Source organism: Lemur catta, chromosome 7 (genome assembly GCF_020740605.2).
Source record: "Lemur catta isolate mLemCat1 chromosome 7, mLemCat1.pri, whole genome shotgun sequence".
Taxonomy (NCBI): Eukaryota; Metazoa; Chordata; class Mammalia; order Primates; family Lemuridae; genus Lemur; species Lemur catta.
Genome location: NC_059134.1, coordinates 108,579,018 through 108,651,106, shown reverse-complemented (window position 1 = coordinate 108,651,106; position 72,089 = coordinate 108,579,018). Strand labels below are relative to the sequence as shown.

General features: G+C 42.4%; 3 long non-coding RNA genes across 8 annotated transcripts; 2 read left to right on the top strand and 1 right to left on the bottom strand.

Moving 5' to 3' along the window:
* Nucleotides 1-17,061: 17,061 nt before the first annotated feature.
* Nucleotides 17,062-48,198, top strand: LOC123642994. Of its 3 annotated transcripts, none has more exons than XR_006736571.1 (4): nucleotides 17,062-17,508; nucleotides 41,068-41,202; nucleotides 46,307-46,407; nucleotides 47,043-47,082. It is a non-coding gene; the product is annotated as an uncharacterized LOC123642994 (long non-coding RNA). The 3 variants fall into 3 exon arrangements; XR_006736570.1 differs by having other exon boundaries at nucleotides 47,039-47,078; XR_006736569.1 differs by lacking the exon at nucleotides 47,043-47,082 and adding an exon at nucleotides 48,026-48,198 and having other exon boundaries at nucleotides 17,063-17,508.
* LOC123642997 lies at nucleotides 43,126-63,983 on the bottom strand. Of its 4 annotated transcripts, none has more exons than XR_006736585.1 (4): nucleotides 63,943-63,983; nucleotides 62,550-62,725; nucleotides 49,442-52,188; nucleotides 43,126-43,781 (listed from the first exon to the last, which is right to left on the bottom strand). It is a non-coding gene; the product is annotated as an uncharacterized LOC123642997 (long non-coding RNA). The 4 variants fall into 4 exon arrangements; XR_006736586.1 differs by lacking the exon at nucleotides 63,943-63,983 and having other exon boundaries at nucleotides 49,442-49,583; nucleotides 49,980-52,188; nucleotides 62,550-62,876; XR_006736587.1 differs by lacking the exon at nucleotides 63,943-63,983 and having other exon boundaries at nucleotides 49,442-49,583; nucleotides 51,987-52,188; nucleotides 62,550-62,876.
* LOC123643001 lies at nucleotides 61,337-65,198 on the top strand. The gene is made up of 2 exons (XR_006736592.1): nucleotides 61,337-62,087; nucleotides 64,781-65,198. It is a non-coding gene; the product is annotated as an uncharacterized LOC123643001 (long non-coding RNA).
* Nucleotides 65,199-72,089: the final 6,891 nt, after the last annotated feature.

Genomic DNA, 72,089 nt, shown 5'->3' with positions numbered 1-72,089 from the left:
TTCCTAAATCCCTGGGGGAAAATAACCTACAGACCAGGGCTCATCTGTGAGAAGTCCCAGGTTCCCTGAATCCCTGGGGTACTTACCTACACACCAGGAATTAATTCTTAGATGTCCCAGGTTCCCTAAATCCCTGGGAGTTGGGCCTACAGACCACGTCTCATCTGCGAGATGTCCCATGACACTAAGTCCCTGGGGGGAACTGGCCTACAGACAAGGGCTCATTTGTGCACTGTACCAGGTTCCCTAAATCCAAGAGGGGGACTGGCCTACAGTCAGAGCTCATCTGTGGGCTGTCCTAGGTTCCCTAAATCCCAGGGGATGTGGTGTACAGACCAGGGCTAATATGTAGGCTGTCCCAGTTTCCCTAAATCCCACGGGGGCCTGGTCTACACACCAGGGCTTAACTCTGGGATGTCCCAGGTTCCCTAAATCCCTTGTGGGACTGGCTTACATACCAGGGCTCAGCTGTGCAATGCCAGGGGTTCCCTAAATCCCTGGGGGTGACTGGTCTACAGACCAGGGCTCAAATGCGGGGTGTCCCAGGTTGCTGATATCACTGTGGGACTGTCTGCAGACCAGGGCTCATCTGTGGGCTGTCCCAGGTCCCCAGAATCCCTGGGGGTCTGGCCTACAGACCACGGCTCATCTGTGGGATGTCCCAGATTATCCATATCCCAAGGGGGGACTGGCCTACAGACCAGGGCTCATCTGTGGGCTGTCCCAGGTTCCCTAAATCCCTGGGGAGACTGTCTATAGACCAGCGCTGAGTTGTGGGATGACCCAGGTTCCCTAAATCACTGGGGGGACTGGTCTACAGACCAGGGCTCATCTGTGGGATGTCCAACATTCCCTAAATAGCTGGGGAAACTGAACGACAAACTAGGGCTCCTCTGTGGGATGTCCCAGGTTCCCTAAATCCCTGGGGAGACTGTCTATAGACCAAGGCTCCTCTGTGGCCTGTAGGAGGTTCCCTAAGTTCCAGGGGTGACTGATCTACAGACCAGAGCTCAGCTGTGGGCTGTCCCAGCTTCCCTAAATCCATGGTGGGACTTTTTATAGACCACGGCTGATATATGGGATGTTCCAGGTTCCCTAAATCCCAGGGGAGACTGGTCTACAAACCAGTGCTCATCTATTGGGATGTCCTAGGTTCCCTCAATCCTTTTGGTACAGGCGAACAGACCAGGGCTCAACAGTGGGATGTTCCATGTCCCTTAAATCCCTCAGGGGACTGACCTACATAAGGGCTTATCTCTGGGATGACCCAGGTTCCCTAAATCCCTGGAGGGGCCTGGCCTACAGACCAGGGCTCATCTGTGGGCTGTCCCAGGTCCCAAAATCCCTTAGGGTACTGGTCTAGAAACAAGGGCTAATCTGTAGGCTCTCCGAGGTTCCTTAAATCCCTGGGGGGGACTGGCCTACAAACCAGGGCTCATCTGAGGCCTGTCACAGGTTCCCTAAGTCCCTGGGTTGACTGGTCTACAGACCAGAGCTCATCTGTGTGGTGTCCCAGGTTCCTGCAATCGCTGGGGGACTGTCTACAGGCCACAACTCTTCTGTGGGCTCTCCCAAGTTGCCTAAATCCATGGAGGGATGGGCCTACAAACCAGGGATCATCTGTGGGATGTCCCATGTTCACTAAATCCCTTGAGGGACTGGTCTACAGACCAGGGCTCAACTGTGGACTGTCCCAGGTTCCCTGAATCCCTTAAGGGCCCTGGGCTATAGACCAGAGCTCATCTGTGGTCTGTCCAATGTTCCCTATATCCCAGGGGTGGGGACTGGCCTACAGAGCAGGGCTCATCTATGGGCTGTCCCAGGTTCCGTACATCCATGGAAGGGACTGTCCTACAGACCAGGGCTCATGTCTGGGCTGTACCAGGTTCCCTAAATCCCTGTGGGGGGTCTAGCCTATAGAACAGAGCTCATCTGTGGGATGTCCCAGGCTCCCTAAATCCAAGGGGCACCTGGTCTACAGACCAGGGCTTATCTGTACGCTGTCCCAGGTTCCCTCAATCCTCAGGAGGACTGGCCTACAGACATGGGCTCATTTGTGGGATGTGCCAGGTTCCCTAAATCCCTGGGGGGACTGGCCTACACACCAAGGCTCATCTGTGTGATGTGCCAGGTTCCCTGAATCCCTGGGGGCACAGACCTAAAGAACATGGCTCATCTGTTCCCTAAATCCCAGGGGGGACTGGCCTCCAAACCAGGGCTCATCTGTGGGATATCCCAGGGTCCCTGAATCCCTGAAGGGACTGGCCTACAGACCAGGGCTCATCTATTGGATGTCCCAGGTTCCCTACATCCCAAGGAGAACTGGCCTATATACCAAGGCTCATCTATGGGCTGTCCAAGATTCCCTAAATACTTAGGGAGTCTGACCTACACACCAGAGCTCATCTGTGGGCTGTCCTAGGTTCCCCAAATCCCTGAGGGGACTGTTTATAGACCAGGGCTCATTTATGGGATGTCCCAGGTTCCCCAAATCACTGGAGGGACTGACCTAAAGACAAGGGATCATCTGTGGGATGGTTCAAGGTTCAAAAAATACCTGGAGTAACTGGTCTACAAAGAAAGGCTCCTCTATGAGCTGTCCCAGGTTCCCTAAGTCCCTGGGTGACTGGTCTACAGACTAGGGCTCATCTGTGGGCTGTCCAAGGATCCCTAAGTCCCAGGAAGGGACTGTCCTACAGACCAGGGCTCATCTCTAGGCTGTATCATTTTCCCTAAATCCCTGGGGATACTGGCCTACAGACCAGATCTTATCTGTGGGATGTCCCAGGTTCCATAAATCCCTGTGGTGGACTGGCCTAAGAGCAGGGCTCCTCTGTGTGCTGTCCCAGGTTCCCTAAATTGCAGGGGGATTAATGGCCTACAGACCAGGGCTCATCTGTGGGCTGTTTCAGGTTCCCTAAATCCCAGGGGACACCGGCCTACAGACCAAGGCTCATCTATGGGCTGTCCTAGGTTCCCTAAATACTTGGAGTGTCTGACCAACACACTAGAGCTCATCTGTGGGGTGTCTGAGCTTCCCCAAATCCCTCAGGGGACTGTCCACAGAGCAGGGCTCAACTCAGGGCTATCCCAATTTCCCTAAATCCCTGGGGGGACTGCCCTACAAACCAGGTGTCATCTGTGGGATGTCCCATGTTCCCTAAATCCCTTGAGGGACTGGTGTAAAGACCAGGGCTCATCTGTGGGCTGTCCCAGTTTCCGTAAATCTTTGGCAGTGGACTGAGCTACACACTAGAGCTAATCTCTGGGCTGTCCCAGGTTCCTTAAATCCCTGGGGGGACAGTTTATAGACCAGGGATCATTTGTGGGATATACCCAGTTCCCTAAATCCCTGGAGGCACTGTTTATAGACCATGGCTGATATGTGGGATGTTCCAGGTTCCCTGAATCCCAGGGGAGACTGGTCTACACACCGGGGCTCATCAGTGGGATGTCCCAGGTTTTCTAAATCCCAGGGGGTCTATTCTACAGACAAGGGCACATCTATGGGCTGTCACAGGTACCCTAAGTCCCTGGGGAGTACTGGTCTGCAGACCAGGGCTCATCTGCGGGCTGTACCAGGTTCCCTATATCCCTGGGGTTCTAGCCTACAGACCAGAGCTTATCTGTGGTATGTCCCAGGATCACTAAATCCCTTGGGAGTCTGGCCCACAGATCAGGACTAATGTGTGGGATGTCCCAGGTTCCCTAAATCCTGCGGGACTAGCCTAAAGAAAAGAGCTGTCCCACGTTCTTTAAATCCCTGGTGGCACTGGCCTACAGACCAGGGCTCATCTGTGGGATATCCCAAGTTCTCTACATCCCAAGGAGGACTGGCCTACACACCAGAGCTCATCAGTAGTATGTCTCAGGTTTTCTAAATCACAGGGGGGAATGGGATTCCCTAAATCCCTGGGAGGGGCTGGCCTACAGACCAGGGCTCATCTGTGGGATGTCCCAGGTTCATAAATCCCTGGGCAGACTGGCACACAGACCAGAGCTCTCCCAGATTCCCTATATCCCTGGGGAGACTGGCCAACAGACCAGGGCTTATCTGTGGGATGTATCAGGTTTCCTAAATCACCTTGGCAGAACTGGCCCATGGACCAGGGTTCACGTGTGGGATGTCCCAGGTTGCCTAAATACCTGAGGTGCCTGGGCTACAGACCACAGATCTTCTGGGGACTCTCTCAGGAGTCCCAATTTGTGGTTGACTATGACAGCCACTTAGGTTACCTTAATGCATGTCTTTCTTCCTTTTCTGTAAGACATCGGGATCTTGCTTGGCAGGGCATCTAAGAAGGCTTTTTCTCATTGGCTCCTGGACATCCCAGGGTGGGGACAGGACTAAGTGATTAGCAGAGGGCCACTGGATTTCCTGGGCTCACCTGGAAGGGAGGAGCAGCCATTCCACATCTCTTTGTCGTTATCAGGTGTGGAGCATGTGTGATAGCCAGAGCCCCTGCTGCTGTGGGCCAGGAGGCTGTTCCAGCGGGAGCTGTGGGAGGCAGGAGGAAGGTGGTAGGAAACGAGGGTTGGCTCTCTCTGCCCACACAGGGTACCTCAGTCATTTCTGGACACATACAGCCTTCTGTCTCCCACCCTGAAGTTTCCCTCCTCTGAGCTCCCCGGAGCTCGCCCATCTGTAATGTGGCTACATCTACCCTATGTGCTGTACTGAGGTAGGCGAGTTGCATTAAAAACCTCAAAAACTGGGCCGGGTGCAGTGGCTCATGCTGGTAATCCTAGCACTCTGGGAGGCCAAGGCAGGTGCATCGCTTGAGGTCAGGAGTTCGAGACCAGCCTGAGCAAGAGTTAGACCCCGTCTCTACTAAAAATAGAAACAAATTAGCTGGCCAACTAAAATATATATAGAAAAAATTAGCCGGGCATGGTGGTGCATGCCTGTAGTCCCAGCTACTCAGGAGCCTGAGGCAGTAGGATTGATTAAGCTCAGGAGTTTGAGGTTGCTGTGAGCTAGGCTGATGCCACGGCACTCACTCTAGCCAGGGCAACAAAGTGACACTCTGTCTCCAAAAAAAAAAAAAAAAAAAACTTCAAAAACGGTAGGTAAAACAGCTCCTCTCATGTTTTGTAGCAAAGTGTCTTCCCCAAACTACACTTGAATTCAGAAGAGCAACCTGCACGCAGCCCCAGGCCCATCACCTCACACAGTCCTGTGTCGCTGCAGGTGCCCTGGGCAAGGGAGCAGCCTGGGATGTGCAAGGGTGTGCACTCCATGGTTGAGAGTGGGGCCCCCCCGCCTCATGGTCACTCCCTGACAGACACCAGCAACCATGCCTGTGCAGACTCTGCACCAAGGTCACAGGTCACAGGTTGTCCTCACAGACTCCACCAACTGTGACTGCTCAGAGTCCAGGCCAGGGTCACAGGTCATCCTGACAGAAGCAATGGGCCCTGTTCAGAGTCCACGCCCAGGTCACAGGTCATCCGAAACTCAAATTCCAACCACAATGACATACCTACTCACACACGTTTGAAAGGCTATTGTTAAAAAAAATTGAAGATATCTGTTGGCAAGGATATAGAAAACCTGGATACCCTTAAACACTGCTTGGAGAAATATAAAATGGTACAGGCAGTGTGTAAACTAGTTGAATCTTCCCTCAAAAATTTACATGCAGAATTACCATAGCTCAACAATTCCATTCCAAGGTACATACTCCAAAGATTAGAAAACAAGTGTTCAAACAAGAACTTGTACATGAATATTTATAACAGCCCTGTTCACAATAGCTGAAAGGTGCAAACAACCCAAACGTCCGTCAACAGATGGATGGATAAGCAAAATTAGGTATATCATAACCTGATATATTATTCAGCCATAAAAAGGAAAGAGAAAACTGAAAGGGAGCAGCTGTATGAAACATAGTATGACAGTACCTCAAAAATTAAGCATGTAATTCACTTACAACACAGTGATTCCACTTCTGGGTATATACTGAAAAGAACTGAAAACAGGGACTTGAACACCCACGGTCATGGCAGCATTATTCACTGTGCCAAAAGGTGGAAGCAACACAAGTGTCCACTGACAGATGAGTAGAAAAATAAAATGTGGTCCATCCACACAATGAAATATAACTCAGCCTTAAAAATGAGGAAATTCTGACTTATGTAATGACATCGTGCTAAGTGAAACAACCCAGGCACACAACGACAAATAGAGTATGCTCTACTTATGAAGTAGCTGGAGTAGTTTCCAGGGGCTGGGGGAAGTGAAAATACAAAGTGAGTGTTTAACGAGTACAGGGTTCCACTTGGGGCAAATGAAAGAAATTCTGGACATGGATGGTGGTGATGGTTACGCAACAATGTGCACATGGTTCAAGCCACTGAAGTGTGCACTTAAGAATGGTGAATGCTATAGGTATTTAATCATACAGAAAAAAGGAATGAAGTACTGATGTATATCACAACATGGATGAACCTCAAAAGCATCCTAAGTGAAAGAAATCAGACACAAAAGGCCACATATTATATGAGTCCATTTGTATGAAATGTCCAGAGCAGGCAAATCCATGGTGATGAAAAATAGATTAGTGCTTGCCAGGGACTTGGGGGACAGGGAAAGGAAAGTTACTTCGTAATGGGCTTTGAGTTTCCTTCAGAGGAAGAAAAAAAACATCTGTAACTATTAATAAATAGATGGTTGCACAACATGGGCAATGTATGACACTCCATTGAATTATATATTCACAAGTGGTAAAAATGGTGAAATTTTAAAAGGTGCTTTCCAATATTTATATACATTGTCCTAATATAGACTAGGACTTTATCACTTAACTGTATCGATTGGTGATGTAAACATAAGTGTGTAAACCTGAGATACCTTGCAACTGGTGGGCACGCACATGCACACACACACACACGGCTAGAGAATTACAGTATGGTAATATGTGGTTCAGTAAATTCTTATGAAATTTCCATGATCAATTGGGTCATTTGCCTTTCATTTCGCAGGGAGATTTAATTCTTCTTTACTAATTATCCCAAATATAAACTCTGTGTTTAGGTACTATTTCCTTGGTTTATATATAAATCAAAGGTGATTCTTACACACCATATATCAAATAATAATTTTGGGGGGGCGGCTGGGAGCGGTGGCTCACACCTATAACCCTAGCACTCTGGGAGGGTGAGGTGGGCGGATCGTTTGAGCTCAGGAGTTCGGGACCAGCCTGAGCAAGAGCAAGACCCCATCTCTACTAAAAATAGAAAGAGACTAGCTGGACAACTAAAAGTATATAGAAAAAATTAGCCGGGCATGGTAGCGCATGCCTGTAGTCCCAGATACTTGGGAGGCTGAGGCAGAAGGACAGCTTGAGCCCAGGAGTTTGAGGTTGCCATGAGCTAGGCTGATGCCATGGCACTCCAGCCTGGGCATCACAGCAAGACTCTGTCTCAAAAGAAAGAAAGAAAAAAAGAAATTCTTTTGTCCTTTGAAAAATCACATTATCCACTTTTTCTACTGTTAGATACCACAAACTGCTGTGACTTTAATGGTCTAGCTGGGCCAAGCCTTAGAAAATTTGCTAAGGGTATCCACTGTGTGGACAAGTTGATGGAACACGAATAAAATCCCTGAGACACCAAAAGCCTTCTGTGCACCTAAAAATGAAAGCAGAGTAGACTGCAGGCAGCTGGGGTAGACTGCATGGGAGAGGGTAGCAGGCAGGACCGCCCAGGGTCTGTAGGCCATGGCAGTCCTGTGCTGCTCAGGAGGAAGTGCTGCCCACACCCACCTTGGAGTTATCTCTGCTCTTTAGATCTGCCAAGGCTGGGAAACTGAGGGACAGTCTCAGAAACAGTTCCAGAAAAAGAAAACTGGAACCGAAGGGAAAGACACATTTTTCTCCCAGTTGGGGAAGGCGGTGAAGTGGGCCTGGTGGATTGGACTGCCAGGGAGAAGGGTGTATTCCTGATTCGGGGTTAACGGTGATGACCTGGGAGCTTGTGGCTGCTGCAAAAAACACGGTAAAACACATGGGAGTACTTACCTTGATGTAGCAGACCTCACACAGCAATGACGCTGGAGACTCTGAAGGCAGGACACAGAGGACTTTGTGCTGTGATGGCACGTTCCCTGAAAGGATGAAATTCCCATAAGGAAACTACATTTATGAACAACCACCTGAACACCCTCCCAGTGAAACAGAGATGACAACGAAGTCCCTCACAGAGGCTGAGCCAGACCCACGTCCAGCTCAGAGTTTGATACCCCATTAGGGTGGAGAGGCCACCGCGTGGACGTCACACCAGTGGCCACCGCGTACTGGGTGTGGGGACCCCAGTGCGGTGGATACTGTGGGTTCCCCGTTTCCAAATGTCCACACGGAGCCCCTCCGGGTCTCTGAGCACTGGCCGCCCCTCAGCAGGTGGCTGCGGACAGGAAGGCAGTGCCCGTGGGGCTTGGACAGGAAGGTTGAACTCACCCTCGGGGCCTCACGTCTGAGTGAGGACAAGGAGGTCGCACTGGCTCTGGTCTGAGGCCAGGCCGGCAGGCAGCAGGGAACCGGTGCCTGCTGGGCGAGGCTAACATGGCGGCATTGCGTCCTCTCATGCCACGTGCAACCCCGCATGCAAAGCCGCGGGGCATGACGGGAGCTCCGCCCCCTGCCAGCCCGCACCGGCCCTGCAGCCCTCGGTGCTCATGGGGGGGGACGGTGGAGAGCACTCCCTCCTGGCCTTGCTGGGGAACCAGTTAAATTCCGAGTTCAGCGTCTTCGGAGCCAGGATCTGGAAATCCAAACTCAGATGGGCTCACTGTCCTGTGTCTTTCAGAAAATCGGGGAGGCCCCTGGGAGGGGCCTGTGCTGAAAGGGCCCCACCTAAAAGGGGTCTCACCTGGGAGGGGGCTCACCTTTAAGGGTCTCATCAGAAAGGAGCCTCATGTAAAAGGGGCCTGTGCTGAAAGGGCCTCACCTAACGGGGACTCACCGTACAGGGACCTGCACTGAAAGTGTTCTCAGGTAAGCGGGTCTCACCTGAGAGGAGCCTCACCTGGGGGGAGGTCCTCAGCTGAAAGGGCCTCACCTGTAAGGGGCCTCTTCTCTTCTCAGAGGCCCCTCACCTGAGAGGCCCCTCAGCTGAAAGCAGCCTCAGCTGTGAGTGCTACTGACGTAGCTGACATAGCTACTGAGAGGACCTCACCTGAGCAGGCCTCACTGAGAGGCCTCACCTAAAGGAGCCTCATCGGAGAGGTGACTCACCTGAAAGAGGCCAAAGTTGAAGGGGCCTTACCTGAAAAGGACTGAAAGGGGCCTCACCTGACAGGGCCTCAGCTGGCGGGACCTAGCTAACAGGGCCTCACCTGAAAAGGACTTCACCGGACGGGGCCCCAGCTGAGAGCAGCCTCACCTGGGGGGACCTCAGCTGTAGGGCCTCACCTGAAACGGCCTTTCCTGAGACGGTCCGAAGGGTCCTTGGCATCGCAGACATCCGCGTAGCCATGGCAGACGCGGCAGCCGCCGATGCTGATGTCCTTGGTGCTGTAATAATACTGCACTGCAGGCCCCTGAGCGCCAGGGCCTCAGGTCCTGGCTGCCCCACATGCTAGACAGGGTGGGATCACCTGGTGCATGACTGTGGGGTCCCGCAGGGCCTTGCCCATGAGGTGACCCAGCAGTGTGTTGGTGCGCAGGAAACGTAGGCGGATGTTGGTGGCTTTGGTGAAGTTGCGCAGCAGTGGTGAAGTAGGAGTAGTTCATGGCCCCTGGGCGCCCATTCACCAGGAACACCACGATCTGCAGAAGGTGTGGACGGTGAGGCCAGGTGTGGCCGCCAGGAGCAGACCTGCAGAACCCACCACCACGCTGTCCTGAGACTCACCTCGCCGTTCTCCAGGGACACTATGCGTGAGTACTCAGTGGTGCAGATGGTGTCGTCATCCCACGTGACCGCAGCCCAAACTGCTCCAGGAAGCCCCTCTTGGAGGCTGCAGGAAAGGACTGGAAAGGGAGTGCTGAGGCCACCAGAAAAGCCCGCAGGCCCAGAGGCGGGGCCCCTGGGCTCCCTGACTTCCCTGAGCCTGACCACCTGGAAGGCTGCCTCTTGGGCTGGTCACCTGAACCTGAGCCCGGCCACCTCATCTTGAGGTGGGAATGCTGTGCCCTCGACGGGTCACCCAGGCAAGGCTCCACCAGCCAGCAGGACTTGGGGAAGAGGTCACTGAACCCTGCGGAGGGAGGAGCTCCTGCCCCACCAGCTGCACCAGCTCACCACCCACACCCCTGCACCCCTCTCCCTGGGACATGTCTAGAGAGCAGGTGTCTCCCGCTCCCCTTGGAGGACTGTCTTCATGTCCTTCCTTGGGGCAGTCCCCCACTGCCTGTGAGAGAACTGCCCTTCCTCCACTCTCGGGCCAGGGAGTTTTGGGGGACACGTGACCAGGCCACCAAACTGGAGCATCCACATCCTGCCAACCTGACCCGTCAGGGTGGCAGGTGGCCAAAGGCAGCCGGTGAGTGAGTTCCAGGACCCAGCTCTCCTGACACAGGCAGCTGAGCTGGGAGGAAGCCAGCTGGGAGCCACCAGGGACCTGTGTCACCACCACAGGGAGCTGTCAAACATGAAGGCAGCACAGAGGGAGCCAGGAGATGGCACCGAGATTCCTGCCACCACCAGCCCCTGGGCCTAGCTGTGCTGAAAGTCGGGGATGACCTGATTAATTCCCCTTTGCCTCTCGGTCTTCACACAGATGGTCCTGACCCACACAGGGGTTGGGCATGAGGGCCGGGCTGGTGACCGAGACCTCAAGAAGCCATGGTCACAGCAGCCCTGCTGCCCAAGTTTGCAAACTTGATGAGCACATAGGCCACGTGGAAAACCTGTGGGGACCGAGGATGTCAAGGTGCCCCTGCCAATCGGGAGGGCCACAGCAGGTGATGCAAGACACAGGTGCCCCACAGGGGCATATGTGGATTTGCCTGCCAGGGGCAGAAGGACCCAGGGGACAGGCCTGCACTGTGGACAGTGATGAAGATAGTTACCAGCCCTCTGAGAAACCCCCTCCCGAGTCTGGGGTGCGTTGGCCGGAAGCTCGGGGTCACACTGATCCTTCAGGCTCTGTGGCTGCAGACAGGGCTCACTGGGGGAGGTCCCAGGCAGTAGGCCTGGCCAAGGTGGAGACACAAGCACATTCTAGTGTCCCCACAGCATGATGTCTGGCCAGGACAGGTGGCCAGACAGTGCCCCCACCACCAAGCAAGTCCAGCTCCCAGAACATCTGACAGTCAGTGCTGTCCCAGGACGGGCTCTGTCCTGTCACCCACTGACTGGCCCCCAGCCACTGAGTCCTGGGCCAGGTGGAATGAAGCAAGTTGGGACCCAGTGCTGCCATCAGAGCCCTGGGGGGACACAGACTGGCAAATGGGCCCTTCTAGTGCTGAGCCAAGCTGGGAGGCCCCACTAGCCCAGGACTGGGGGCTGCAGCTTCCCTGTGGCCCTGGGCTCATAGGATAGCCCTGGCCCAGGGCAAAGGGAAACTGTTCCTCAAGATGCACCTGGAACCCCCAGGCCCCGCCCAAGGGGCCTGGGCCACCTCTCCTGCTTTCTCCCCATGTCGGCCCTGCCTGATCCCAAGGAGGTGCCTGTAGCCTTATTTCTCATTGTTCTAGCTGGAGGACCACATCTTGGGCCATCTCCTATGCCTGTGCCTGGGGCTTAGTAGGGTCATTCCTCAGCACAGCCTTCATAGGGCACTTTGGACACTGCCTCCGGGAAGCCCTCCCTGACTGCAGCCCATCCACCCCACCCTCGGCCCTGGGCATCCCCTCGCTGGTCATCACTGCCCCAAATGGGCATCTGCACACACCCATGATTGTCCCACTGGCCCCATGCCTGCATCCAAGGCGCACACGTGCCCATCAGCCCAACAGCGTATACTGGGCCCAGCTCGTCAGATCACCCAGGCCTGTTGGGACGAGCCCCTGAAGCAGCAGAGGCTCTTGAGGGCTGAGGGTTCTTCTGGGCTGGGGGCTGGGGGCTGGGGGTGAGCTCATGCTGCCACAGGTGCCCCCTAAAGCCCCCAGGGACTTAGCCCTGGGCAGGTCCACCCCCACCCACCACAGTAGTGGCTCCCTGCGGGTGAGGGCTATAGCCTCCCAGGAGAGGTCTCTGGCCCCTGAAAACCGTCAAGGGTGACAGGCTGACCATGGAGTGGGGTAGGGGGGCACAGAGATCCTCCCAGGAGAGGGCGAGTGCCTTGGTGGGACCCCACCATCACACCCCCGGTGTGCATGTCCCATGTAGATGTCCCCACGTCCCATCCACTTGGGGGGCAGCTGGTCTCTAGGCTCAGCCCCCACATGACAATGAGGAGGGGGTGTAGTTTCCAGGGAGGGTGACAGGGCCCTACACACACACACACACTGCAGTGCAGGGAACAAAGGGGAAAAGGCCCCGGGGGCCTGCCGGGAGATCCCTCCATCTGCCCCCCATCTGCATAAGAACCCAGCTCCCAACAGGAGTGGGGGGCTCCCGACACAGGGCAGAATCTCAGCTGGCGCGGACCCCTGCTCACAGGTGGGCTCTGAGCTGCCCACCAGGCCTCTGAGGGTGACTTCAGACCCCAGGGCCCCCCGGCACCTACTGCTCCAGGGGATTTCTCTGCATAGGTGCTGCCGGGGACCTGGGGGTGCTGTTGGCCTATGGGTCTGCAGGAGAGAGTGGGGGTCCCTCCAGGGCTGCTCAAGGCCCGCAGTCACCCTTCCCAGACTGAGTTGGCTTGTGGCTGCTGTGCTGTCCCCTATTGAAGGACCACAGTCCCCTTATGGCTCCAGCCCTGGAGGGGCACAGGCTGCCCAGAGTCCAGGCAGGACAGGGTGCCAGGACCCCAAGACACACCAGGCCTGAGTCCTGCTGGGAAGTCTTGGCATTGCAGGGACACCGAGTGGAACCCAGGGTGGCCCCCAGGGGGTGGGGGCACAGCTTATTCACCCGCTGCCAGGCTCTGAGGTCATCCTCCCCTCCCCCATGGTTGAGGACAGAGGGACCAGCACTGTCCGGCCAGGCAGGGCTTCCAGTGTCTTCGGGAACCAACCCTACACCCAGCCCCACACCTTGGGCTCAGCAGACCCCTGTGGGCCCAATGCAGAGGCACTCCAGGAAGCCCGCACGCTGGGGCAGGGACACAGCCTGTTCCTGGGGAACTGGCAGCACAGCCCCCCGCCAAAGTCTCCCCAGGAGAAGGAAGGACCCCGCGGGCCCTGGGACCTGCCCCTGTCTTTTCCTGAGCACTGGGAAGGCTGCACCCTCCGATGGCCCTCCCCTCGCCTTTCCTGCAGGCTGGTGGCATTTTTCCCAGCTGAGAGCACTGCACAAAAATTGACTGGCAGACACCGATCGATTGGCAGGGAAGGGCAGCCTGGAAACTTTGCCCCCACATTGCTGGGATCCCGGCATGGGAGTACAAATACTTGTTAGAGTTCTTGCTTTCACTTCTTTTGGGTATATACTCAGAAGTAGAATTGTTGGATTATATATTAATGCCATGTTAATGTTTTGAGCTACTGCCATATTATTTTCCACAGCAGTGGTGCTATCTCACATTACCACCAGCAATGCACAAAGCTTCCAGTTTCTCCATAACATTATTATCTTCTCTTTTTTGGGTAATAGCCATCCTAATGCGTATGAAGTGGTATCTCATAGTGTGTGTGTGTGTGTGTGTGTGTGTGTGCATGTGTGTGTGTGTGTGTTTTGAGATGGGGTCTTGGTATGTTATCTACGCTGGTCTTGAATTCCTGGGCTCAAGCAATCCTCCTGAGTAGCTAGGACTACAGGAGCACGCCACAGCGCCTGGCTTCTCATTGTGGTTTTGATTTTTGTTTTTGTTTTTTTTTGAGACAGAGTCTCATTTTGTTGCCCAGGCTAGAGTGAGTGCTGTGGCGTTAGCCTAGCTCACAGCAACCTCAAACTCCTGGGCTTAAGCGATCCTACTGCCTCAGCCTCCCGAGTAGCTGGGACTAAAGGCATGTGCCACCATGCCCGGCTAATTTTTTTTCTATATATACTTTTAGTTGTCCAGATAATTTATTTCTATTTTTAGTAGAGATGGGGTCTCGCTCAGGCTGGTCTTGAACTCCTGACCTCGAGCGATCCACCTGCCTTGGCCTCCCAGAGGGCTAGGATTACAGGCGTGAGCCACGGCGCCCGGTCCTCATTGTGGTTTTGACTGCTTTTCCCTAATAACTAGTAATATTGAACACCTTTTTGTGTGCTTATTCACAATTTGTGTGTCTTCTTTGGAGAAATATCTACTCAGATCCTTTGCCCATTTTTTAATTTGGTGATTTTCTTGAGTTGTAGTTCTTTACATATTCTGAGTATCAATCCCTTATCAGATATATTTAAGTCATTCAATATGAAATGTCTGACTTTTTAATCAAAAGTATTGTTTATTATATCTTAAACAAGAAGTAGTACAATTAATCAAAGTATGTGCCTAAACTACTGACAAAGTTTTGCCATCTTAATGGTAGCTTCTTTATGCCAGCAACGAAGAAGCCTGGAGAGCGAATGGCAATGAAATCTCAAAAGGTGTTTTCCATAGCTTGTTGAGAATTGAGTATTTTTCCTCGCAAGATGTGGTCCAAACCCTGGAAGTGGTAGTCAGTTGGTACAAGTCCAGCCTCTGTAGTTACAGCAGTGTTGTCTGTGCAATGTGTGGTTGAGCGTTGTCTTGCAAGAGGACTGGCCTGTCTCTATCAACCAATATCACTGCTTAATTTCAAGCATCCTCATCATTTCATCCAATTGGCTGCAGTAGACATCCACTGTAATCCACTGACCAGGCTTCATGAAGCTGTAGTGGATAATACCAGCGCTGGACACCAAACAGGCACCATTAGCTTTTTTTGATGAATATTCAGTTTTGGACTGTGTTTTGGCACTGCATCTTTATCCAACCATTGTGCCAAATGCTTGCAATTGTCAAAAATAATACATTTTTCATCACACATAACAATATGGTGTAAAAATGGCTCATCTTTATGTTGTGACAGTAAAGAAAAGCAAGCTTTGGGATGATTTCTCTCCTGACACTCATTTAATTCATGCAGAACCCATTTATCGAGCTTCTTTACCTTGCCGATTTGTTTCAAATGATCCAATGCCACTGGAACAGTAACAGCAAACCTTGCTGCTGGCTCATTCACGCATCCATTGAGATTCATTCGTTTCCACTACAACTTTTAGCTCGTCATTATCCATCTTGGTCTCAAGTTGCCCACGTGGCTCATTAGCAAGTCCTAAGAAATTTGAGTTGGTCTTTATTATACAAAGAAAGTAGGAGAAAGGGTATTACAAGAAACTTCTTATGGACATATTTTAGAGTAGGACTATACTTGTTTTTCACATATAGGATTTATAAAGTTTTACATACTCAAATTTATCAGTCTCTGTGTGTGTGTGATTTTTTTCTCCATTGCTTTAGGGCTTTGGATATTCTTCTCCATGCTCAATCTTACAAACAGGTGCCTATATTTTGTTATAGCTTTTGAAAAAAATCTTGCGTTTTTACAGTTGTATTACTTAAGTGATTTGGACTTTGTAAAAAGAGTGTAGTGTAATGTAAGGATATATTTAATTTTTACAGAGACAAATTTTCCACTCTAGTTTGTTGACTAATCCATGCTTTCTCTATTTATATAACATTTCTCAATGCAGAATCTGGAGAAGTGGTATACTGGTCAGGTGTTATGAAACAGAGAGAGTGTTCGTTGGGGCAAGGAAGAATTTGGAGGGCCATGCCTGGGGGTCCTTCCCTAGGTGGTCCCAGCTCTGAAACTAGTTGATGAAAAACCACACCTCATGCCCCATTACTCTCCCTTTCCCTTCCTTCCCCTCACCACCTTAGTCCCTTGCCCTCTCTTCACAATCTAGTAGATAAATTCATAAATTCAACCTAATCCGAATTAGGTTGCATGGAAATAACTTTTGGTCTTCTGGACTTCCGCCCAACCTCCAGCCACTGGCCACCTGACCCACACACAAATTCACTCAGCTGAAGGACAAAAGAGATAAATAGAACCATTGTAAAGGGAAAACAGAGCCAAGGGTTAAATGCTAGGCAAAACCATTTAGAAATTCATAGATAAGTTACCTAATTTACATTAGGTTGAATGAGAGATGGTATGTGGGTACAAAAATTGAAATGATGCCCACAAAGTATAAGAGGAGAAAAATGTGCAGTTATGCAGCCACTACTTTCCTACACATATATGATGCTGTCTTACTCGAGTGGTCTCTGTGAAATATTAATATATAGAACCATACAGTCCTCTATTTTATAAATTAAGTACCAGACTTAAAAAAAAAAGGCAATTCACTTAAAGCTTTTCATTGTTGGAAGTCCAATGTTCAAACCAGTTATGGCTTGCTTTTCTTCTCACATTCTTTAACCTCTCTACTAAATTTTAATGGCATATATTTATCCTTAAAATCAAAATAAGTTAAAATTATTTTGTAATGGTCTCTGAGATAGACAAAAACTCTGGGATGTATGAGAAAAAGGGCTGTGAATGGTTTGAAAGATCATGTTTGACTGATGTACATCATAGACCTATTCAAGTACCACCTGTTTCTAAGTTCTAACTTAATCTTAGAGACCAGCAATGAAAGCTAATTGATAAATTGGATTAGATTCCCAAAATTTCTAGAACAGTCTCTTTCTGATGATTCTCAGGTATAGTGGTCCCCCCTTAAGCTGTGGGGGTTCCAAGACCCCCTGTGGACGCCTGAAACCAGGATACTATCAAACGTTACTTATACTATGATTTTTTCCTACACATACATGTTTATGATAAAGTTTAATTCATAGATTAGGCACAATAAGAGATTTACAACAATAATAATAAAATGGAAGAGTTATAACAAAATACTATAACAAAAGTTATGTGACTTTGGTCTCTCTCAAAATATCTTACTGTACTGTACTCGCCTATTTTCAGACCTCACTTGACTGCTGGTAACTGAAACTAAGTATAGGTGCACGTGCCCACTGATGACGAGAGCAAGACGTCTTAGCCGAAATGTCTTCCTTCCAAACTCCTGGGAGAAAAGACAAGAGGGAAAATATGCGAGCATTATAAAAGTATGCCTATCGCTGATACTTTCTTAAACCACAGGTGTGCGGGATCTCCTCCCGTTAGATGTCAGATGCAGACTGACTGACTGATAGACAACCTACTTGGAACGCAAATTTGCAGTGCTCTTGCCAAATTGGCAAGGGCTGGTCCTGTTCTTGTCGAGGTGCTGTTTGCCTGTGCACAGAACGGGAGTGCAGCACCTGTCTGCAATTCCTCCTGACGATGGATTAAAAAGATGCTAGAACCAGGTGGCCGGTTTTGAGGCCGCAGAACCAGCGGCGCTCGGACCGCGGAGCCGGCTGCCCCTCGGCGTGCGTGCGGACGGAGGGCGCCTGCGGCTGCGCGGGAACGCGCTGAAGCGCTGCGGGCAGCGCGCGGGAGCCGGGACGGAGCGGAGGTAGGAGCAGCGCGTGGGGCTCCGGCGGGCACAGCCCGTCCGGGCGGCAGGGACGGGCGGCCCGTGGGGACGCCAACTTTCCCGGCGACAGCTCCGAACTTCCCGCCTGGCCGCGGCCGCCGCTCGCGAAGACACACAGGAAGTGCGGGCGCGCAGCCAACATGGCGCCCCCCGCGCCCGCCCGGCGCCGGCTCAGGCCCCAGAGGCGCCGGGCGGCGGGAACCGGCGGCTCCGGAGGGAGGGCCGGGCGTGGCGGTGGCGGAGCCGGAGGATAATGGTGGGGAAAGCTCGGCGGCGCGGGGCGGAGGCCCGGGAGGACGGCGCAGGGCCTGGTCAGGCCGGGAAGCCGTGGAGTCGCGTGAGCACGCCCGCCGGGCCCCGCGCCGCCCGCCCGGCCAGGCCTCGGACCGTGTGCGGTGGGGCTGGTGGCAGCGCGGGCCCGGCGTGTGGACGGCGGAGAGGAGAGGACGCTTCGCAGTCTCCGGGCGCCGTGGGCGGTGGGAGCCGCGGTGCAGGGTCGGGCCGAGGCCAGGCGGGGGTCCGTGCCTGTCCCGGGGGCTGCGGGCGACCCCGGAGATGAGGCCGCCGCTGCCTCAACCGGTCCTCGCGGGCCTCCGGGACTGTCCCGTGGGGTCCGCCGCCCTCCTCCCGCCGGAGCTCTGGGGAGAAGCTGCCGGGCCGCGCTGGGACGAGGGGGCTCCTTGGGGGAGGCCGGGCTGCGAACTATCCTTTGCTCTGTCCTCCCTCGCGGTTTTCTTCAGAGCCAGGCTGTGGAGGCGCTTTGCGGTGTGTGCACAGCACCTGGTGTTTTACACGGCGTCCTACGCGGGGTTGTATGTGGTGTGTACTCAGAGTCATGCTGTGTGTACATGGCATCCTTGTCCTTAAGCTGTGTATGCAGTACCACGTGTCATATAGAGTATTACACAGTACCCAATGCCATATACAGTGTGTACATAGTACCTAGCGTTCTGTACTGTGTGTACACACTGTCCTTGTCACGCTGTGTATGCAAGCGCTACCAGTTGTCTCATACAGTGTATACGAAGTTCCACAGGCAGAAAATTAATGTTTACTTGTTTACTTTTAAACTGAGAAGCAGAGTAGTATCAGCTTACTAATAATGGAACGTTTAAACTTTTCAGATTTTGGGGTCATTGGTTCTAATTAATGGTTTGAAGTTATCAGAGAGAGAATGTTGGTTGTACTTTTAAAAGTTTAAAGGTTTGAGTGCTTTCTGGTAGGCAAGGTCATATTTGTAATTCTTCTGAATGTCTGATTTGTACAGGCAGGAGATAAAATATGATTTTCTGTACAGGCATATTATTTTACTTGTCTTTGACTAATTGATGCAGATTACATTACAGTCGTTATTTTTGGTTGACTCGTCTTTATAAGATGAACAGGATACAGAATCAGATCAGAAGATATAGTTTGTAATTATGACAGAATCAAAATATTTTTCTTATTTAAGTATGTGATTATGAGGATTTCTGTATTTTACAATGTCTTTGTTTTCTGTAGAAATTGCTGATGTGAAAACTGAATCTCCCTTTTACATTCTCTAAATTGGGCACCTTATTTTTGCAATTACCATGTGTGAGGTATTTAAATAAGCACACATGTCCTTCCAGCTTTACAAAGAAAAATCAATTAAAATGTTAAAATTTAGCTCTTTAGTTCATACTAAACATTCCTAGGATGTGGTTATGTTGGTGCTTTGAATAGATATCATCTTGCATGCTTCAGTAAATGACATATGTTTGTTTGAACTCTTACCCTTTTGTAACCCCCCCTTTTTTCTTTTTAGGGTTGCTCAGATAATGTATAATACGGGCATTCATACCCTTTGGCATACCTTAACTGAGACACTAATTGGACCGAACTAAGAATTTTAACATTTGTAATGGAAGTATGAAATGCTGCTCTAACTTGCTTACTTAAAGCCCTAATGCTCTGATGTCAGATTGTCTTTGTCTTCCTTGTCCTTCAATTGAATTCTACACAGAGACCATCATTACATTTAAGCAAAGAGGCTGTGTCTTAAAAAAAAAAAAAAAAATGGAGAAAATAGTCTTATCCTTGATAGTTAAAAACTTTTCACTGTTTGCAAACCTTAACTTGGATTTACTATTTAATTTTTTTTACAGGGTGATAAGGGTTTTTTTGTTCATTTGGCTTTTTTTATTTTTCCTTTGTCATTAGAGGTAGCATGGCAAAATGATGAAGAGCACAGACTTTGAGACACAACAGCTCAGGTTTGAATCTCTCCTCTGTCCTTTACTAGCACAGTGACCTTGGGCAAATCACTTTAACTTGCCATGCCTTGTCTCAGTTTCCTTATATGAAAAACAAGGGGGATAGTAATTGCAGCAGACTCATAGGGTTATTGTGAAGATTAGATGAGGTACCATTTTTAAAGCACTTGAAACAGTGCCTGGCTCATAATGAGCACAGCAAAGATAGGTAAACACAAGTTGAGCTCCTTCTTACAATACATTATTTTCAAGTTGATTTAGGAAACACAGATCCTCAACCTGTAGTCTCAATAAAGGTATTTCTGTACTGTGTTCTGATATAGGCTGTCTTGTGTTCCCAGTGACAGTCTAACCTTAAGAATTCTTTCTAAATTTATTTGTTTTTTCTTCATTCTAGTAGGAGAAGGAACATGTGTAATGCATGCCCATCACTATTTTTTAAAAGCTGCCAGTATAAAAGTTGCCTATTAGAAATGGTAGTTTTAGTATTTGGAGCTCAAGTACCATATACCTTAGGTTTTGAAACCTCATGTGCCCACAGCATGGATTTAAATGAAATTCATAAATAATCTAAAACCTCATTCATCATTGATCTTTTTTTTTTTTTTTTTTTTTGAGACAGAGTCTTGCTCTGTTGCCCAGGCTAGAGTGACTGCCGTGGCGTCAGCCTAGCTCACAGCAACCTCAAACTCCTGGGCTCAAGCAATCCTACTGCCTCAGCCTCCCAAGTAGCTGGGACTACAGGCATGCGCCACCATGCCCGGCTAATTTTTTGTATATATATTTTTAGTTGTCCAGATAATTTTTATTTCTATTTTTAGTAGAGACGGGGTCTCGCTCAGGCTGGTCCCGAACTCCTGACCTCGAGCGATCCACCCGCCTCGGCCTCCCAGAGTGCTAGGATTACAGGCGTGAGCCACCACGCCCGGCCCTCATCATTGATCTTGACTGTTGTTTCCTATGATAGAAGTTAGACAGTTTCTGTGTTTAGTTTGCTTTGTTTCTGCTTTGCTTTTCCCAGTGTGCTCTTATTATTTTTTAATAAGTCATATTAAGAGTAGAAGGAAGAAGAAAATGGACTGTCATATACATAGAAGGTACTCAAATTGGTTTATGAGTCAAATCTAATTCAGGAAAATAGTAATTAAACTAGTGTGGAAAGGGATGAGATCTGAAATTATGGTGTGACATATTCACATACGATATGCCTTGTCTTATTAATTTGTATTTAACTCTCATAGCATAAATCTGAATCTCTGCTTTTGCACAGTAGTTATCTCAGAATGTTGGAAAATAAGCATTCCTTACACTCCTGAGGGCTTGTTTACCTGAAGCAATTTTAATGTTTTTTATCATGACTCAATCTTTGATGAATAATACAAATATCTGAAATACACATTGTGAGAGTTCTTATTTTAACCATTAGTTTTAAATTAATATTTCCCCCCACATCTGTCACCCTGTCTGTAATTGTTTCAGGTTATATGTTTTATATTTGTTTGAAACAGACTTTTTGAATAAAGAAAATCTTTGTCACCTCTTCATTTGATCATCCTTAATCCCTTACCAACATTTTTACTAGGAATTTTCACAAGAAGTAAAAAGTAACTGATTTGAGTTCACTGTCTACCTGTATCTGTCACGTAATAACTTTGAGTTAGTTACTTGCAGTACCACTGTCACATTTCAAAACAAGTATGAATCTGCTTTGGTGCAGAGACTCTGTGCAGAGGTTGCACTGCAGGTTATCAGTGTTTTGCCCCCCAGTAGTCTTGGTTTTTGAAATGTTTTGGTGTCTACAATTTTATAACACAGATGAGTTATAATGATATATATTAATATCATGTATTGTCCATCTACTGTATGTCAGCCACTGTGCAATTATTTACATACATTATCTCACTTAAAACCCTTACGTATTATCATCTTAAAAGCATAGCAGTCCTCCTTTAAGTTATGGAAGGTTCACCTCCTTGTAGCACACCCCTCATCCCCTCCCATCGCATGACAAACAGAAAAACACACACACAGAAGAGAAGTGGGTGAATCAGATGTTTTGAGAGAGAATGTGATCCATGTCACATGAAAGTTTGAGAATCCCTGGAATAAGAGGTAAATGATAGAAATGAAGATAATGGGAAGGAGATAAGACTCTAAATCTAAATACTCAATAAAATAGTCTTTTTGAGTAATCACGGCTTAACTTTAATTTTTAAAACATATACAGAAATGAATTATTGCTTTCAAGAAAGAGCTTATGTGTGTGTAGGTACCTGCTGTTACGTTTTTTCTGTAGGAAATTCATAAAAAGTTATTTAGTTTGTATTGTGAAAATGCTATACAAGCTTTAATATCAAAATTAGTTACAAATGGAAAGAAATAGTCTATAAAACAAAAAATTATTTGGAATTTTTTTAGTATTTGTATAATCTATTTCATATTTTAGGAGGGAAATTTAGCAAATTAGATATTTAACTCAATTCAACAAATTATTTAGATATTTAGTTAATCTTTCTTTTTTGTATATTTTCTATTTCAGAGTAGTATTCTGATTTTTAACTGAGGTTTCTTTTAAGGGAAATTTAGCATCTTGGAATGTATTTTCACAATTAAGGTGCAGGGTAAGATCTTTTAAATGTGTTTGGTCAGATAACAGTAGAAATACCCTTATGTGCAAACACTGAAGTAATTTATTCACACTATTAAGTCATTGGAAAGTTACGTTTGTACTGGGTATGTGGCAGATTTCACTTAAAGTTGGTAACATCAGCCATTGTCCAGAGTGTTTGCTCCATAAATGGCTAAAAGTTTGTCTACCTTTGTGTAAAATTAAAAAGAGAAATGATGAGGGTAATAGAATACTGTTGCATCAGAGTTTTAAAGGAGTCATATAGACTCTTATCTATATGTTCTTCAGGGATGAGAGTGATATATTTCCAGATCACATTATCTTATACATTAGTTGGAAAATGTGTTGCTGAAAACTTGTACACAGTTTTATTTTTTAAACTGAATAATAAGTATAGTAGGTAAGCTAGTTTTATTTTAAATAAATGCTTTTATAGTTCAAGTTGCTTCATAATTAAATCTGTTTCATAAAATCATATTAAAAATTGCATTTTTGTACAAGTAGAATATATGCAATTTTAATGTCTTAACTTCATTTATTAATACATTGTTATTTATTGGAACTCAGCTATGTGCCATACACTTGCTAGGTGCTGAGGTGAACAAGATAAGAGAGTTCTAGCCATTGCAGAGTTTATAGTTCAGAGTAACACAATTACTGAAGGAAGCACAATAAAGTGTAACAGAAGAGAGTAAGTCCAGGGTACTGTGGAACAGAATCTGAAGTAAGATACATTGTATTTGAGTTAAGATTACTTGTGAGGTGTTACCACTGATGATTTAAAATTTATTCTAATTTGTAACTTTGAGATTTTACCGTATTAACCACCTGCGGGTTTTTAAAAGCAACTTTCTTTCTTTTTTTTTTTTTTTCTTTTGAGACAGAGTCTCACTCTGTTGCCCTGGCTACAGTGTCCTGGCATTAGCCTAGCTCACAGCAACCTCAAACTCCTGGGCTCAAGCAAACCTACTGCTTTAGCCTCCCGAGGAGCTGGGGCTATAGACATGCGCCACCATGCCCGGCTAATTTTTTCTATATATTTTCAGTTATCCAGATCATTTCTTTCTACTTTTAGTAGATCCGGGGTCTCGCTCTTGTTCAGGCTGGTCTCGAACTCCTGACCTCTAGCAATCCACCTATCTCAGCCTCCCAGAGTGCTAGGATTACAGGCATGAGCCACCACTCCCAGCCTAAAAGCAACTTTCTTATGTTAATTTTTTAAAGTACTCTGTTAAAAAGTAGACCTGTATTAAATATCAAACATATATTATGTTCTCCAGATATTATCTGAGCATTTAAGTGAAACATACACCCATTTAAAAGTTTTAGTGTTTTTTTTTCCAGTTTGGTCAGCTTGTATGTTAAATAAATTTAAAATATAATTCAAAGAATGTAGGATCTTCTTTCTTAGTTTAAGCATTTATCATATGGACATAAAAGCAAGATATACAAATATTTTTCAATGGATTTCTGTTCAGAGCTTGTCACATTAATTCTCATAAGTGGGATTAAAAATACTATTTAAAAAATTCAGTTAGATACTATGGTTTATAGCAAGAGAATCTGACTTATATACATTTTAATTTGACTATGCACATTAGATCACTTTGCAAGTCCACTTTGCAAGCAGTTTCTAGCAAGCTAGGTTTTATCACAAACAGTGCCTGTGGCACTACCATCTTTTTTTTAAGATGTCCATCATTGAGCATCTTCCATACTAGGCAATGTATATTTTCCATTTAGTCTTCACAACAGCATCATGAGGGGAATATTGTTATAACGATTTTACAATAAGGGAAGAGACACAGTTAAATTGCTGGTACCCAAGTTCACACAGAGATAATCAAATTGGTTTCAATCCATGTGTATGATGACTACCAAACCTGTAGTATGTTATGCTAGTCTGTCTCCCTAAAACCCATCAACCTCTTGGGTCTTTGTACTGATATGCCTTCATCTTCCCAATGTATCTTTATAAGTCTGCAAAAGTATGTCATATTAACAAAATGTAAAAACTATGCTCATTCTACCTACAGAAGCAGAAGGTGGAAAGGCAGGGATATTAGGAAACTCCTGATAATCAAAACATTCCACACATAAAATTCTGGTTAATTCCAGTTTCACTGGTGATGATAGCTGGCAATCTAAGAACAAGTGTGGGTAATTGGCTCATTTTCTTGCTGTCACTATGGTAGCTCACGTTATAAAGATAACTTGAGGTAGGAGCAGTGGAGGTGGGGAGACCTATGATCTTTATTTTAATACTTATGTAATGGAGAAAAACGTTTGAAAACACTTGGAATTAACTCCAACATTAAAGCATTCTTGTCTTCAAAGGGAAAGTCATTGTCTTGAGGAATCTTTTAACATACCTTCTACTGGATAAGTTCAATTTAGATTGAAATAGCTAATTTCTTGAAAGCTGTGGTAAATGCTAAGGCTTCAGAATTCCATTAGGTGTGCACTGTCATCTAAAATAAAATACCCTTTCATGAGAAGCATGTGGTGAAGAGAGTAACAGACCAAGTGAGTTATAGCATCCACAGATCCAGAGCATCCTGACAGCCATCAATAGCAATGTTCCAGTGGGTTATTAAATGATTTTCTCATATTTGATAGCTATGGAAAGATTTTTAAAAAGAAATTTTTTAACAAAGGCTAAGTATAGAGAAGCTCTCTGAACTTGAAAGCTATTATGAATTTTTTACTTTTCTCTTTTTGTAGATTCTTGATTTACTTGCTTATTGTTTGTTTTTTGTATCTCAAAAGTGCATCTGAAAAATGCTGTTTGAGAGAGCAAGTCCTTAATTTTCAAATGAATTTTGACATGGGGCACTTCCCCAATTAATATAAAATATGCCTGTTTTAACTGTCCAGTCAAAAAATAAGAATAATATATTTGGGGTTTCCATTGATGGCAAATTTAATAGGTTTTGGGAGGAGGTGTATTTACCATTAGAGATGTTGTCTTTTTAAATTATAGACAATATAAAGTCTAAAGTAATTTTTTTCTACTGTACTTATAATTTATCATTTCTCTTATATGTTTGGAAATACCAAGTTTAATATCACTTAATATCAACATACCTGAAATGTTTCTTTTGAAATACCTACTTATTTACCACTCTTCACATACATGTTCTACACAATCTTAAGAAGCCTCTTACTTGTGATTAATATTCATGTTGGTTTGTTTCAGGCAAGAAACTGCCATTTGAATCATTTGAAAGTTAAATTTTATTTTTTTTAAGGACTATTCAAATAAAATTAGTTTTAGTCCTAGTTACTTTGTTTTTGTTTTTGTTTTTTTTTGAGACAGAGTCTCACTTTGTTGCCCAGGCTAGAGTGAGTGCCCTGGCATCAGCCTAGCTCACAGCAACCTCAAACTCCTGGGCTTCAGCGATCCTACTGCCTCAGCCTCCTGAGTAGCTGGGACTACAGGCATGTGCCACCATGCCAGGCTAATTTTTTTTCTATATATATTTTTAGTTGTCCAGATAATTTTTATTTCTATTTTTAGTAGAGACGAGGTCTCACTCAGGCTGGTCTCAAACTCCTGACCTTGAACAATCCACCCTCCTTGGCCTCCCAGAGGCCTAGGATTGCAGGTGTGAGCCACCACGCCCGGCCAGTCCCAGTTACTTTCAAGTGACTTAAAAGCCAAACGACCAGCACTCTAACATAAAGTTGGACTTTCTCTTGGTTCATCTGCATTTTTAGACAAATGCTGATTAAAAATGTACTATTGTAAGCCTTAGTTACAGTAGTATTTGTACCATATTGTTTTAAATGAATTCTTTGGGATTTTAGGTGACAGTGCTACACAAGTCACATTAGGAAGAAACAATATTTAGCATGCTGGTTCTCAATCATGAGTAAGCATCTAAATTGCTTTTTAAATTTTGTTTTATAAAAACATTAAACCAGAATCTCTGGGAATGGATCTAAGCTCTAAGTTTTAAAAGTTACACTTTTTTAAATGTTTACATTTCAAATTTTTTATTTTTCTAAGTGATATTCATGCTTTCTTTTTAAATATTTCTTTTTGGAATAGATTATAGAAAATGGTGTACCCTGGGACCTTTAGCTCTAAATCTCAGAAATTCTCTTTCAAGAATCAGATCAATTAAGTTTCCTAGGGAAAAAAAGATGATAATCAAAACAACCTGGGGGGAAAAACACAACCTGAAAAATAAGTGCATCCTGGAAGAAAGCCTTAAGTCTTTTCAGGTTCCTCAGAAATGCTACTGTGTTGCTAGGTAAGATGGATAGCAAAAGTATCATTGACTGATGTTCCCTGATGGGCTCAGATATAGCTATAATCACAGGTAAATACGTACCATATCTTGAGGTAGGTAATATTCAGGAGATAGGCTGACATCCAGTTTGAATGTCTGGGCATTCCAGTAATTGGACTGAAAAGCAGCAGTGTGGTGTTCCTGCCCCTTCTGCCCTCAGTGCTCTGGATTCCTCATAATCCTGTACGAAAATCAGAAAAGTTTGAAAGCCTTTCCCTAGGGAAGTCAGACCAGCCGTCTTGGGGTCACATCTGCAGTCCATGATGAGACAACCTCAAAGTTTTCCAGGCTCTGCTCTGCTCTCTGGCTAGCCCCCTCTTTTCCCTGGCCTTTGTCTGGGTTTCAGATGATTCTTCCTGTCCCTTCAGATTGGGGGTGGCATTTCCACCTACAGGTGGTTCAGTGGGTATGGCCATCCAGAGGAGGAGACTCAAAGTCTTTCAGCTGAGCTCTAGAAGATTATTACTTACTTCCTTTGCCCTGGGAAGAAGTCCTTGAGCTGCAAGACTTACTGTGGCTTCCGCCACTACTGGACAATATCTGTGTTCACTCCTCACTAACTGTATTTCTCATACAAGCATTTTGAGGCTTCATAGTGATCCTAGGACCTAGACAGCTGTGATAATTTCCACAGGTTTCTTTAATTCCTCTTTAATATAGGTTCATAACTCTTCACCAGTTTCACAAAGTCAAGGTGCATGGCAGATGGGTTTTAAAGGAGGAGGGACATCTGGGAAGTGACAGGGAAGCCTCCCTGGGCTGGCACTGTTGACAGGGTGTTCAGCAGAGTCTGGTCCGTGTTCTTTATTTGCTTCTCCCACTGCATGACATGGCCCTTCCCCAGGTGGCTGGATTCCCAGTGGTGTTAGTGTTCTGTCTTCTCAGTTTGCCTCGGGGATAACACACAAAGTTCTGTGTTTTTAAAGTGTGTTCAGTCAAATTTTCTAAATACACATCATTTTCTCAGTCTCAGATTATCAGATACAGTCAAGAATTATATTCTTAATTGCTGCTGTTAGAATTACATTTTAAAGAGAATATTTTTATAAAATTTGATCTTGAACAGAGTAGAAAATGTTAGGTGGCTATACTATTGTGAGTCAGTATTCTTAAGTAGGTACCATTTCATAGAATTATCCTAAATATTGTAAATAATAGGAAAGCAAAAGAATCTGAAGTATTAATCATAGAAAATAATTGGCTTTGAAAAATCTGAATTCTCTGAAAAAAGGCTAAACTGAAAATTGGCCACTTCAGTCTCTGGTCTCTGTCTCTGCAACTCAGTCCTCAGACTCCTTTTGGATTCTCTGTCCCTGCACTGTGGCCTGAGAACTGCTTCAAGGCAGTAAACTGGTTATTATTTTAAAAATATAGTTTACATTTGGAAGAGCAACACACTAGTAAAGTATACCTAAATATATTCAGTTACCTTACATTTTAAATATTTGTACTCTACATTCTGGGTATGTTTTAGTGTATATGGGGATGGATTTTATACTTTATCAAGCCTTACCCTTTAACTAGACATTATATCACTTAGGAGAATGGCCCTTTATTGTGAGAAAGGACAAAAGCTGAAACAGTCTAACGACGTGCATTGTTTTCACTCTTTCACTTCCTTTTTTATGGAACCCTGCTCCTTAGGTGATGTAATGGTCACTAGTTACCTTGCCCATCCTATCTTCAAAGATAGTGAAGGGGAAATTTGAGAAATGTCATTGTGAGTGAAGGAAATAGTTTGCCAGAATTCACCCAAAGTTAGCCTGAAAGTGTTACATGACTGGCCCAGCACCATCCTGGCAGGTTTGAGTGATTAGCCATGCCTCAGGCTGTGGCCTGGGTCTTGGCAATTTCAGGAAAATAATTTAGATTTAAAATACATGGCACATGTTAATGAACTATTGTAGCACAAAAGGCTTATATAATTCTCCCTACTTTTGTGCTTGAAAAATGTCCATAACAGATACTTTTAAAAGTTAATAGTAACAGTAACAATGAAGAAAACTTTCCTAGAGGGTGGGGGAAAGTCGCAAAGGAAGGGGAGACACATGGAAAAATCAGGAATCATTGAAAATTCTTTGTAAATTGATAATTTTAAATAGAAGCTACAAAAATAATCCTCTGCTGACTCCCCACTTGAACAAAGTGACATGTAAATTGGCTCCAGTGACTTTTTTCTTTAAATATACAGTTCAGTGGTTTCTAGTATATTTACAAGGTTTTGCAGCTGTTACTAGTATCTGATTTTAGAACATTTTCACTGCCCCCAAAAGAAACCCCAGATGCAATATCAGTCATCTCCCATTCTCTTCTCACCCCAGCCCCTGGCACTCACTATTCTACTATTTGTCTCTGGATTTGTCTATTCTGGACATTTTATATGTGTGAAATCATATAATATATGGCCTTTTGTGTCTGGTTTCTTTTACTTAGAACGTTTTCAAGGTTCATCCATGTTGTAGCATGTATCACTATTTCATTCCTTTTTGTGGCCGAATAATGTTTCATTGTGTCAATAATATTCCATCTGATGTAACACATTTTGTTTATCCATTCATCAGTTGATGGACATTTGAGTTTTTCCCACTTTTTGGCTATTATGAATAATAATGCTGTGAATATACATGTACCTGTTTCTGTGTGGACATATATTTTCAGTTCTTTTGGGCATATATATAGAAGTGGAATTGCTGTGGTCACGTGTCAACTCTGTTTTCTTTTTGAGGAACTGCTGAACTGCTTTTGAAAGCAGCTGTACCATTTTACCTTCCTACCAGCAATGTATGAGAATACCAGTTTCTCCTCATCTTTGTCAGCACTTGTTATTGTCCGGATTTCCTGACTATAGCTACCCTGGTGGTTGGGAATGGCATCTCATTGTGATTTTCATTTGCATTTCTCTAATGACTAATGTTGGTGAGCATCCTTGTGCTTATTGGCTGTTTGTTGATCTTCTTTGAATAAATGTCTGTTCACATCGTTTGTCCATGTTTTAGTTGGGTTGTCTTTATATTGAATTGTAAAAACCTTTTATGTGTTTTGAGTAGAAGTCTTTTATCAGATGTAGGATTTGCAGGTCTTTTTGACCATTCTGTGGCTGTCACTTTCTTGATGGTGTCCTTTGAAGCACAAAAGTTTTTAATATTGACATAGCCCATTTTATCCATTAAATTTTTTCTTTGGTTGCCTTTTGACATGATATGATCTCTTTTTTCTAGTTTGTTTGCATTCCACTGTGTAGATGCCTTGCACTGTATTCCACCAGTTCCTTGTGGATTTACTATTACAAATACTGCCATAAGACATGAATGTGTATGTATATCATTTTGTGATTTTGCCAGTGGGATTGCTGGGTCAAAGAGAAAATGCATATGTAATTTTGGTGGTTATTGCCACATTCCCCTCCATAAACATTGGGACATTTTCTGTTCCCACCACTGCTATATGAGAATCCCTGTTTATAGTTTTGCTAGTCTGATAGGTATTAAATAGAAATGCTATATTAGATGTAGTTTAGAAATTGGTCTTCTCTAAGAGAAATTGTCTTTCCATAACTTGACCTTTTGTGTTGTGTTTTCTGTTTGTCTGTATCTTTTGCTCATTTTTTTCATTGGGTTTTTGGGGCTTTTTCTGAAATTTTAGAAGTTTCTTTCTTTTTTTTTTTTTTTAACATACCAAGGATACTAACCCTTAATTCATAATTTAATTTGCAAAAATTTCTTTTACTTTTACCTATCCCATTTGTCATGCATATTTTTACCTTGTTTATGGTGTATTTTGGACATGTAAAAGGTTTAAATTTTGCTTGTTTGTTTTTAGGTTTTGTGGGGTTTTTTTGTGTTTTTGTGTGTATGTGGTGGTAGTCCCATTTTTCAGCCTTTCGCTTGCTTTGTTTCTGGATTTTGAGTCATAGGAAAGGGTGAAGCAGGAGGATCTCTTGAGGTCAGAAGTTTAAGACCAGCCTCAGCCACATAGCAAGACCCTGTCTCTATAAAAAATAGAAAAATTATCTGGGTGGGGTGGCATGTGCCTGTAGTCTAAGCTACTTAACAGGCTAAGGCAGGAGGATGGCTTGAGCCCAGGAGTTTGAGGTTGCAGTGAGCTATGATGATGTCGCTACACTCTAGCTCAGGAAAGAGTGCAAGACCCTGTCTCCAAAAAAAAAAAAAAAAACTGGAGTCTGTCTTCTCAAGCCCTGCTACTGCTTTATCAATTAAATTTATTAAATCCTTTGTTGTCATTTAAATGATGTTCACTGTATCTTCACCAGGAGTAGATTCTATTTCAAGAAACCACTTTCTTTGCTCATTCATAAGAAGCAACTTCTCATGTGTTAAAGTTTTATCCTGTGATTGTGGCAATTGAGTCACATCTTCATCTTCCACTTGTTTTTTTTTTTTTTTAATTTAAAAGGCATTCTCCATGATTTTCTAGCTTCCAGGTTGCTACTGAGAAATCTGATACCAGTTTGTTTTATGACCTCTCCTGTCACCCACCCTGCGGAGCCTTTCACCTCTTCTTACCACCAGTGTTTGACTTTCCAGGTGGATGTGCTGTGCGCTTCCTTCCATTCATATGCTGGGCATTTCATGGTCTTTGTCCATTTGCAGATGCCTATTTTTCATTGGTAGGTACTTTTCTTGAATAATTTTTCCCGTTTTCATTCTGTAACTCTTGTTATTCAGATATTGTATCGCAAAGTTTTTTTCTCTTATCTCCTATTTGTGTATTTCTTGTCTTTTGTTTCTACTTTGTGTAAGATTGCCTCAATTTTATTTTCTAACCCTTTTACTGAATTTGTTTATCATATTTAAAGTTTTTTGAATATTTCTATTTAGAGTATCCTATTTATGGTTTATACGTGCGATTCCATTTCTTACTTTTCCATGATATCAATTATATTTATTCTGTTTGCTCCATGTGGCCTCTTTCTCTCTTTTGTGGAGAAGCTGGTCTCAAATGTCTGGTGATTCCTGGCTGTCTGTTTGTATTTATGAGTGAGACATTGGGAAGCTAGTTGGACATTCTTTGTGTGGGTTTTACTGTTGGGATGTCAGGTGGTCAGATGGCTTTTTCTTTAGGTTCCTTCAAATGTCAGTGTCTGAAAATTCTTTCTCTGGGATCATTTAATTTCTCCAGAAAGGTGCTGTTTGGTCTCTTGTCTGCGCCTGAGATCAGGCAACTGGAATTTGGTGGTAGAAAGGGACTTTACCTGTTCATGATTCATTAGGTAGCTTTTCCCTTAAAAGCCTCCCGATGCCCATCCCACCCACTCCAGCTTAAAATCCCCACCTTGCTCACCTATCAAAATGGTATTAAGCCCAAGCTGCCCACAGTCTGCCTTCAATCCTGCATGGCCTGATCTGAGTACAGTTCTCCACCTCCTTCATACTGATTCTCCTTATTCGCCACGCTCCCGCCACTGTCCTTTCTCAGTTATGTCTTTGCATGTGTTTTCCCCTTGGTGTGTCTAGCTCTTTTTCATCATTTAAGTTTTACTTCATTTATGATCTCCCTAACTTTCTATGATAGGCAGGATTGGTTAGGTTGTGCTCCAAAACAAGCAACCTCAAACCTCAGTGGTTCAAAAAATGGGTCATGCTCATTCTACCCATCCATCATGGGTTAGTGGGAGCTCTGCCTCGAATGGTCCTCATTCTGGTAGGAGGCTGACAGCAGCCACCATTGGGGCATTGCCATTGCCCGTGGTATATAGAAAAAGCGTAGCAAATCAGAGTAAGATTCATGAATCTTCAAATGCCAAGTGTCATAAATCACTTTTTTAGGGTTGTGGGGAAGTGTGACAACCCAAATAGGTGGCCAGGCAAAGATCTCAATCAGTGGAGGGTTACGAAGCCAAAGTTCAAGGACAAACCACAGAAGCACCTGTGCTATCTGAAGAGGGATTTGGAAACTCAGTATTTAAAGAGTGAGGGCATATAGAAAGAAAAAAGGGGAGAGGGTGGGCCATGATGCAAATGGTGACATTCTTGTGTTAGTGCCAGGAAATCTTCATTTTACACAAGATTAGGTAAATGTTTGAAGAGAAAAGGGAGTAAAGGAAGAATCAGTTATGCAGATGTCCCTGGGTAGCTGGAAGAAAGAATGGTCTTGTCTCTGTTCTGCACTTGGGAAGATAAACTTGTAATCCACATTATTAGTGTGGAATCAAAGTGGACTTTAGTTTTAGGAGCTAGAGTTAGCCTGCAGACCTGGAAGTTACAATTTGCATGTCCTCATTGATGGGCGGCCAGCAAACAGTGTCCTTATGGATGATCTGTGGGAACTGTCCATGTAGATGCCTGAAGCCCTTTACCTTTCTGTGGCAATCTGGCCAGCAGTGTTAGTAACAGCTATTCATTTGCAAGAGGGCGTTGCATGACTCAGCATCTGGGCTTGACCTTCCCTTTTGGCATAAGGAGTTGGAGGGTCCTGAGGTTTTGATTTTCCTTTACAAGTGCAATACTGCTGTTGCTTAGGACAACTAGAAGTATTTAGTGAACAACACTGATGACCACCACAGCAACCTTGACCACCCAATCTAAAGTGGCACTCCCCATTGCCTGCTGTTTTTTTCCTTTTCTTTTCTTCTTTTCACAGGACTTGTCACTATCTGAAATCATCTTTTTGTTTTCACATTTATTGTCTGTTCCCCCAATAGCCTCAAATATTAACACTAAGCCATATAAGTATAGGAACCTTTCTGAATCATTCACCACTATATCCTGAGTACCTAGAGCAGTGCTTAGCAAATAGTAGGTGCTCAAAAACATTGGATGAATGATTCTAGGTTAATTTTTGAAATAAGCAAAATTTTACACTTCCCACTAACGGGAATACGCACTTTAATAGAACTGGGCCCTTTTCCTATTTTCTTTAATGTCCATTAAACAAAATTAGGTGTGCTTTTGTTATGAATTGCTATAGACAACTGAGAGTAATTTTCTTTGATAGTAATAGTTATTTTTTAAGTATTCAAAAACATTTTAGGAAAAGTCTTTAGAAATGACCATCATTAATCAATACAAACCAGAAAGTTATCGCAAAAATACAATGTATTATGCTTATAATTCCATAAACTTCCAATTGCAGTATTGATTTAGATCACTGGTAAAAAACTTCGCTGGCCCAACAACGTGGAGTGCAAAATGATGCAAAATTAGTAGTGTTGTCTAACAGCAACTATTTTCAGCTCTTAGCTATATTTTTATGAGAATACTTGTTTATCTTTGCTGAATAGGGAGATATTTATGTTATATTTAATCATAATTTTACATGACAAGATATAAAAAAAAACACCTTATAACTTCCTTCTAGTTCTTTCTGTCCCTGCAGAAATGAATAGTCACTAATAATTATTACTCCCTTTTGCTTGTAAATGACATTCTTCCTTATGAAAGAGTTTTTCCTTCCTGTGAATAAAGAATTTTTTACATTTTGAAATTTTAGCTTTATATACTTATAGGCTGCTTTCTATTAGAAGTGTAAAATATTAGAGTTTTTAATGGAGGAAGTTTGTAACTTAATATTTGTTAGGTTTGGACACATAACCCACTTTGGATAAAACCAAAATAATTTATAGCAAGTAGAGAAACTAACAGCCTAGGTTTCATAATGTAGTTCTAAAATTTTTAGATTAACGTGATATACTCATCTTTTTAATGTAGTAAATTGTTGATAAGCTATTACAACTCAAATCTCTTCCATAATTTATGATTTTTTGTAGACTTCCATTTTTATGGAGAAATGTGTAGACAGCAAACTGCTTTAGGTCATTTTTGTATGTGATAGTGTTTTTGACATGTTCAGAATGCAAAAATTTGGCTCACACCTGTAATCTTTGCACTCTGGGAGGCTGAGGTGGGAGAATTGTTTGAGGCCAGGAGTTCAAGACCATCCTGAGAAAGAGCAAGATCCTGTCTCTACAAAAAATAGAAAAATTAGCCAGGTGTAGTGGTACACGCCTGTAGTCCAAGCGACTCAGGAGGCTGGGGCAGGAGAATCGCTGGAGGCCAGTAGTCTGAGGTTGCAGTGGGCTGTGATGACACCACTGTACACTGGCCCAGGCCACATAGTGAGACTCTGATTCAAAAAAAAAGAAAGAAAGCAAAAATTTGAATTATGCAATCTGCACCCAAAATTTCTGTTTATATAGATTTATTTGCTTCCCCAGGATACAGTGTTGTACAGTGTTTTGGAATTATTAAATTCAGACTTTTCCATGTTAAGCTTGGATCCCATGCTGAATGGTGTAGGGTCTCTGTCCCACAGAATGTAAAGAAAGTGTCAAAACAAACTAACTCTTATGGGAACTGTGCTGTGCTCTGGCAGGTACAGTGCAGGTTGTATAGGTACAGAGGACATTTTTATGCATCAAATACTTGAGGCTAACAGAGAAGCCCTTTATAGTTCTCCACTCTTTATGATTAACCAGGAGAAAATTGAATACTTTCTTTTCACTATTCTTTTATATTGATTTCAATAATTTTATGGCATATTCCTGAATTTCTATTTAGGAGAAGATAATTATTTTCCTTAGGATTCTTTAGATTTATAAATATTAATAAATTTTTTCAAATATGGCCAAAGTTATTAATTTGCATGTGATATACTTTTTTTGTTCTTATTAAAAACTATGTTTTCTCTGGCTTGAATTTGATCTTCTGGCTTTAAAAAAAGTTTATGTATGTCTTTCCTCTCTTATATAGTCAACCTCATCCTCTCAACTGAATCTTTTTATAGGATCTCAAGCATTTTGAAGCCTTTAGTATTTCAAATGAATCCTTTGTTGAAACATGATTGACTGAATGTGCATTCTTTCCTGAAACCCTATTGAAATGAGTGTTGGGGTGTGTGTGTGTGTGTGTGTGTGTGTGTGTGTGTGTGAATCCATATATAGAGACAAAAAGAATGAGATAGACTAGAGTGTAGAAAAGATGACATTTTGGAAACTGGAAAGAAAGTGGTGGAAGTGTCTTTTGATTTAGCAGGAAAGGTAAGTGCCTGAAAGGGAAGGTCAAGGAACATGCCAGTTTGAGCCTCAAAACCATGGAAATCTCAAGAATTAGAGGCACCAGGTCCCTCTGGGGGTGGGGAAGTGAAGGGGCTGAGAATGGGGTGATTTCTCCCAGTCTGTGGTAGTTACATGCGCAGAGTCCTTCCCTAGCACCTGCAGCCAGCTCGCTACCTTTTTCTATACTGCAAAAGCCTTGAGGTGTGTTTTCTGAAAAGGGCAAATGAGAACAGTTCTCATTTAGACTGTCTTGAAAGTGGGTGATGCCCTTCTAGAAACAGGGGTACTAGGAGACAGTCTAGACTTCTACTTCTGGCCATGGCAGAGCAACTGCTAATGGACTTACATTCCCACCCTCCATGATGAAACTGGGTAAAATACACAAGGCTATTGTTTTCCGGCACTGGGCAATAGGCAGTATAAGACTGCAGTCCCGAGAGGAAGTAAATAGAGGAGATGAGCCCACAGTTGCCCTGCTCTGTGTCTGGGGAAATGTCTTGACTGGGTCTTGGAGCACTGGAGATGCGATAAGGGTTCAGAGCAGTTGTGAGTGTCAGCACGTAGTCCTGGTAATTAAAACAGTGAATGCTGGGCCGGGCGCGGTGGCTCACGCCTGTAATCCCAGCCCTCTGGGAGGCCGAGGCAGGTGGATCACTCAAGGTCAGGAGTTCGAGACCGGCCTGAGCAAGAGCGATACCCCCATCTCTACTAAAAATAGAAATAAATGATCTGGCCAACTAAAAGTATATATATAAAAATTAGCTGGGCATGGTGGCGCATGCCTGTAGTCCCAGCTGCTCGGGAGGCTGAGGCAGTAGGATCACTTAAGCCCAGGAGTTGGAGATTGCTGTGAGCTAGGCTGACGCCAGGGCACTCACTCTAGCCCGGGCAACAAAGCGAGACTCTGTCAATAAATAAATAAATAAATAAATAAATGATAAATAAAAACAGTGAATGCTGGTTTAATTAGAAAGTCGGGTATGACTTTATTGAGAAGATAAGAGGAAGGATAGTGTATGTGCATTTTTGTTGGGGGTGGGTGTATGTGGAAGAGATTAATTGACTTGAGGTAGGACGTCAGTAGGTAAGGGTAGGGCTTATAAATACAGAGGTAAGTACCAAAAAACAAAACTAAAATAGAGGGCAGGGATTGCCGTAGGGTAGCAGCAATAGAGGTACAGGGTTTGGGATTGTTTGATTTTTGAAAAATCATATGTACGTATTTGAATTAAAATGAGGATAAAATTTGCATAACCATAGACCTTCCTGTGCCTTCTCATCTCTTTCCAGGTCCTTTCCCATCTGCCTCCTCCCTTTGTTCAGTCTGTCTTCTGGGAAGAGCTCTTATTTCTGTTTCAGTTTCGCCACCTGTCACTCACTCCTTCACCCACCCTGATCTGATTTGGAACAATATTATTTCAACAAAATAATATTACTCTTGCTAAAGTCACCAGTGACCAACAGTTTGCTAAATCTAGTGGACTTTTCAGTTCCTTTTGCTTTTTGACTTTTCAGTGATACTCTGCACTTTTTGAAACCCTATCTTCACTGGATTTCTATAGGATAGCTCTCCTGGATTTGCTCTTAGTTCTTGGGGCCTAGGTCTCTTTCTGCCATATTCTATCCTAGGGAAGTCAAATCTGCAGTTATGGTTTTGGTTACTATTCTTGGGTGTCTCACAGATCTTCAGCATGTGCTCTCCTGAACTCCCCAGCTGTATCTCCACATAGCTGCTTGGCATCTTCCCTTGGATTTCTAAAAGGCATCTGAACTTGGTCTGCCCCAAACTGAACTCAGCACACACACGCACACACCACTGCCTTCTGCAAACTTAGTCTTCATCCCACAGTCCTTACTTCAGTACCCTGTGTAAGCCAGAAATGGAAGCTTTGTCCTTGAGACTTGCCTCTCCCTCGTTCCCCGTCCAAAATTAAGTCCTGGTGATGTTTTCTCTAGGCTTTTTTTTTTTTTTTTGTAAGGCAAGCATGGAAATGAGGTTTATTGAGGAGAGAAAGATAGGATTATAGAGCAAGAGCAAGATACAGGTTTACAGAGTGTGATACATATGCCACAGATGACAACCAGACACATTGTCACAGCAGAAAAAGAGAGCTAGGCTTTTTTTTGCTTGACTTGTTTTATGACGAAATAAAATAAAAACCTTATATGAGTTAACTCCAGAAGAACTCTCTGATACATAATCCTCTTGGGATCATTGTACTTTATTCTTGATCCTAATATAAAAATATATGAAGAAAAGACCTCTTAGGACTTTTCTGGCCCCCCATGGCTCTTTAACAGTAAAATTTAGTATGTAATTAAAAAATAGCATCCAAGATTCATAGGTCTTAATATATTTAGTAACTCTTATCTATTTATCTTTATAAATTCTCTTCCTTTGTGCATGACTTATTTCTTATTAGCTTCATGCTCTTATTTTATACTGATCTTGAATTAAATTGCTGAAGGGGATGTTACAATAGGGTTATTAAAATATTTCAAAACTGTTAAAGTGGAAATAATTAAACTCTTCAAAACAGTTTCAAGAACAGTACAAAGATATCCTGTGTTCCCTCAGCCTGATTTCCCAGTTGTTAGAAATTTACCATATCTGCCTTATCACTCTCTTTCTCTGTAGATACAAGTCATTTTTTTTGGAACCATTTGACAGTAAGTCACAGATATGATGTCACAGGACCCCTCAATACTTCAATGTCTGTTTCCTAAAAAATAGAGACACTTTTCTACATGAATCACATTATGCCCATCAAAATCAGGAAATTAATACAATAGCACATTCTAATCCACAAACCTCATTCAAATTTTACTGATTTTCTCCAATAAAGTCTTTTATAGATCCAGGATCCAATATAGGATCACATGTTGCATTTAACTGTCATGTCTCATTAGTTTCCTTCTATCTTGAACAGTTCTGAGTCTCTCCTTCCTTTCATGACCTTGATATTTTGGAGAGGACAGGCCAATTACTTTGCAGAATGTCTATCAGTATGTGTTTGCCTGATGTTTCCTCATGACTGGATTTAGGACATGCATTTTGAAAGGCAGCTGTGCTCACCACTATACCACCAATGTACTCAGGACATACATTTTTGGCAGGAATACCACAGAAGTGATGCTGTGTTCTTCTCAATGCATCCTATCAGAAGGCACATGATGTTGATTTGTCCCATTGCTGATGACATTTACTTTTATCATTTGGTAAGATGATATCTGCCAGACTTTGCAATGGAAAGTTAATGAATAAATATTGTCTGGAGATATTTTGAGACTATGTAAAAATCCTGTTCCTGATCACACTTTCACCCATTTATATTAGTATCCAGTTTTGCTCCTTGACCAAAACAATTATTATAAGGGTTACCAAATGGTAATCATCCCTTCCATCATCGTTCTACATTTATTAGTTGACCTTGTATTGTAAGGGAAAGCTTTCCTGCCTCTGTATCCACCCCCCATTTATTTATTAATTGATATCAGTATGGGCTCCTAGGTTCCTATTTTATTCAATGGGTTATAGACAATTGCTCTCATTATATCATTTCTTTGATGTTCAAATTGTCCCAGATTTAGCCAGTGGGAGCCCCTTGGTTAGCTCCAGTGTCATTTTGACATATCTCCATGATCTTTTGGGAATTTCCATACTTTATGGCACATGATGTTCTAGGCTTATTCAATACTTTCCCTGCCTGAGCCCTGAAATTAGCCGTTTCTCTGGTTCCTTTTGAGGAGAATAGTATTTAGAAACCAAAGTCTGGATGTCTGGTATGCTCATTGCTGCTGGTATACTCATCTTTGTGTTTATGTGTATATGTATGTATGTGTGTGCATGTATACATACATACATACATATACATTTGTCCCTTGTTCCTTAGTGGGGGATTCGGTCCAGGACCTCCTATAGGTACCAAAATCCATGGATGCTCAAGTCCCTGATATAAAATGGTGTAGTATTTGCATATAACCTATGCACATCCTCTTATCTACTTTAAATCATATCTAGATTACTTATAATACCTATAATACCTAATGCAATGTAAATGTTATGCAAATAGTTGTTACATGGTTTAGGGAATAATGACAAGAGAAGAAAGTCTGTACATGTCCAGTACAGATACAATTTTTTTCTCAAATATTTTTGATCTACAGTTGGTTGAACTGTGGGGTTTACTTGGGTTTGTCAAGGAAAGGGAGGACTGAGGGGGCTGTGAAAGGAAGTGTGGAGGTGGGGAAAGAGGAGATTCACAGGGCTCAGTTGCAATCATGGAATACAGTGAAGTGCTGAGAATGAGCTTCCCTCGCTCATTCTCTTCCCTTATGGGACGGGAAAGGTCCGGGCAAGGAGATTTTAGGAATCCCAGAAGCTTTAATGTTTACTGTATTTTTAAGGCCTAGAATTTAAACAGTATTATAATCTGTAAGATTTAGAGATATGTTTCAGTTGTTCCCAAATGCTGGGGCTCATGATCTAACACAAGGTTCGTGATGAAGGTTTCCTAGGCTCATGCTGTTCCTAACAGAAGAGTCCCTCCAAGCTGAGTCAGGAGAGGCCTCTTCTGTGAAACCCTCAGTCATCAGACACCCGAGTGTAGCCCCAGGGTTTTCCCCAGTCTTGCCAGACACAGGTGGAAAATCATCTGGAGGTCGGGTGACTATGTTCTTCTGTTAATCCAGAATACTGAAATTTGAATAAAATAGCAATGTTGTTTCTTAATAATGTAATAAATACCCCTGAAACTAACATCTATTCAAGAATATGATTGTTCCTAATAATTTGTGGCCCTCTGGTATCCTGTTTGCCAGCTTTTCCCATCTTACCCCAGAAGTAACTATTAATACTCTTTGCATTTTCTGTTCATGGTTTTATTTTATTGAAATGCTTTCATTTATCAATATATGCATATACAATTGGGTTTTTTAAGCCATGATTATAATAAACCAAAGTACAAACAATTAGGGCATTTAAATTCCATTTTCTATTGATCAAATTACAAACAATGCATTATTGATAAATGTTGTCTTGTAATATTTCTGTGCATTAGAATAAAACTTAAATTTATTTAAAAAAACATGTTGGCATAAGGTAGCCATTTGTTCTCCTTGGGAAAACCTTAACCCTTTCATTTTTAGACTCTCACTTTTTATGAAGTAACGAAGCAAATGGTAACTTGTATGAAGAAAGTGGTGAGGTGGATGGTAGGGAATGAGGCAGAAAGTTGGCAGAGCTACCTGCTACCTTGGTATGATCAGTAGTCAAGAGGCACTGATGATGTTACTCGCTTGTGTTAATAATAATTCAATTTGTAATCTTTTTTTCCCTTATGTTTTTATGTATTACTACAGCTAAAGAAGTAAACAGCTCATGGCACGTTTAACAAAAAGATGACAGGCGGATACAAAAGCTATCCAGCATCTTTGGGCAGCCATTGAGATTATACAGAACCAGAAGCAAATTGCCAACATTGACCGTATTACCAAGTAAGTAAATTTAAACAAACAAACAAAAAAATCCTTGTAAAATTTCATGTGAGATCTTGGGGGAAAAGTCCAAAAATACTTTATTATGCTAATCAACATACATTACAAAGGACTGAAGTCACTTTCTTTGCAGGAGTATATAGTTGTTAGAAAAACAAATATAGAAACATACACAAGCAACTTGTGTTTATAAAATAAATATTAGATAAGTAAAATATCAGTATGTACTATTTATAATAGTTTTGCAGTTATCAGAATTTTTAACTCTTGGTAACTTTAGGTCTTTTATTAAAATGGATTTTAGTTAATCATTTGCTTTTATGTAGTGAAGCTGTCTAAAAATAGTATACTGTTCATTACTCATTGTAATACAGGACAAGCATGGTATGTGCAGTAAGTAAATAACATCTTGGCTGTGTGCTCACGCTTGTAATACTAGCACTTTGGGAGGCTGAGGCAGGAGGATATCACCTTAGCCCAGGAGTTGGAGGCTGCAGTGAGCTATGATGATGGCACTGTACTCTAACCGGGGCCACAGAGCCCCTCAAAGACCCTCAAAAGAAAACAAAGCAAAATTGTATTAGGTCATAGCCCACTGACAGCATTTTTAACAATTTCATTCTATATTTTAGAAATTATTAAATAAACCACTCGGTTTTGGTTTTTTTGTTTTTTGAGACAGAGTCTCACTCTGCTGCCCAGGCTAGAGTGCCGTGGCATCAGCCTAGCTCACAGCAACCTCAAACTCCTGGGCTCAAAGCAATCCTTCTGCCTCAGCCTCCCAAGTAGCTGGGACTACAGGCATGCACCACCATGCCCGGCTAATTTTTCTATATATATTTTTAGCTGTCCATATGATTTCCTTCTATTTTAGTAGAGACGGGTCTCGCTCTTGCTCAGGCTGGTCTCGAACTCCTGAGCTCAAACAATCCACTCGCCTTGGCCTCCCAGAGTGCTGGGATTACAGGCATGAGCCACTGCGCCTGGCCAAACCACTCAGTTTTTAAAAAGAAATTTCCTCCCCACCCCAGTTTGTAATGCTATTTATATTGGTACACAAAGATTCAGGATACAAAAAAAAAAAATCAAACTAATTCATGACTCTTCTATTTACTTGTTATGTACTAATTATAAGGATGTCTTAAAATAAGAACTTGGTTTTATTTTGTTTCTCTAGGTATTTTTAAAGGAATAAAGCCAAATTTATCCTAGCACTCTGGGAGGCCGAGGTGGGCAGATTGTTTGAGCTCAGGAGTTTGAGACCAGCCTCAGCAAGAGCAAGACCTGTCTCTACTAAAAATAGAAAGAAATTATATGGACAGCTAAATATATATATAGAAAAAATTAGCCGGACACGGCGGCGCATGCCTGTAGTCCCAGCTACTCGGGAGGCTGAGGCAGGAGGATTGTTTGAGCCCAGGAGTTTGAGGTTGCTGTGAGCTAGGCTGATGCCATGGCACTCTAGCCCGGGCAGCAGAGTGAGACTCTGTCTCCAAAAAAAAAAAGTCAAATTTATCTTTTTAAATGTTTGGAGGTTGGTTTTTTTGTTGTTGCTGTTAATTTAGATAAAATTTCTTTATACCTATTTCTCCATATTCTTTAAATGCTATTTGTAAAAATGGAAACAGATAATTTACAAAAGCTCACTTAAACACTTTTTGTTGGCTTTTGTTAATAAGTAACAAAATTGAATTCCATATATTTTTGTCCCTTCCCTGTATTCTGGTGAAGAAGATCATAAAATTACCTGCAAGGGAAGGAACAGAAGATGGAGAAAGTGTTCAGGCTCTGTGTGGCTCTGACTCTACACTCACCCTCAGAATACTTTGACGCTGACCATGTTCAACTCTTAGCTCCTGTAGGTTAGTGGAAGGAACAAAATAATACTGTATGAAAAGTAAGAATAAAATAAATAGTACATTGTTTTAATTATTATAGTTTTAATTAAAGCAAATAATTTGAGGTGTGGTAGCTAAATACAAATTACAGAGAGGTGATGTTGATAATAAAAACATTTAAAGAAATCTCAAAGAATAAAAAGTATTTTCTTATGGTTGAGACTTTTAAGAAAACAGTTTTTGTATATCAAATTGCTCATAGAAGACCGCTGAAATAAAATACTGTTCTTTGGATTTGTTTTTAAAAATTATAAAATCATGTAAGCTTGACTGAAACATTTCAGTTTTTCAGACTATTCGTTTTTCTCACGTGTAGCATCTTTCTAGATCTCACGTGTAGCATCCTTCTAGAAGCTCTAGGGATGTTCCCTAGGAAGCTGTCAGACTCTCCTAGTAAATATTGCTGTTAGATTGTGACCACCTGCTGTGTGGGAGTCAGAGAATTAACCCCACAGTGCCGGGTGCAGACGTCTGTTGGATTATCGCAACACTTATGTGTGTACGTGTGTGCGCAAGTTAAACTGTGACAAAAGATGCGAAGGTTGTTAAACAGGATTGCACACACCTTCTCCTTTTGTATCGCGGCTTGTCGTTAAGTGTTCCTTTCTCTCCTTGCTTCATCGGTATAGCCTTAAATGATGCCAAGGCTTATTTTCCTTCATGTTGTGAGGTCCATAGTTCCTAATTAAATATCAATAAATTTATTTTACCCAGTAAATAGTCTTAGTTTTATTAGTGTCATCTAAAGATAGATGAAAAGAAAGGAAGAAAATCGGAGGTTAAGTGCTCAGGAGGGGTTCCCCGTGTGTCCTCTGCCTCGTCCCCTCTGAGAGCTGTGTCATATTTCCCCCCATCGCAGTGGCTCACGTCTCAGCGTTCTGTGCTTTTTTCCCAACATCAGTCACAGCCGTAACTATTTCCCTGCTGGACAGTTGGCTCCAGGGGGGACTGTGCAGAGAACTGCCTGACCCAGTGCCTTTGCTTCTTGGTTAACGTCAACTTTCTTGCCTGTTGCGCTTGCCTGAGGTCAGTTAGGAAGTGGCGTGGGACGAGGACAGGCACTCTGATCTTTTGCTGTAAAGCCTGATATGCCTATTCTGTACTCTCAAGCCTTGGATTCATTTTAGGTCAGGTTGTTCTGCTTATTTACAGGTAAGTCTCAACATAGAGGTGTCTTTTAAACTTTAGAAATGGCTGAAGTTACAGAAGGCTGCAGAAGAATTATTGTTAGGATTGCATATGTAGTCATTAAGTTTCACTCTTTATTTTGACTGGTGACTCCATTTTAAAAAAAATTGAAAGCTACATAGTTTTAGTCATGCATTCAAAGTTATGGGAGTTGGTGTGACTCCCTCTTAGGCTATCCTGCATCCTAAACATTATCATTTACTTTGGTATAATGGCTTCATTCTGCTTGTTTCTGTTTTGATCTGTGGATTTCTCATCCATCTTTTTTGTTGTGGCTTTCATTTGGGATTTATTGATTGGGGAAACTGGGTCATTTGGTTTCTCATAGTCTGGCTTTTGAGGATCGCAGCTCTGTGGTCCAGTTTGACCTGCTGCTCAGTCCTCTGTATTTCCCGGAAATTGATGGTTGGTCCAGAGGCTGTGGGGTGGGTCGAGGCTGTTGCACAGGCTGCGGAAAGTTGTGTTTTCAGGAGGCACACATGTCAGTTATCTCATTTTGTGATATATGTAGCTATTGATGCTAGATCCAGTAATTCATTAAGAATTGCAAAATGGTGGTAATCTAATTTTCTTTCCTTTGCTAACTGGAATGCCTCTGTAAGGACATAGGCTTCCCATTATCTGCTATTTGGTTATGCTGTGGTATGGTTCACATGGGAAAAGTAGGAGAAGTGTTTAATTCCTTCTCTTTATGTACTTACCAGTTTTCAAAATAGCATCCTTCAGTGGTAACCAGCTAGGTTTTTTCTTTTAGTTGTCATTTTTTGACAAAATCCTTTCTGATGCTGAGGTTTTCCCATCTTTGACCAGTGGGGGCCTCTGTGTTGGATCCCAAAGTTTGTTCCTGCTTTCTCGGGTGACAGGGTTTAAGGCCCATTTTGTACACATCCTAAACCACTGCTTTCTTGCAAGGGCTCCGGTTTCTTTTAGTTTGAAATTGTATTTCAAGAGTACTTTCTGGCCACTCCGAGTTGCTACTGTGTTGTCTCTCTAGGCCTTGGAATGGACAGAGTTAGGAAATCAATATACTTTTAAAAGATAAAAACACCTCATTAATTCATACTGATATTTTCCATTGAAATTTATGGCTACTGGGTTTTATGTATCTCTTCTATCTAAAATCTTACCTCCTCTCTGACATGGTGAGAATTGTGGATATCATGAACAATAAAATTTTAGAATATCATATAATTAGTCAATATTTTATGCAACATTATATACACAGCTATCTGAGAATAAGAAACAAAATTATATTATATATAGTTAAGATTATATTACTATTATATATATTTAGTTTATATTATTTGAGGCCTGTCTTAGTGTGTTCAGTCTTCTTTTCCTGTCTTCTGTTTGTAATTTTCAATTGAATTCTTTTCATCTTTTTTCTTTTTGATTTTTAATTTTTTCATTCTTTGCAACTTATGTTTATCTGATATTATCTGCTGTATAATCACTCTTGTGTAGCTTCTAGTTTAGACTTCACTTCTGAAGTGATTTCTTTTCCATTTACTTCAAATGTTTAACCCATTCCTGAGTTTTTCTAATTCTGATTTACAGCATTCCTATTATATCATTTTCTTAATGTCTTTTCTCATTTCTTGAAACAGTGGATCCTGGTTTTCTTCTGTTTTGCAGGCATATCTTTCTGACATGCCTTCATCTAAGGGTGTCACTCTGTCCTGTGAGCTGCAGTCCTTCCTGTTGTCATTCTGGTGTGAAAATCTGTTTTCCCAAACTTGTAGCAGGTAGAAGTGGGTCTGAATCCTTTTACTAGATTTATGGCTCTAATGCTCTTCTTATGCCAGTTTTGTGAAGTGCTAAAAATATGGCCTCATATTTCTTGAGATTTCCTAGGTTTTTCTCTATCTTTCCCCCATTTTTCCTTGAACCACCCTTTCTTATAGTAAAGGTCTTTTTAACTGACTCCAGTAGTATTTGATATTTTAATTCCTCACACTTATCTATAATGTGGGGCTTTGTCCTGGAAGGGAGCTTTGCCTAATTTTGGGTGTTCACAGGACTGTCGTGCTCCAGCTCCTGAGGACTTTACCATGGATCCGTGCGTTACTGTGAATCGTCTCACGTGAGGATGTCTCACCCTGTCCATTGCAGCTGCAAGGTTGGTTCTCCTGTACTCAGCTCCCCTAGATTCCCCACTGTGTCCCTCCTTGTCCTCCATAGCTGTCAGTACTGATTGCAGATCAGTAGCTCTTGCAGATTTGTCCTGACTGCTCAAATTTTGGGATTCACAGGACTCCTTATCACTTAATTTTTTTGGTACTGTATATGTTGTCCCAGGGCCTTTTGCTTTGTTTTGTTTGCTTCTCTTCCAGTAACTCTGTCTAGGAGGTTCAGGGGCGAGTTTAAAACTGTTACCTCCACCATCTTCCCAGCTGACAACAATCTTGTGATTTATCTTTAAAAAAAAAAAAAATTTGTTGCTAAAGGCACTGGATATTTTCTGAAGTTCAAAAGCAGAGCTAAAAGCAATAAAAAAAAAATCCCTTTTAGCAGAAACAAACCCAAGGCATGTTCTTCATGTTTGTATATAACACTGGACACCTCAAAATCCACAGCAATCTCATCATCAAATACAGGATCCTGAATGTTGTAAGACTTACATTGCAATTTTAAAAGGAAATTCCATGAGTAGAATTTGTGGCCTTTTAAAGTAGTTAAGCCTCAGATCCTCATAATTGATTGAACTCTTAGGAACTAATAATAATCTTTTTGTTTTTTTTTTTTTTAAGACAGAGTCTCACTGTGTTGCCTGGGCTAGAGTGAGTGCCGTGGTATCAGCCTAGCTCACAGCAACCTCAAACTCCTGGGCTTAAGCAATCCTACTGCCTCAGCTTCCCGAGTAGCTGGGACTACAGACATGCACCACCATGCCCGGCTAATTGGAACTAATAATAATCTTATCTCAATAAAAAAATAGGAGAATGTATCTGTGTTCATTCTAGATGTTTATTCCACCTAAGTATGATGATATCCAACATTCAGAGTTCATAGCAGTACCTGTCCATGATACCTCCCCAGGAAAGAGTGTTCTGAGTCCTTTTTACCATTTTCTTTTAATTTTCCTTTTTTAAAAGAACTGCTAGTGCTGTATCCAAGAAAGTAGGAAAGGTGCTGTAAGTTACAGAATCACTGCTGAGATTTATTCAATAATTCAAATCTTTAAAAATATATACCTAAGGGAAACTTCTTTCACAAGTTTTATTATTTTGCTATGGAAAGTATTTTTACTAAAAAGATCAATCTGAGCTCAAAATACATATCTGGGATTAAGTCTGATGTTTTGATTAATGGTGAAGCTGTCCCTCTGATTTACAGCTCATGTTTATAAATTAATGATAACATAAATTCTATAGATGACTTCATTTGGGAACTAAATAAGCATGAATTTTGGCCTCTCAGTAAAAACGTTTTACATTTCTAGAAATGGAAGGATGTCTTCTAATGTTTAATCATCGTAAAATTGAAACAATTGAGTCATTTTATTATTAAAAAAGGAAATACAGTAGTCAGTTGAGGGTTGTATGAAGATACGCATGATAATAGTAGTCCTCTTTTCAGTTTAAATGTCTGTAAACACTATAGTTGTCACATGAATTCATCACTTTTATGTAATTTGGATAGGTGTCATTAAAGCTTTGAAATACTCAGTTACTTAACATTTCTATTAAATATTTATAAAATATTTTTATGCTTCAGATGATGCCCTTGTTTTACAGATTTCCAATCAAGATGTAAAGGGTGAAGAATCAAAGAACAAAGAATCAGTAACAAGTGAAATTTAAGCCTTCAGTCATGCAGATTCCTAATATGATTCATAACTCATTGTCATGTTATTTCTCTAAATGCCATGTATAGTTTAATGTCCAATAAAATCAAGTTACATATATCACTTGCTTTTCTTTAAACCAAACAAATTATGCACATCTAATTTGGGTAATTATAACATGGCATTAGAAGTTTATAATTATTTTAAGTAATAGTTATAGTTTAAAGACATGCTTTTGAAACAGATATGGATTTTTTACTAGTCTCTGCTGGCATTATTAGCTAGGCAGTGTGATTGGGGAGGTTAACTTATTTTTTATTGACTACTGGGAAAAAGCAATCAAAATAGTCAACCTAGGTGTTTCCTTTCTGTCTTGAGTAACTTTGACTTTGTGTTTTTAGAGGTGATCACATTGTGACTAGCATGATTAGACTAACAGCGGATTGGTAGACTAGTCCCATTCAAGTTAATGTTTCAGAATTAGGGCATCAATTAATTACATGTATTGCTTACTTTAGGGTAAAACCCAAGTTAGAAAATGTGACCTCTGACCTCTTGTGACATGTTTGGCATTGAAATTTCTGAGTTCTCCTGGAGTTCTTCCTGTTGCTACAGATATATATAAGCCCAAACTGTAAGTCCTCTTCGTGTGTAGCTTGACTTTGAAGTTGCAACTAGGTACATATTATTTCTTTTTTTATGTATTATAATTTCACTTGTTGAAGCCCAATTTCCAGAAACTGTTTATTTAAGTTAAAGTTTGCTATGTCTCTCTCTCTTATTTTTTTTTTTTTTTTTTTTTTTGAGACAGAGTGTCACTTTGTTGCCCGGGCTAGAGTGAGTGCCATGGCATCAGCCTAGCTCACAGCAACCTCAAACTCCTGGGCTTAAGCGATCCTACTGCCTCAGCCTCCCTAGTAGCTGGGACTACAGGCATGAGCCACCATGCCCGGCTAATGTTTTTGTATATATATTTTTTAGTTGGCCAGATAATTTCTTTCTATTTTTAGTAGAGACGGGGTCTCACTCTTGCTCAGGCTGGTCTCAAACTCCTGACCTCGAGCGATCCACCCGCCTCGGCCTCCCAGAGCTAGGATTACAGGCGTGAGCCACCGCGACCGGCCTCTCTCTCTTAAAATTATTAGAGAGGAGGAGAATGGCCACTCCTAAATTACTTCTTTGTAAATAAGTTAGTTTGAAAAACTACTTGTTATTATGCTGCTTATGTAATTCCAAGGATTCTTCATGGAATTACTCATTGTATTCTCCTTTCAACCTATATTGATTTGTTCTTCTTACATATCTTATTGTGAAAGTGGATTGGCAGGTATACTTTACCACTCTTATCATTACTATTTTATTTTACCTGATAGCCTTACAGAAGAAGTAGCTAATTCTGAATAACCAAAGTCCATGGTGAGTTTTTTCCAGGAAGCCAAAATCTTCTGACATTCATCTTGCCTTGGATTGTCTAGCTGCGGTCATGTGCTTGACATTTCTTTGCAGTTCTATGAAGGAAACATACAGACAAGGCACATAGAAATGTAAACAGCTGTTAAAGAATCATACAGTAGTACCTAGTAATAGGAGAGGGTCGTTACCACATGATGAGGGTTTATTAATTTACAACACTGGAGGCTTTGTTTGAGGGGAGAGGCACCAGGAGAGCTCGGAAGGCCTTGTGGGTGGCATGGAATTAGTCAGGCCTCAATCGTCAGATGGGGTTTGACATGGCAGAGAGGACAGTCCAAGTAGAGGGACCGTAGGGTGTAAGGAAAGTGGATAAAAAGGCAGAGAGGTCAGACTAGGAAGGCCTTGAATGCTAGCATTGACATTTTAATCCATAGGTAGAGGGGAATAGTGAGTGCTTTTTGAATAGAAAAATGGTAAAAAATAGAACATACTCATTTTTTTTCCCTCCCAGGCTAGACTGAATGGTCCCCTCAAATGTCTCTTGAGTCCATCTGCTCTTCCCTCTTCTGGGCTGAGTTTTCACTCTTGTGATTTCCTGCCTGTTCCTCCAGCCCCTGTTTTTCCACAACGTCATCTTCTCAGATCGCTCTACCATCGCAGGCCTTTCTCTCTTGCCCTTGAAGCCCACATTCCTGGGCAAAGGTGTCGCTGTCTTGGCCCGTGTCTTCCACATCACCTCCGCTGCCCCCACTCTGCTATGCTCCAGAAGCCGGAGATGCGCTTGGCAGGTCCTCAGGTCTGTGTCTCCCACACGCCACCTGGGATGACCTTCCCAGACTCTTCTTCCAAATGTCATCCCTGGGAAGTCTTTCCTGGCACTGTTAAGTCAACCTAATTTTACCAGTTATTTTTCTAAATTTTAGGTATGATTGTGTTCTTTAATCCTCCTTTGATTTCCCTATTGTGCATAAAGTCCAAATAATGGGGCAGGGCATTTTTATAAAGCTCTTCACAATTAGATCATAATATTTCTTCTTTTTACAGCCAGCCTTTCCCCTCTCAGTGTTCCATCTGATGAGACAAGTCTCAATGGCCTGAGCACTGTATAGACTTTTTTTTTTAAGAGATGGGATCTCGCTAGGTTGCCCAGCCTGGACTCGAAATCTTGGATTCAAATGATCCTCCCACCTCACCCTCCTGAGTAGCTGGGATTACAAGCATGTGCCATCATGCCTGGCTTGGATTTTTAATTTTGTATTTTTCCTTCATTAATGGACAAAATCATACCCAGTCTTTCAGGATCCAACTAAAATATCATCTCCTTTGAGATTTTGATACATTCCTCATTGTAACCAATCCTGTTCCCCTTTGTCTTTATTCTCATAGTAATAGATATAAAATTTGATTTTATTAGTTATTGTAGTCTCCTATGATCTTTGAAATATATTTCCATTTCTTTTATTGACTGTGAGAACCTTAAGGGTAGGGAATATGTCTTTTCTATTTTTGTATCTTAATGTGAAACAGTGATTGAGACGTTAATAATAATATTCAGTTTCATTAACTGCAGAAGTGGTTTTATGGAGGATTATAATAATTGGTAACATTAAATGAGCCATTATTTTGTGACAAGCACTGTGCTATACATAAGTTACTTACCTCATTTAATTTTCACAGCAACACAGGCATGTGGTCATTACCCCCACACTGCTGAGAAGGTACTGTAGTGAGAAGGTGAAGTAGTTGCCCAAAGTCATCCAGGTTGTCGGTGGCAGAGCTAAAATTTGAATATAGGTCTATCTAATGTTGGAGTTCAAGCTACTAAACATTTAAAATTTTTTCTTCTGGTATTTAAGGGGTTTATATTTATATCTTTGCAAACTTTGAAGTTTTCAAAACATGATCCATCTCCATGGTACTTACATATTATCTCATTTCATCCTCACAACTGTGAGTTAAAACTAGCCCCACTTCATAGGTGAAGAATGCAGCTCTCAGAGTAAATTACTTCTCCCAGGTTAAGTGTTAGAATTAAGAAGAACCTAGTGCTTCAGAATATATTCTAGAATTTTAAAATTAACTCCATTTGATAGAGAATCTATAAAGATGCTGTTTAGGTTTTGAAGTTTAACACTTTTTGTTCAATGCAATTTTAAAGTAAAATACTTGTTTGCCATGAAATATTACATTTCTAAAAGTAACATAACCATATAATAGGATACTCGGAAAATACAAAAACAGAAAAATAACCACCTATAATTTCTCTACCCAAATTCAACTAAGGTACTCATTTTGATGTTGTTCTTTCTAGTCATTTTCTGTATATGTATGTGTTGTCTCAGCATGGCTGAGTTGTCCTCCATGTTGTCGCGTGGCCACCGCAACATGTGATGGTGGCACGGGGCTCCCCCTGGTAAGACGGTGCCTCCCCATACCTGGGAGGGAGGAGAAGCGAGGTGAACGAGCACTTGTTATGAGGTTTGCATTATCTCATTTACCCGCAACACAGCCACATGGCACTGGCTTTAATGATTCTCTAGGTGCGCAGCTGGAGATGCAGGCGGGATGAGGGCTTGTCCTGCCATACAGCGGCTGCTGTGCACAGGGGACCCGCAGACTCCAGAGGCCTCGCCTCCCCCGGGCACTCACGTGGCCACTGCATCTTCTATTAAGTTCTCGTAACAAAGCTCCGTGCTCCAGCTGCACAAATAAACAAACAGTGGGGTGAAAGCTCAGAGGGGTAACCTATACCAAGGAGCAGAAATTACTTTCGTAGGACTAAGGGCAAGGGACTGGGCACTTGACGTGCATTACCTCATCTGGCTCTGTCTACAACCCTGAGGTGAGTGTCCTCTGCCTTTTTCATCACCGTGCTGTCACCATCGCATGCTAGGATAACCTGGGTGTTTTCACCATGCTCTGTGTCCCCTCGCATCACACCCTTGCCTCGTGCTTTGAATTATTTCCCTACCATGGACACGCAGGCGAGTGTCTCTGGCTTCCCTCCAGCCCAGATGACTGTGCATTGCCCCAGCTCTTCACGGCCACTCACTGCGATGTACGTCCAGAAAGAATTCCTCCGTGGTGATGCCATGTGCATATGGGTACTTAATTTGACTAAGCTCTTAAGAAAGGATGCCTCAGTCTACAAGTTTGGTAGCACCGTGCACATTGAGTTTTGTTTTCCTGTACATCTGCATATACTTGACGTTCACTTGCCCAAATTTTGTCATTCAGAGGGATGTTTTAATTTGCATTTCTGTATTTGGTTTAGGCAGCTCTTGGTGTTCTTATATGGTTCTGGGCTTCCTTTGCTGCGGGTGCCTGTTACTGCCTTCTGCCCATTTCCCACTGGGATTGCTGTCTTTTCCTGTTGACTTGCAGAAGCTCTTGTTACACTGGACAATAATTCTTTTATAGGTTTTATGGTTTGTAAATCTTTTCTCTGTCATCTGTTTGTTAATTTTTTCCATAGTTTACTGAACAGAAAATTCTAATTTGGATGTGATCAAATTCAGTCTAGTTTGCCTACTGTTTTATGCTTTTGAAATTTTATTTAAGAAGTCCTTAAGGCAACAAGAATATTCCCTACATTTTCCTTTACTAACTTTATAGTTTTACCTTTCATAGTTAGGTCTTTAAACCATCTGTAGTTATCTTTTTATGTGTTAGGTAAGGATCTACCTTACTTTATTGTTTGTTGTGAGTCTACCTTGTTCTTTATACTTTAAACATAAAGGCCTTAAAAACTCTTGTGGGAGATACTTTAGGGGCCCCTGTAGCCGACCATATGGTTAAATTGCTTGTTGGCAGTGCCATAGTGTTCTTTGCCCTCTGCCGTGAAACCTCTTCCCACCAGTGTGTGGTCTCTGTGAGGTCGGGGTCTCTGTCGCATGTGGCTGGCATGTGGCCCTCACCCAGCTGTCTCCAGCAGTGTTTGTTACATGCTGGGTGCACGTGAGCTCTTTTCCTGCAGCCAGTTTGTCCTTCTGAGAGAAAGCTTGAAAATGTTAATAGACCAAGACTAATGCTAATATTGCTCTACTATTAACTGGCTGTTTTCTCGAGGAAGTCGTTTTTCTTACTTTGTCTGTAAATCGGTGCCTGTGTGTCTCCACCATCTCATTCAAGATACAGGTTCTCTGTGCTCCTGGGTGGCCAGCCCACCCTGCCCTCCAGCCCCACTCCATCACTGATTGGCTTTCTGTCACAGTGATGAGCTTTGCCTGCTTTGGAATTTTATATAAGTGGAATTATACAGTATATTACTTTCCATGATCGGCTTTTTTTATCAACATGTTTTGAGATTCATCTGCTTAAGGATGTTGGTGGTTCATTCTTTTTCATTGCTGAGTAGTAGTCCATTGTGTGCATATATATACACACCATGATTTTTTAAATCCATTTATCTGCTGAAGGGACATTTGGGGGTTATTATGACATAAGATAGAGTGTGCTTTTATGTACAGGTGTAGGCGTGTATTGGGATAAATATCTAAGAGTGGAATCACTAGGCCATATGATAAATGTATGTTTAACTTTATTAGAAACAGCACAACTGTTATCCAAAGTGAAGAGTTTACATTTCCACCAGCAGTATATGAGAATTCCAAGTTTTCCACACCTGGTATTGTCCATCTTATAAAATTTGTGTCATTCCAGTGGGTTTGTTAGTGGCATCTCACAAAGTTTAAGTTTGCATTTTCCTGATGTAAGCACCTTTTAATGTGCCTATTGACCAATGATATCTTCTTTCACAAAGTGTCTGTTCAGTTCCTTTGCCCATTTCCTAGTGAGTTGGTTTATTTCAGCATTCTTACTGAAGTGTTATAGAGTTCTTCATATGTGCTGGATACGAGTTCACTGACAGATCTACATATCTATGGTTCTAGAAGGAGATGATAGAGGAAATGAGGAAGAATCACTATTTATAGAGATATTGGGTAAAAGATACTAGTACTAAATCCAGGAAGCCCAGTGCAGAACAAATCAAAAGGATATCCACATTTAGCCATATTATAGTGAAAACTGCAGAATTTACTAGAGGGAAAGAGAAAATCTTAAATACAGACAATAGATTTTTGAAAAGACATCATTTATAAAGGTGTGGTAATTAGACTCATGACTGACTTCTTAACTGTAGCACTGGAATTCAAATGACTGGAACAATAGCTTCAATATGTCTTGAGAGATATTAACTCTCAGCCTAGAATTACTTACCTTTCAAGTAAGAAATTGAAATAAAGGCTTTTTTAGACAAAGTCTGAGAGAAAAGAAATTCTTAATGGTTTACATTAGGTAGGAAAAAAAATGATCCCAAATGAAAGTTCTGAAATGTAAGAATGAATAAAGAGCAAAGTTGATAAATGTGGTTAAAATTAAAGCATGAACTATAAAATATAACATTCAATTTGTGAAAAATATTTAGGCCAGAGCAACTGTAACACCAGCAGCAGAATATAGAAACAACAAAGGATCATTAGCTGCAGAATGGATAGTCATATGTTTATATAACAGGCTATTACACTACAATAAAAATAAACTGTTGCCTCACACATCAATATGGATTAATTGCAAAAATATAATGTGAAAGAAAGGAATCAAATTACAAAAGAATACTTGGAGAATGACTCCATTTCTGTAAAGCTCAAAAACCGGCAGCACAGAGCAACGTGTTTTTAAGGGATGCACATACACAGGACCCAACGGTATGAAGACAAAAACAGGGAGATGGTTAACACAGAATTAAGGACACTGGTGGTGGGGGCAGGAGCCAGCAGGAGGGGGCCTATCCAAGGAGCTTCTGCTCTTTCTGAGGCGAGGTGGTGGTTTCTCTGGTGTTTCTTTTATTCTTCAAACTGCACATATTTTAAAATACTTCCTTGTATGAGTAATTTCTAAATGAAAAATTTTAAAGAAGGAGTAAGTGGATGGCACAGAAGCCTGTTGGGGAACGTGGATGATAAACAGGGGTCAGGAGGTGGGATATGTAATGAAAGGATTGATTATCCTGCCTGGTCGGATCACTGTTGTGTTGCCAGCAGAGCTTTCCTTCTGTTCCCAGATGTGCACATCTCAGTCACATTCAGGCATTGACAGCCTATTCCACTATGTTTTAGGGAACCGGTTCATTCAGTAGTAATCATCATCATTTAAGTCAACTGTTTCTTTTTAGGTATTTCTCTTTTCTTCCACTGAAGACTTTTCTGTGCCAGATTATCAAACTGAAAATGATATCCTAATTACATGGAAACTACATTATTTGAATGCTGTGTGTTTTTGAACACTTGGCACTAAAGAAAGAAGTGTATTTGGCTGAGTGTTGTTGTGAGTAGAATTCTATCAAGTGTTATCAAGAGAAATTTCATACAGAATTGAAAAAGAAGGCCTAGTATTTACCATTAATTATTTTTCTCTGACAAATGGACAAAGCATATAATTTTATTGTGACCTTTTTTTTAGTTTTTTTTTTTATTTCAATAGATTTAGGGGGTGCAAGTATTTTGGGTTACATGGATAAGTTATATCATGGTGAGGTTAGGGCTTTTCAGGTACAATGTACATTATTATAATATTTTATAATTGAGTTTAAAATGAAAATAGAAGTTTTAAAAATGTATATGATTTAGAAAGATGTAATTTTCTAATTTTTAATTACATAATTTATTTTGAAAGAAAATCCATTCAATAAAATTAGTAGGTTATACATCATAAAGTTGGCTAATCATTGAAAGTTTGTCTTAGAGTTCTGTTAAAATAGATTGTGTACTAAGTGTTGTACAAAATACAGTTAGATTTGGTTTAGGGCTAGTAAATGTATATAATAAGAAAAACATATAACAAATATTTTCAATGGTGGAATTGAGCTTTAATGTAACATTTTGAAACATCCCATTTCATTATGAGACATTGATTAATTCCTATTCTCAACTGCTGAGGAATGGAGAAACAAAAGAGATGGGAATGTTTGCCACTGGCCAAGAGTGAGACTGGCGCTGTCACCAGTGCTGTCGGTGCAAGACGCAAGCCACACAGTGCAGGAAGCAGGGTCCCCATCATCCTGAAGGAAAAATAAAATTCGGTTGGCTTTTAATCCATGTGTGTGCGTGTGTGCACATTGTCCTCATGTGTATCAATCAGTATACACGGTATATTTTATTAGAGCTTTTGTTCCAAAAATATTTTGAGGACAATTAGAAAAGAAGATACAGAGTAAGGCTATATATATTAGAAGGGGATGAGAAGGATGAGGAAAAGAGAAATGAAGTTTAGGATCTAAAATAGAGCCAGGAGGAAACCTAATACGAGAAAGTCTTCCATGAATTCCTACAGCTTGTTAAGGATGTGTCACAAATTTGGCTTTTGGTATAAAGGGCAAGCTCAACATTTTAGTGATGGTCATAAAGCAAATTTGTTGCCCAGGTGAACCGTAGCTTTTATTCACAATGCTAAAACCAGAAGGAAATTTATCCTGAGGGTTTTCAGAAAGGTAACCATTTTCTAATTGATGGCAGAGCATAGCCCTGTGTCTTGAGTAGTCAAGGTTGGGCTTTCGGGTGCAATTTTGACTAAACTGTCACTGGTTGTGTGATGAAGAGTGTCCCAGGACAGTCCTCTGCTGTTGCCTGTGCTCTTTTTCCCAACTACCAAGGAAATGGACTGTACAACTTACAGTATATTTTAGGCCTGGTGCAGTGGCTCGTGCCTATAATCCTAACACTTTGGGAGGCCAAGGAGGGAGGACTGGTTGAGGCCAGGAGTTCAAGACCAGTCTGAGCAAGAGCGAGACCCCATCTCTACTAAAATGGGAGGGGGGGAGAAAAGCCAGGTGTGGTGGCATGTGCCTGTAGTCCCAGCTACTGGAGTGCCTGAGGCAGAAGGATCACTTGAGCCTAGGAGTTTGAAGTTGCAGTGAGCTGTGGTAGTAACACTGTACTGTATCCCAGGTAACAGAGCGAGACCTTGTCTCCAAAAAAAGAAAAAGACACCTCCCCCTCCAAATTTACAATATGTTTAGTCTTCAGATATGAAACAAGTACATTATTCTTGAACCTATGGTGAGTTTTGCATTGTTACACAGATATGTCATTTTCATCAGTTGTGTCATTGTTATAGACTGGTAAGTTTTTAAAAAGTTGGTAAAACTTGGGGATAGGTCCAATTTAATTGTGTAAAAAGATTAGAGCAAGCTATAAAATGTACAATTCATCATTACTGAAATCACAACTTAGAATTAAAAATATTTTTTATAAAATGGAACCAATGTTAATAATGTAAGTAGTGTATGTGTCACAGTAAAAACGGTTTATTTCTCCCAAATGAAAACTCTGCCTGTTATGGAAGGGATAGTTAAGTCTCTACTAGCTTTAAGATAAATAAATGTTTTACTTTTCTACTTTTAATTAATGTCACTGCATAAATAAGAGGTCAAAATCTAATGTAATTATTTGCAGTGTAACCTTTGGGACAATCATAATAGAGAAACTTTTTAAAGAGAAAGTATTTGTAATGCCTTCACTATTCATGAAAGATATAATGGAAAGAAAAGGGATTTTATTGGTTAGTTAATCCCCATAAAATCTACATAATCTTTCACATATATTTTTATTTCTCTTGGGTATACACCTAAGCGTGGGAATGCTGGGTCCTATGGGAGGTAAACACTTAAGACATTGCCCAACTGTTTTCCAAAGTGGTGGTTCCATTTTACATTCCTACCAGCGGTGTATGAGAGCCCCACTTTCCCCCATCCTTGCTAACATGTGGAGTTGAGACTGGCTATATAATTTGCTGGATCTTGGGCAAAATGAAAACGCCGGGCTCCCTGTTCTAAGATCATTAAGGATTTCAAGATGAAAACAGGAGGGCATGAAACAAGGCGCAGGGCCCTCTGTGCAGGGGTTCTGTGTCACTGCACAGGTCACAGGCCCGTGAAGTCAGCCCTGCGTGGCCCGCCAGTCTCTTTCTTTCAGCCACTCGGGCAGGTGCGCAGCAATTCTCACTGTGGTGCAAGTCGCAGTTCCCCCACAACTAATGACATTGAGCATACTTACTTGTCTTCTGAGCATCTTCTTTGGTGAAGTATCTAGCCAGATTTTTTGCTTATTTTGTTATTGGGTTATTTATTTTTTATTACTGAGTTTGAGACCTATTTACATATTCTGGATATAAGTCCTTTATCAGGTACAGGCTTTGCAAATATTTCCTGCCAGTCTATGGTTGGTATTTTCACTCTAACAGTGTCTTTGGAAGAATATAAGTTTAAAATCTTAGGCCGGGCGCGGTGGCTCACGCCTGTAATCCTAGCTCTGGGAGGCCGAGGCGGGTGGATCGCTCGAGGTCAGGAGTTCGAGACCAGCCTGAGCAAGAGTGAGACCCCCGTCTCTACTAAAAATAGAAAGAAATTATCTGGCCAACTAAAAATATATATACAAAAAAATTAGCCGGGCATGGTGGCTCATGCCTGTAGTCCCAGCTACTCGGGAGGCTGAGGCAGTAGGATCGCTTAAGCCCAGGAGTCTGAGGTTGCTGTGAGCTAGGCTGATGCCACGGCACTCACTCTAGCCCGGGCAACAAAGTGAGACTCTGTCTCAAAAAAATAAAATAAAATAAAATCTTGATAAAATTCTGCGTGCTCTTTCAGAAAACCATGCTTCAGGTGTTACATTTAAGACGTCTTTGCCTAGCCCAAGATCACAAACATTTTCTATTTTCTTCTGGAAGTTTATAGTTTTACATTTATATTTATGGCCCATTTTAAGTTACTTTTCGTATATGTATGAGATGTGGAATGAGTTAAATTTTTTTTTTTTGATACACGAGTAGCCACATTTTCCTGCACACTTTATTGAAAAGACAATCCTTTTTCCACTGCATGGCCTTTGCTCATCTGTAACACATCTGTTTTCCATGCTTGAGTGAGTCTATTTTCCTTTTTTTTTTTTGAGACAGAGGCTTGTTCAAGTCGCTGGGCTAGAGTGACATGGTGTCCGCCTAGCTCCCTGCAGCCTCTAGCTCCTGGGCTTGAGTGATCCTCCTGCCTCAGCCTCCTGAGTAGCTGGGACTGCGGGTGCCACCACCACACCTGGCTAATTTTTTTTTTCTATTTTTAGTAGAGACGGGGTCTCACTCTTGCTTAGGCTGGTCTCAAACTCCTGACCCCGAGTGATCCTCCCTCCTTGGCCTCCCAGAGTGCCGGGATTGCAGGAGTGAGCCACTGCACCCGGCCGTGAGTCTGTTTCTGAACTCTCTATTTCGTTCTATTGATCTATTTGTCTTTATACCACTGTCTTGATTACCATAGCTTTATTAATCTTGAAATTGAGTGGTATTAGTCCTTGAATTTTGTTCTTTTTTTTTTCTGGAGGACTTATTCTATGTCATTTGCATGTCCACATGAATATTAGAATCAGCTTGACAATTTCTATAACAGAGAACACTTAGATGTTGACTGGGCTTGTGCTGAATCTGCAGATCAATTTGGTCCGAACTGATGTCTGAGTGTTTTTCTGACCTGCGAAGAAAGAGTATCTCTCCCTTTGCTAAGGTCTCCTTTATTTTTACTCTGCAATGTTTACAGTTTTTGTAGTACAGGTCTTTTGTAGTTTTGTCAGATTTACCTGTAAATATTTCTTTTTAAATGCTATGACAATCTAATGCCACCAGTGGTATGACAAGAGGTGGAGCCCAGGTGGCAATGTGAGCGATGGCTTCCTCCAGAGTAAATGTTCCAAGAGACAGACAGTGGAAGCTGCTGGTTTCATGAGTCCTGGGCCTGGAAGCTGATACCATGTCATTTCCACCATGTTCCATTCACCAAAGACGTCCTGTATATTTTCTCTTCATCTCATCAGCTCTTTGCTCTGTTTTCTTTTATGACTTCATTTGCATTGAGTATTTTTTCATTCTTATTTCCTTTGTGGCCCATTAGCTATAACTTTTTGTTTTACTGTTTTAGTTATTTAGCTTTAGGGCATGGTTTCTCAACCTTACATTTTGGGTTGGATAGTTCTCTGTGGGGGCACCTGTCCTGTGCAGCATAGGATACGAAACAATACCGTTGGTTTCTACCTTCCAGTGATATGACACCACTTTCTGTGCTGCGCAAGAGCCATACAGAATGCTCCACACTTCCATCGCTTCCCCTCGGGTCTCTATGGTATTGTCATATATGTTACTTACACATGTGTTATACACCCCAATTTCATTATTGTTATTTTTGTTTAAAGAGTCAATTATCTTTTAAAGACGTTTTAAAAAGAAAACAAGTCACATACTACCCATTTGGTTACCATGGGCAGATCTCTAAACATAATCTCATCTGGTATCATTTTTCTCCTGCCTAAAGTACGTCTAACATTTCTTGCATTTTAAGAGTGTGTTGCTGATTGATTCTTTCAGCTTTTATGTATCTTAAAAAGTATTTCACTTTAAACCTATTTTTCTTCTGATATACACAATTTGCCACTGTAACCATTTGTAAGTGTAGTTCACTGGCGTTAAGTAAATTCACAATGCTGTGCAACCATCATCATTATATATTTCCAATTTTCTCATCATACCAACTGGAAGCTCTGTAACCATTAGGCGATAACTCCCATTTCCCCTGCCCTCAGCCCCGGGTAACCTCTAACATACTTTGTCTGTATGAATCTGCCTATTCTAGATATTTCACAGAAGTGGAATCATATGGTATTTGTCCTTTTGTGCCTGGCTTATTTCATTTATCATGATGTTTCCAAGATTCACCCATGCTGTAGCAGGTGTCATATAACTCCATTCCTTTTCATGGCTGAGTAATATTCCTCTTTGTGTACTTGCCACATTTTCTTTATCCATTTATCATCTGTTGATGGACATTGGGGTTGTTTCTGCCTTTTGGTTAGCGTGAATACAGTTGCTATGAACATTAGTATGCAAATGTAAGTTTGAATCTCTGTTCTGAATTCTTTTGGTTACACACCTGTAAGTGGACTTGCTGGGTCATACGGTAATTCTATGCTTAACCTTTTGAGGAACCACCAAAGTGTTTCAACAATAGCTGCACCATTTTTCACTCTCAGCAGCAATATATGCGGGTTCCAGTTTCTCACAGGCGAGGGGGATGGAGGGATGGGATGGAAGATGCCTGGGCTGGGAGTCGGTGCCCAGTGTTCCCTCCTGATCTTAGATCAGACTCCTCAGCTTCTTGGCCATTGGAGCAGGGCTGCTCCCCATACCCACTGTGGCAGTCCCCTGGAGTCCCCCAGGCTTCACCCAGCAGCACCCAGGTGACAGGTCCCCAACAACCCCCTTGGACACGCTCAGACACTCCAGGGCTTTCAACAATTAGAAGCCTGCCCTCTGCCGGCTGCTCAGTGACACAGACCCCAGGACCCAGCAACAGAAACAGGAACGCGCAGGCGCGGCTCTAGCGAGGTGGAGTCTGCGCTGCACTGCCGGCTGTGGTGGCGGCACTTCCGACTTCTGAGGGAAAGAGGCCAAGGCTGGGGCCGAGCTCGGAGCCCCAGCGCTGGATCAGCCTGGGGGCGGGCTCCGGTCCAGCCACCGGCGCACCCGGGGCAGAAGCTGCGCCCGAGGATCAGGCCGGCTCAGCCACGGTGAGGGAGCAGGGCCCACCCAAGCCACAGCCGGCGCCGCCGCCACCGCGTCCCCCGTGTGCCTGTTGCTCCCTGGCTCAGGTGTCCCCCTCAGGCTCCTGCCTTTGCCCAGAGCCCCTTGCTACCACCCGCTCGGTTTCCAGTTCCCCCTTCCCCGTGCAGCCCATTCACCTGCTGGGGTAAAGCCCTGTAGGTGGCACCGCCTTAACCTCCCTTCTTCCCAGTGACAGCCTTTCCACGTTCTCTTTGCCACCGTCTCCCCATCCTTTAACCCTGACCCTTTCTTCTTTTTCTCTTCCATTTTATCTTTCTCTCTCTTCTGTGATCCTCACTCCTTTCTCTCAGTTTTTTTGCTCTTCCTTCTCATCCCCCTCACTGTTTTATCTCCGCTGACCCCTCCTCTCCATGTCCCTTCTCCCGTCTGTCCCCTCATTGGACGTCCTTCCTCGCCCGCTGCCACACCTGTCCCCATCTCCTTCTCCAGGCTTCAGGGGTCTAGGCAGGAACAATTTGAGGACTGTCTCTTCCCAGGAACTGCAGGATGGGCAGATGGGGATTTGTAGTTTTCGTCTTCCTTTTGTGTTTGGAGAAAGGGGAGCTTGGAGGCGTTGAAGAGAGCCTGGAAGCCTTGTTACCTACTGTTATGGCAAAACCCAAGAGATGGTGTGTTACAGCGTGATAAAGACAGGGCGGACATGCATACTGAGACCTTACAAAATATTTAGCTTTTTGACGAAAGTAGCTAAAAAAATATTTTGATTTATATTTTTTTTAATTTTGAGCATCTTTTAGTGGGGAGATACAGCTTCGGAAATTTAAAAATATTTATTTACAGGCTTGACTATTGTAACTTAGAAAAAAAATGATTTTTTTTTTTCTTTTGGAGGCAGAGACCAAGGGCATTTGAGGACTGACAATGACCTTGCTTCGCAGTCAGATTGTGACAGCCTCTTTAATACCTTCCAAAGGGTTCATATGTTTTGCCTTCTCTGCTTTAGTTGGGAAAACCTTATATTTGCAAATTTTCTCCTTCCTGTTTCAAAATAGCTTGAGATTTCAGTTGTTTTTTTTCATTGAGTTGGATTACACGTGGTTTGCAGTACATTTATTAAAAACATTGCTCCATAATATGCAACAAGCTAAATGTTGGTCTCCTAGAGGGACAGACATTCTAGTCAAAACTAAATCCCAATAATCATATTCTCATAGAATGTTAGTCGTTTCCTATTTTCCCTCCATCTGGTTCTTTAGGAAAATGGAGCTCACAGGTTATAGGCGGCGGCAGCGGTGTGTCGGGGGGGGGGGGCGGTGAGCCTCAAAATTTTATTTTAGTTGGCAAGTCCCCCCCTTTTGGCCAAGATATGTCAGAGAGATGGCATCTATGGCCAAACTTTTATGACCTTTAACTTTCACATCCACTTAACTTTTAATGACCATTGACATATTGAAGTTTAGTTTCAAAGATCAATGAATTAGACAAAATCATCTTTCACAAAATACTTATATCTTATGATATTTTCATTAAAAAATTTTGTATGGAATTATTTTCCTTTCATCCACAAGTTTTAATTACATACATACACAGATGATCACATCAACTCTTAGAAAAACCTAGAAAGTTAAAGTAACTTTGAACTGTTAGTCGCCCATTTTATTGGCATTCCTAAATACAAAAATAACAAGGTATAAGCTTTAAACTTATGTTTAAGAACCAATGTTGTAGTATTTTACCTTATAAATGATCCAAATATTTTATGATTATCTCTTTAAAATTAACATAATGACTTTAAGATTTCAATTATAGGAAAATGTTATTCATTTATATTTACCTACTTTATCTTATCTATTCATTTACCTTAGCAGTTTACGTAGATTCCAGCTATTGATTTAAATTACTTTTCTGTTTGCCATTTTTGTACCCTGTAAATTAGATCTGTAACATGGAACAGGGATTAAAATATAGTTTAAGTTACTGGCTTTTCAATCTTAAACTCATAAATCTTACCGAGAAAAGCAAGAAGTCTTTCACTAAGACTTAGTAAACAAATATGACATCACTTTTAAATGCTATAAACGTAGTAGACGTTTTAGAACATCCCATTAGATCATTAGATCCTTCCAAAACGTAACGTCCTGAAATAGAATTTATTGACATCATAGGGATAAAAGTGTCTCTGGTCCCCTAAGTCTGGGAGCAAATGCCCCCAAAAGGTCCCCGTGAAGACCTGTTGAGAATTTACTGCCGTGAAGGTTACTAGGAGAAAGGATTAACACTTATGTATGGATATCTTCAGAACGAACACTCAAAGGTGCAGGGGAAACTGTCCACTATTTATGTGGAAAGCATGGACAGGGCAGTAGAAATGACTGGCCCAAAAGGGGGTGTGCTCATTCTAACAGGCCGAGTGGCAGAACCAGCAAGGCTTTTACATTGAGATTCTGCTTGCCCTCTCTCGAGTGTGCCTTCCTCCCTTCTGGGCCGCAGGGCAGCAAGGCCCTTTCTGGCACGGGGTTTTACAGTAAAACAAAGAACAAAGCAGGTCAGATAATTACTTCATGGCCATTTTACATAGACTAAGTTTGGGTTTTAAGTCTAGCTTTTGAAGAACAGGAGTTGTTTAAAAAAAAAAAGTGTGCTCTCCTTGATTCTAATGGATGCTAATTGCTTCTGTAAATATGGCTTGCTGACCTAGCTTAAGTGAAGCCGAGATGGACTTGACAGGCCGGGGGGAGATAACCACAAGTTACTTCCTGATAAAGGGCTGGAGAGTCCCTGGGCCTTCCAACCAATTAACCAGATAAGAAGAGCAAGGCGTAATCAGAAGCCTGTCCTGCAACTTAAAAACCAACCAATCAAAAGGCAGTCCCACGGCTTGAAAACCAACCAATCAGGAGCCAAGACAATCAGCCACTTTTGAAGGAGCAAATGAATTAAGGGAGGGAGGGGGAATGGCATACCCCATGCATGTAATCTGCTGAAAAGTATAAAAGAAATTCACCCCCCGCTGTGCGGGATCCCTGCCCATGGAAAGAGACCACTGCGTTGGTGCTCCGGGCTTGGACCCCAGCTCAAGCTAGTCAATAAAACTCCTTTGCCTTTTTGCAGCCTCAGTGACTCTGTCTTTCTGTTCCTGGGGACGAGGGGAACCAGCTTTAACACTTTCACAAAAAAGGGGTTCTGGGTTGTACGACCTGCCTTGGGTACAGGGATTCTGGTTTTTATGGCCGGCTTCAGGGAGGGATTGGTATAAGACGCAAGCAGATGAGGCAAAGTCAGAACATTTTTGTTCCTGAAGCATTCATTTTAAGTTTTCTGAATCCCATATCAACATAAGATCACCTGAGTGTAGACTGAGAGGAAGAGACAGAGAGAGAGAAAAAAAAAATCTCAGTGCCAGTCCTCAGCACCTCAAACAATGCTACAAAGTAGCATGCTTTTTCCATGAGGATCACGATTAAGCTGTCTAGAAAACAATCTAAATGGTTTCAGAACAATTTTGGGGGGGGGTGGACTGTACACTTGAGTACATGAAATATTCATAAAGAGTAAGACTGTTTTCAGATTCTCTGGATTGTAATCATCATTCACTTTTCATCTTAAAATAAATTACTACACAAAAATTAATAATTTACAAACGTTTCCCCAGGCACAAACTTTGTTACAGCCACATAATGTACACATAACCAGATCGCTTGTAAAGAGTGGGACAAAAATGGACAAGACCAAGGGAAAACTGAAGCTTTCAACTTAAGCTCTTCTAACCACAACTTCCAGGACAACTCTGAGTCCCTGACACTCCGGTTAACATTACATGACAGTGCGTTTAGAAACACCTTCTGTGTACCTCTCTATACACACTGAATCAGTGGAGGTAAACTCTATCTGCCTTTAGGGTTAAAAGACCAAAACCGAAATGTTTTTATACCCCTTTGACCAATAACTGGCATCAGGATCTCCAGGTAGCCTTTCCATTGTAAATGCCATAAACAGTGAGTTATCTGGACATCAACAGAAAAAGTTAGCAGGGTTTAGAGTACGCAGAAGAGAAGAGAGAGAAATAGCTCCAGACAGTTCAACTCTATAGCGCAGTATGTCGACCATTTCGGCTCCGAATTTTTCTGGATGTAATTTGCCCTTTCGTAAAAATTTGTGCACAAGCATTAGCTATAACCAGCTGGAGCCCTACCAACACCTGGCATGCCTTCCACTCTTTTCATTTCCAGAACTACTTGCAAGTTGAGGCACCACACACCAACTGTGGTGCCCCATGGGGGTCATTCTCCCTTGTCTTTCCTCCATTTTAAAGGATGTCCCATTTTTTCTTTAAAAGAAGCAACCAAACTGTTACACGGGGTTTGGTGTCGTGGATCAGAGTGTGCTGCTTGTGGGTGGGGCTCCTCAAGGTCTCACCACTGAGTGAGTCGCTCTCACCCTCTTAGGTGTCTCAGGTTACTCTCTCGGAGGTCTAGCACCTCCGAGAGGGCTCCAAACGCCGAGTGATCAGCTCTTATATGCGTTTCCTGGAAGAGCCTTCTTTTAATTAACATGTGTGTGGGGGGGTTCCCTATGGGGCCACTCATGCCTTGGGGAATCGCCCCAGGCAACTCCCACCCGGGACCCCAGTCGCCCGGGGCTCCCAAGGCTGGGAGGAGTAAGGTTGCCCCTTCTCTTCGGAGCTGAGGAACTCAGTCTCTCATTTATCTACCAACAAGACAGTTCAGTTTCCTCTTTCAAAAATGCACAGCAAAGCCAACTGAGATTAATTTTAGGATAAAAAGACAAGCGAGAAGACCCTTTAGGATGCACCTCCAAATCTAAGTTAGGATCCCAAACAACAATTCCTAGGAAAAGAACCGGCTCAGAGTAAACCAAGACCATCAACCAAAAACGGCGCTCGGGACGAACCACCAGTCCCACCAAAGGAGAAGCTCAGAGTCAGAGGGCCCAAAGGGGCCATGCTGGTACCTGGCGCCGTGTTCAGCCTGCTCCTTCGGTGGTCCTGAGTCTTCCCCGAGCCCCACGCCCGGGCATCAATCTTGTCAATGCAAAAGAAACCAAACTCCGTAACATAATTTGAAAGAGATTTAATCTGAGCCAAATTTGAGACTCATGACCTTGAACCACGCCCAAGAGGCCTCTAGGTAAAGTCATAAATCAATACGTGGCAGGTACACATCCCTTTGGCCTGAAGAGGTGGGCCATCTGGAAGCAGGGGCTTGCAGGTTATAGGCAGCGGCGGCAGTGTTGGGGGAGGGTGAGCCTCAAAATTTTATTTTAGTTCGCAAGTGCCCCCCTTTGGCCAAGATATGTCAGAGAGACGGCATCTATGGCCAAACTTTTATGACCTTTAACTTTCACATCCACTTAATTTTTAATGACCATTGACATACTGAAGTTTAGTTTCAAAGATCAGTGAATTAGACAAAATCATCTTTTCACAAAATACTTATATCTTATAGTATTTTCATTAAAAAGTTTTGTATGGAATTATTTTCCTTTCATCTACAAGTTTTAATTACACACAAATACAGATGATCACCTCAACTCTTAGAAAAACCTAGGAAGTTAAAGTAACTTTGAAGCGTTAGTCGCCCATTTCATTGGCATTCCTAAATACAAAGAAAACAAGGCATAAGCTTTAAACTTATGTTTAAGAACCAATGTTGTAGTATTTTACCTTACAAACGAGCCAAACATTTTATGATTATCTCTTTTAAATTAACATAATGACTTTAAGATTTTCAATTATAGGAAAATTTTATTCATTTGTATTTACCTACTTTATCTTATCTATTCATTTACCTTAGCAGTTTACTTAGATTCCAGCTATTCGTTTAAGTTACATTTCTGTTTGCCATTTTTGTACCTGTAAATTAGATCTGTAACACGGAACAGGGATTAAAATATAGTTTAAGTTACTGGCTTTTCAATCTTTTTTTTTTTTTGAGACAGAGTCTCACTTTGTTGCCTGGGCTAGAGTGAGTGTCATGGCATCAGCCTAGCTCACAGCAACCTCAAACTCCTGGGCTTAAGTGATCCTACTGCCTCAGCCTCCCGAGTAGCTGGGACTACAGCCATGTGCCACCATGCCCAGCTAATTTTTTCTATATATATTTTTAGTTGTCCAGATAATTTATTTCTATTTTTAGTAGAGACGGGGTCTCGCTCAGGCTGGTCTGGAACTCCTGACCTCGAGCGATCCACCCACCTCGGCCTCCCAGAAGGCGAGGATTACAGGCATGAGCCACCACGCCCGGCCTTGGCTTTTCAATCTTAAACTCGTAAACCTTACTGAGAAAAGCAAGTAAGTACTTCAGTAAGACTTAGTAAACAAACAAGACATAACCTTTAAATGTTATGAACGTAGTAGACTTTTTAGAACATCCCATCATTTTGTTAGATCCTTCCAAAACGTCATGTCCCAAAACAGAATTTATTGATATCACAGGGATCAAAGTGTCTCTGGTTCCCAAAGTCTGGGAGCAAAGGCCCCCAACAGGTCCCCGTGAAGACCTGTTGAGAATTTACTGCCGTGAAGATAAACTAGGAGAAATGATTAAAACTTATGCATGCACACCTTCAGAACAAACACTCAAAGGTGCAGGGAAAACTGTCCACTATTTATGTTGAAACCATGGACAGTGCAGTAGAAATGACTGGCCCAAAAGGGGGTGCGCTCATTCTAACAGGCCGAGTGGCAGAACCAGCAAGGCTTTTACACTGAGATTCTGCTTGGCCTCTCTCCAGTGTGCCTTCCTCCCTTCCGGGCTGCAGGGCGGCAAGGCCCTTTCTGGCATGGGGTTTTAGGGTAAAACAAAGTAAGAACAAAGCAGGTCAGATAATTACTTTATGGCCATTTTACACAGACTAAGTTTGGGTTTTAAGGCTAACTTTCAGAAAAAAAGGGGTTCTGGGCTGTATGACCTGCCTTGGGTAGAGGGATTCTGGTTTTTATGGCCGGTTTCAGGGAGGGGTTGGTACAAGAGGCAGGCAGAGGAGGCAAGGTCAGAACGTTTTTGCTACTCAAGCCATGGTTTTAAGTTTTCTGAATACCATATCAACATAAGATAACCTGAGTGTAGACTGAGAGAGAGAGAGAGACAGAGAGAGAGGGAAAAAAACAAAACATAACCTCTCAGCGCCAGTCCTCAGCACCTCAAACAATGATGAAAAGAAGCAGCATGCTTTCTCCGTGAGGATCAAGATTAAGCTGTCTGGAAAACAATCTAAATGGTCTCAGAACAATTTTTTGTTTGGGGGGGGTATACACTTGAGTACACGCAATATTATAAAGAGTAAGACTGTTTTTTGATCCTCTGGATTGTAAACATCATTCACTTTTCATCTTAAATGACTACACAAAAATTAATAATTTAGAAAGTTTTTCCCTAGGCACAAACTTTGTTACAGCCACATAATGTACACATAACCGGCTCGCTTGTAAAGGGTGGGACAAAAATGGCGGAGAGCAAGGGAAAACTGAAGCTTTCAACGTAAGCTCTTCTAACCACAACTTCCAGGACAACTCTGAGTCCCTGACACTCTGGTTAACATTACATGACAGTGTGTTTAGAAACACCTTCTGTGTACCTCTCTATACACACTGAATCAGTGGAGGTAAACTCTATCTGCCTTTAGGGTTAAAAGACCAAAACCGAAATATTTTCCTACCCCTTTGACCAATAACTGGCATCAGGATCTCCAGGTAGCCTTTCCATTGTAAATGCCATAAACAGTGAGTTATCTGGACATCAACAGAAAAAGTTAGCAGGGTTTAGAGTACGCAGAAGAGAAGAGAGAGAAATAGCTCCAGACAGTTCAACTCTATAGCATGGTAGGTCGACCGTTTCGGCTCTGAATTTTCCTGGATGTCATTTGCCCTTTCGTAAAAACTTGTGCACAAGCATTAGCTGTAACCAGCTGGAACCCTAGCAACACCTGGCATGCCTTCCACTCTTTTCATTTCCAGAACTACTTGCAAGTAGAGGCACCACACACCAACTGCGGTGCCCCATGGGGGTCATTCTCCCTTGTCTTTCCTCCATTTTAAACGATGTCCCATTTTTTCTTTAAAAGAAGCAACCGAACTGTTACACGGGGCTTGGTGTCGTGGATCAGAGTGTGCTGCTTGTGGGTGGGGCTCCTCAAGGTCTCACCACTGAGTGAGTCGCTCCCACCCTCTTAGGTGTCTCAGGTTTCTCTCTCGGAGGTCTAGCACCTCCGAGAGGGCTCCAAACGCCGAGTGATCAGCTCTTATATGCGTTTCCTGGAAGAGCCTTCTTTTAATTAACATGTGTGTGGGGGGTTCCCTATGGGGCCACTCATGCCTCGGGGAATCGCCCCAGGCAACTCCCACCTGGGACCCCGGTCGCCCGGGGCTCCCAAGGCTGGGAGGAGTAAGGTTGCCCCTTCTCTTCGGAGCTGAGGAACTCAGTCTCTCATTTATCTACCAACAAGACAGTTCAGTTTCCTCTTTCAAAAATGCACAGCAAAGCCAATTGAGATTAATTTTAGGATAAAAAGACAAGCGAGAAGACCCTTTAGGATGCACCTCCAAATCTAAGTTAGGATCCCAAACAACAATTCCTAGGAAAAGAACCGGCTCAGAGTAAACCAAGACCATCAACCAAAAATGGCGCTCGGGACGACCCACCAGTCCCACCAAAGGAGAAGCTCGGAGTCGGAGGGCCCAAAGGGGCCGTGCCAGTACCAGGCGCCGCGTTCGGCCTGCTCCTTCGGTGGTCCTGAGTCTTCCCCGAGCCCCACGCCCGGGCGTCAATCTCGTCAACGGAAAAGAAACCAAACTCCATAACATAATTTGAAGATTTAATCTGAGCCAAATTTGAGGCTCATGACTCCAAGCCATGCCCAAGAGGCCTTGAGGAAGTGGACTCGCTGTGGCTGGTATGTTATAGCTTGGTTTTATGCATTTCAGGGAGACAGGGGTCATAGGTAAAGTCATAAATCAATACATAAGAGGCACACATTGGTTTCGCCTGAAGAGGTGGGCCCTCTCGAAGCGGGCAGGGGCTCGCAGGTTATAGGCAGCGGCGGTGTGTGTGTGTGGGGGGTGAGCCTCAAAATTTTATTTTAGTTCGCAAGTCCCCACTTTTGGCCAAGATATGTCAGAGAGACAGCATCTATGGCCAAACTTTTATGAGCTTTAACTTTTATATCCACTTAATTTCTAATGACCATTGACATACTGAAGTTTAGTTTCAAAGATCAGTGAATTAGACACAATCATCTTTTCACAAAATACTGATATCTTATGATATTTTCATTAAAAAATTTTGTATGGAATTATTTTTCTTTCATCTACAAGTTTTACTTACACACATATACGGACAATCACGTCAACTCTTAGAAAAACCTAGGAAGTTAAAGTAACTTTGAAGTGTTTGTTAGTCGCCCATTTTATTGGCATTCCTAAATACAAAGATAACAAGGTATAAGCTTTAAACTTATGTTTAAGAACCAATGTTGTAGTATTTTACCTTACAAACGAGCGAAACGTTTTATAATTCTCTCTTTTAAATTAACATAATGACTTTAAGATTTTCAATTATAGGAAAATTTTATTCATTTGTATTTACCTACTTTATCTTATCTATTCATTTACCTTAGCGGTTTACTTAGATTCCACCTACTCGTTTAAGTTACTTTTCTGTTTGCCATTTTTGTACCCTGTAAATTAGATCTGTAACACGGAACAGGGATTAAAATATACTTTATGTTATTGGCTTTTCATTCTTAAACTCATAAATCTTACCGAGAAAAGCAAGTAAGTACTGCAGTAAGACTTAGTAAACAAATATGACATCACTTTTAAATGTTATAAATGTAGTTGACGTTTTAGAACATCCCATTAGTTCGTTAGATCCTTCCAAGATGTCACGTCCCAAAACAGAATTTATTGACATCACAGGGATCAAAGTGTTTCTGGTCCCCAAACTCTGGGAGCAAAGGCCCCCAAAAGGTTCCCATGAAGACCTGTTGAG